The sequence below is a fragment of the Podarcis tiliguerta genome (genome assembly GCF_965153285.1).
Source record: "Podarcis tiliguerta genome assembly, chromosome: 4".
Classification (NCBI taxonomy): Eukaryota; Metazoa; Chordata; class Lepidosauria; order Squamata; family Lacertidae; genus Podarcis; species Podarcis tiliguerta.
Window position 1 is genome coordinate 42,112,997 of NC_139537.1, and position 72,089 is coordinate 42,185,085.

A 72,089-nucleotide genomic window follows, 5' to 3' on the forward strand; every position below is an offset into this window, starting at 1 on the left:
GTTGTTTGTTCACTATGTATTTGGACACCTTTTTAAGATGCCATACCCGAATTTTGCATGGTAGTTCATGAAATCAAGAACAAAGTTTTCAACTGTGTTTACGTAGAACTGGATGACATTCTGAATCAGGATGGTGCAATGATTTTAACCATGTTTTGTATCATAGCTGCTGAGATCAAGGAGCTGTATGGATACAGTTAGACACCAATTTAAATCAAGATGGCAGAATAAGCCTTTCAAGACTGCATCGATTTTGTGGGGTTCCTAGAATTCCTGAGCAGGTATAAGGCTGCTAGTCTAAAATAAAGCAGAGGTGAGTAACCCATGACCCTCCAGATGTTGTTGGACTACAGCTCCCATCATCAATGATCATTGGCTTTTCTGGGGTTGAAGTCCCACAACAGCTGGAGGGTCACAAGTTTCCCTCTGCTGCTCTCGAAAATCTTCTGGATTTTATACCAAGGGATTGTATGTTTTACCTATTCCAATTTCTGAAACAACCCTTAAAACATTTATGTTGTGCATATGCAGAATGTAAGTAGACTGATAAGAATGAATCATGTTGTATAATACTGACACCATACATTTCTATTGGACTCTGCTCTAAAGAATATCAATGATTTTTAAATTTATTTGGGTTTTTTTGTTTCTTCAAAAAACAATTTCCATCTCTCTCTCTCTCTCTCTCTCTGGTGTATAGGTTTAGGAGAAAGTGAATTATCCCAATCATATTTATGGGAACTGAGTGTATTTCACCAACAACCATTATTTCCCACCTTCGACAAAGCTGGTGTAAAATTCAGATGCAAAATAACTCCATTTAATATACCAGAAAGCCTCTTAAAAGACACATTTAACTTCAATTTCTCAGTAGATGTGAACTTTCCCCTGCCCTGGTTCACCCCTACTTTTCAGTTTCAACCTCACAGCTACTGGCCATTTCTTTCTTTTTGGCCAGCTTCTCAAATTGTACAGGAGGAGAAACGGGGTTAGACAAAGCAACAAGTAGTGTGGGAAGGCATATTCGAAGTCACAAGTGTTTCCCCAAGTTGGGAAATATTAAGGGATTAATTTCCAGGAGGCTACAGTCAGCTTATTGAAAGGACATGGTCAGTGCAAATCAATTACACGGATTGCAAGTAAAAGATGATAGAACTGTTTCTGAAAGAACTCATTGCAATGACAGAATGTGGTAGCATGCAGAAAGTGCTATGCATGTTAGTCTCTCTTATTAAGGCATAGAAACAATATAGCAACACAGGGTGACGCAATAATGGTTTCCAGCTTATAGCTCAGTAGGGTTACTTAGCAACTGCTAGCTAACCTGTACCTTAAAGAAAAACACATTTCTATATAGAGCTTTAGATAGATATCTAAAACTCATTTCCGGTTCTTCTTCTTTTTACTTCATAAACCAGTGCAGAATTGACATGCTTAATTTTCGTGAGAGCCTGTACATTTCCATATATAAATGAGGGGGTGGGGAGGGATTTTAAACTTGTCATAGGCAATGCTGATTAACTCAGGAACATGGCACCACAGCCTTGATGGCAGCCTGAGGGCTTCATGCAAAGCTGACTGAAAAATCCCAGGGATTTCATTGAGCCCCATAGCAACCAATGCATCCTGGCTCAGCACACTGAAATCTTCTAAGGGGGTGGGGTGGGTGGGAAGAACCACATGATAAAAAAGACCTTGGTCAGAATGAACAGTCGTGGTTTGTTTGCAAGCTGCAAAATGGGCAAAGAACATAGTCTGAGAGTTTTCTGTATATCCTAACTCTGCATCTGCATGCACAGAGCTTAGTCTTCTCCCATTGCAAGAGAACTGTATTCTGTAAAGCAGGACTGGACAGACTTCAAGCTTGTCAGTCTAATAGGTTTTTCCCTAGAAACCTTAAATATATCAGCAGGAATCAAATGTGAAACAGTGACTTAGAAAGTTGAATGGCCGTGGAATTAGAGCATGGCACCATATACATACCAGTTGCCTCTTACAGGAGCCTGGCAAATATGACCAAGGTGGCTTTATGGGTGAGATCCCAGAATCATGAAACTATTTTCAAGAGCCCATGGGGGCTTTAGATTTTGTCCCCACTCGAGTATCACCTCCCAATACTGCACAGCAAACTGATTTTGAAACCCAGAATGATTTCGAAACTAGTTTATAAAATGGCATAATATTAGTTGTTCTGTTTATTTATCCAACACAGCAATTTGTATTCATTGGGAGCAGTTGCTGGAGGCCACAGGAGGGGAGAGTGGTATTGTGCTTCAGTGCATGTTTTTCACAGGTATGTGGCTGGCCACTGTGAGAATAGGATGCTGGACTAGATGGTCCATTGACCTGACCCAGCAGGCTCCTCTTATATTCTCATGTTAAATACAATACTAGCAGCAGCTGAAAAAAGCATGTCAGCTCCTTTAGTTTTTAGCCACTATTATCTACAGATCTCCACAAATTTTCACATTTTATAAAATATATGTCAACAACACAAATGTCCCTTTGAGGTGTTATTTGGTCTGTGACTATGAAAGTTGTGTTTTCTGCTTGAATTATACATACTGAACCGTAAAACTTAACACCGTTGTTTTTTTAGAAAGCTAATATATTGGGGGGAGGGGAGAGTTGAGGAGCAGGAATGCTGCTCAATACCAAACTGAAATCTTTCAAGCTCAAGATTTTTGGTCTGAAACAACATTCAAAGATGTCCAGTGACCTGAAGCTAAATCGTGCTGATGTGTTGCAAAATTCCTGATCGGTGTAACTGGCAACTAAGGAACTGACAGTCACAACTCTAAAGATATAGCAAGTTGCTCCTAAATCACTAGGGCAACAGGTTGGAAACTGCCAACTGCGGTGCTGCTATGTGTTACTTGCTCATTTCATCACATTGCTAGATTAGTTCAGACCACTGCACCTGCTTGGTTTCCCTTTGTTCATTCACTTCACTGCAGGAGCTATAAAGTTGTTAAAATACCAAGAAAGATAATGGGCTCCAGCAAGTTGGGTAGGAGGGGGGTGAAAACTGTTGCTGTATTGTCATATTTTTTTAAAGTGCTTTTAAAAAATGGGCTGAAAATCTTTACTTAAGCAATTCCCAGAAAAGGCCCCAGAAGATTCCTGTACCAGTCAGGAATGTGCATGGCAAGTGGGAAGTCAATGGATGACTTCTATCATGTGATCTTATGCTATTGGATAGAGTGGCACAAGAGGGTTTTATGATATGCAGAGTATCAGCATACTGAATCCCTTTAAGGAATTTCTTTTTCAACATGAGAGAGCCTTTTGGGTTAGGCCAACAGCTCATCTAGTCAAGCTTCTTGTTCCCACAGAGGCCAACCAGAAGCCTATGGGAAACCTGCATGCAGGATCTTAGCAAGGGAGCCCTTTCCCTTTCTGTGGTTTTCAGCAGCTGGTAGTCAGATGCATTACTGCCTCCAACTGTGGAAGCAGAGCATAGCTATAATGGCTAGAATTACTATTTTCTAAGTGGGCATATGCATACACAAAGTTGAAGGAACGGTTTTCAGAGGTTATGTGGCTCTCTCACAGGAACTTGTTAAAATCTTTACAAAGTCCTTCACTGCATAATGTGGGGTCACCATTCTGCAGAATGTGGCAGCCAACTCTGGCAGCAAATACCTGGTGAGAGTGAGGAGCAGAAAGGTATTTGAGAAAAACAACTGTGTTCCACACAGCCTGCCTTAGAGTAATATTCAACTGCCACCAGTCTGGTTGGCTTTTGTCTGTGGAATAGGAGAGGAGAGAAACTTGTCCTCCACCTCAGGCAGCAAAGTGCCTTCAGCAGGTGTTGTTTGGCACAATGATTTATGGAGAAACATAGAGAGGGATACAGTGGTAACTTGGGTTAAGAACTTAATTCATTCTGGAGGTCTGTTCTTAACCTGAAACTGTTCTTAACCTGAGGTACCACTTTAGCTACCGCAATTTCTGTTCTCATCCTGAAGCAAAGTTCTTAACCCGAGGTACTATTTCTGGGTTAGTGGAGTCTGTAACCTGAAGCATCTGCAACCTGAAGCGTCTGTAACCTGAGGTACCACTGTATTCATTTTCCTGTCTGCAGTTTCACCCCGGACTTTACTTAGCCAACCAGGCCTCAGGATGCAAAGATGATTCTAAGTATTCTCATTCTAGATAATGCTGATATGTCTCAGATTGTTGGCATGCCTGTTTATAGTAAATGTAGAAGCAGGGGGTTCTGATGGGATATCAATGCCTTTGTACTGGCAAGGGAAATTCTCCAGGTATGTTCCCCACTTTCAGGCATAGGAGAATAGAATGAAAACATTTTATGGGCCCTAGCCATTCTTTTCTCTGCTCCTGCCTGTCGGTCAAGCATCACTTTTCACATATGCTTTCTAACTGACCTATGGAATATACTATCATATGATGTGTTGGTGACAAATGGCACTGGTGGCATTAGAAGAGGGTTAGACCAGTAGCAGAGGAGGTGGTGGGGATCTTATCATTAATTTGTCAGACCCAGCACCAGATGACACGATGGGGCAGCACTGCTTACCTGTCACTGTTGTGTCCTGTGATGGGGAGGAGCCAGGGCAAAGCGGCAGTGAAGTCTGCATGGTGCAAACATATCTTCAGAAGCACTAGATTGGCTCCACTGCTGTGCTTGCAACAACCTTGCTGCTGCCTTAGCTGGAGGAGGGCCAGGTAAGTGGCACAGCCCCGCTGGGCCATCCACTACTGGGTTAGCCAAATTAATAATAAGAGCTTCCATATTCAGATGCAGTATACTGTCAATTACCAGAAGCTGAATATAAACTATAGGAATGTTAATCCCTTGTTTACAAGCCTTCAAAAGCATCTTAACCTATCACTCTTGGAAATAAGATGTGAAACATTGGCTCTGATCTTGCTGGACGGTCTTGATCCAGAGCCCTTTACAAAATATTATGGAACCTGGCTTGCATTACCACTCTACAAGAACTATTTTATTTATACTTAACAACCTCTTTACACTAGCTACAAAGGACTCCCCAACCTAAGAGCTTCTTGAGTTTTCATTTTAGAATAACACATGCCAGAGGTGCCAACTTGCGAGGGTGATGTGAGGGCAATGGCAGGAGCTGGAGGTGCAGCTGAATGTGGCAGATGTGCAACTTCAGTGGCCAGTGGTGGCTCCTCCTCCTGCTGGTTCCACCACTGCTTTGACCATCCTTCCCCTCCATTGCAGGAGGAAGAGAAGGAGCCAACTACTGGAGCTACACCACACTCAGCTCCATCCTTTGCCTCCATGCTTTTGGTTAAAAAAATATTGAGGAAGTCCAAAAGTGCTCAGCCCCCAGGAGCTGCTGCCCCTGACACGTACAATGTGAATATGTTTATGAAGATCAACCTGTACCTGCAAGGTGCTTTCCGTATCAAAAAGTGAGAAGATTGTATTGTGTCTTTCAGCTGTGTTTATGCAAGTGATTTCTTAGACTATATGTTGCATATTAACTAAAAATGCCTGCCATCATTTTGTAGCTTATCCTCTAGTTAAAATAATAATAATCAGCATTTAAAATGGAGATTATTGTATCTCTTATATGACCACTTGAATTTAATTAAGCATTCAGTCCTAATTCGCTCCAATTCACTTTCTCTGGAAAAGAATCAAAATGTTTGTGTATTTTACATGTATATTTTTGCTTTGGATGAATAATCAGCCCAACCAGCTACTGATAACGAATTTCAATTTACATAAATTTGAGGAAATTCTAACCTAATATATCAACGAGTATGACAATGGTAATGCATCTGTCATTATACTTCCACATTTTTAGATCAGAAAGTGGAATGGATCTATATAATCCATATCATCCATGAATGCCTACAATGTGCTGCCACAACCCACTCCAACATCTTCCTTATAAAGGAGCTTTTTGTGGCTGGTCAAAATCACTGGGTCCAGAACTGGCTTTTTAGGAGTGGCTCTACCATGCTCCCAACTCAACCAGTGAACCCTTCTGTTAGCTTTAATAAGGGTGACCAAGGGGTACATAATCAAGTATAGAGAGATGCAAGCAACTGGGCTGAATGAACTGAAAGTGATCCAACAACACGTCCCAAGCTGTGGTATTGAGCATTTTGATTGGAATGGTACTGACTGTGCAGTTAGTTTCCCCCATGTTGAACAACTTTAGCCTTGAAATCTGAAGCCTGTTTGTCACAGCAGGTCACTGAGGGCTCTCTGGGTCGTTCCCCCAAAAGGTCAGCAACCTCCAGACCACTTGAAAGAGCTCTGCTGGCCAGCTGCTTGAGGATACAAGGTAGGCTGCAAAGAGCACCTTCCTTGCAGTATACACTTCCACATGGTAGACATGACTATCTTTCTTCATATGGAGGAACATGAGGTGGAGGGGGTCATGTGAACCCCATTATAATTCAGGATATTATTTATTTATTTTTATTTGACAAAAATTATATGCTGTTTTGGGGGGCGACACCCTCTAAGATGTTTATAAACATACAAATGTTTTTGTATAAATATTCATATACTGTCTTCCATATGAGAATTGGGTGGAAGAAAATGGTAAGCCAGGGATGAGGTACCTGAGGTCCTCCAGATGTTGCTGGATTCCATCACCCCAACAAGTATGACTAGTGGCCCAGGATCATTCAACCTGTGGAGAGCTACAGGATCTTTGCCCCTATCGCAGACAGACAGATCACAACTACAATGCTGGCAGGTTTGTTCTTTTCCTACAAACACAAGGTGGTTCCACAGTCAGAGAACAGCACTTGTTATCTACACTCCCTTTGAGAATAATACATTTTATCTATATTCTAAGGACAGTTTGCTTTTGCATTATTTTACTGAGTTCTGCTTCCTAGGAAACAAGCTGCTATGCTGCCCTATAATAAGAAAGAGGAAATAATTGGATCCATACCCTGTGAGGAGTTGGCTGAGGTGAGATGCAGGTGAAATTGTTGTGTAGAAAACAGAGGTGTGCTTCCTGGAGGGGTGAGAGCATTCCTCTGTCATATACACAGCTCTTTCACCTGTGAGGAATGATATTGTATTCCATTCAGCAGAAGGGACAACTCTGAAGAAAGTTTTGCATGTGTTAAGTCTGTGCAAGAAGCTTGCAGGCTAATTAGCATAAAGTTCTATTCAGGGGGAAGGACCTTGTAATTTTGAAGTTGGTTGACAGTTGAAGTGACAGTTGAATGGATTTGCTGAATGCTGAGACTCTGTAAGTGAGGATTTCCCTCCCTCACCTAAGTATATCTGAAGACTAAAGAATGCCTTCATTCTGTCTGGTGAGGGAAGAGATTTCTTAAGTGATCTGAAAGTTGTGTTATCTCAGGAGTACGAGGTCCACTTCTATGAGGGAAATCTCAGGGGGAAGCTGAGTAATAATTTGGAAGCTGTTACCTGCCTGGCTTTAATCTAAAGTTACTCGAATCCCACAATAGCAGCCACTGTTAAACGTTATGAATGCAGGTGAAGAAATGGAGTTTTATCCAGTGGTAGTCGTACTCAGGAGGGAAACACTTCCATTTGCACAAGGCAAGAAAACAGAATTTCACTGATACATCTACCCACTGCAGCACCACATGTCCAGAAGTGACTGGTGTGGTATGGAGAGGTGCTGAGTAATCACTCTCCCAACACTGGTATCATTGCAGCTTACATTAAATGGTGCAGGGGTAGGGCAGGATAGCAGCAATAGCTACTGCCCCTGTCCAGCCCCGATCTCATTGTCACTGTGCCCTGACCTATTATCATCCAGGTGAACTGCAACAATGCTGGTTGTGTCCCTTGAAAAACTGAAAAACGGGTGTTTGGTCTTGCATGAAAAGAACCATCAGCTATAACCCATGGAAGAAATGCATAATGGGTGTTTATACAGATTGTATAGGCATGGTGGTACTAATTTTCACAATCTTTTGAAACCTATTTGGACGTATCTATTTCATATTTACGGGATATTTATTTCATATATACTGGATACTTTATTTGAGAATAGGGAAGGGTCATAGTTCATTGGTGAAGCACCTGCCTTGCATGTTAGCAGGCCCCAGGTTGATTCCTCAGCATCTCCAGATAGGCCCAGGGAAGTCTTTTGTCTGAAACCCTAGAGCAGCTTTCCATAACCTCTTAAGTGCTATATTTTGCTGGACTACAACTCCCATCATCCTTGACTATTGACCATGCTGGGTAGGGCTGATTGAAGTTGGAGTCTAAAACATCTTGAGGTAACCAGGTTGAGAAAAGCCAAAGAGCTGCTGCCAATCACTGTATACTATTATAAATGGACAAATAATCTGATTCTGTATAAGGCAGCTTCCATACACTCAATACTGCCATATCTTAATTTGAATTAAAACTTTGTATGACTGCTCCAATGTGAGATTTAGTTTAGCTTTACTTTTTGTCTCACATGTGAAGCAGTCATGTAACATGCTTAAGACACATTTTAATCCTCATTTGAACTTCTCATTTGAACTTGGCCCACATTGTTCGTGATGCATCTTTCACAGAATCTGGGTTGCATTTGGATGTATATTGTGAAATGTGGGGTGAGTTTTATAAAATGCACTTTGGAATCATCTTTTAATTTCATAGATAAGTACAACCATGGGATCAGATTTCCTTGAGGAAATGTCAGTTCTTGGAAAATGAGAATTACACTCTAAATTATCTGCCAAGCTTGATAGATCTCCCACCAAATATTTTCTCCCTAAATACTACTGAGCCCTCTAAAGCATGGGCAGAGATTTAGGACCAAGTACAGGGGAATATTCTGCAGCCCCAGTGAGGTAAGTTGATCCTGTATCACAATTTACTCCTTTTCTCTGGAAATACAGTAGGAAGGCCTTCCAGTAAAAAAAAAGTTTTGACACTTGATTTAAGCACGTCACATAAATGATGAATGAGTGGCAGATGCCTGAAACAAAAAAAAGAAAGTGATTTGTGGAAAGCCTCAGAGATCCTACATTAGACTCCCTTTCTTTCTTTACTACTGATTCCAAAGTCATTATAACTGGATGCCTTGTTGTATTGTAGAACACATTCAGGAGCACAGAATATGTGGAGAATGTTTAACATCCATGGTGTAATATGAAGCAGAACTTTAAGGCCATAGACTCGGCCAGTTGGTTATTGCACAAAGGGCAAAAAGGGCAGTGAGCTGTGAACGTATGGATCAAATTACAGTGGCTCAAATTGCTTAGGAATCTTTATGATGAACTGCTGTTAATTAAATTGAGAGTCAAAGAATGACAGTATAGCTCTTCTGATTACTCTCTGTTGATAAGAGAGATGAATCAGGGAAGAAGTGAATCAGGGCTAATTGGAGACTAATTCAAGTTATTATTTAAAGTACTGGCAAGCATGTAAATTGTCAGTGTTTGAGAAGCTATTCTGAGGAGAAAATGACAGATGGCAATAGGAGTTGGGATGAGCCATAGTGGCCATGGTGTATTAGAGACTTCGGGAAACCCTAGATCCATTAGATATGTGTGTAAGGCAAACACTGACAAAAGAAAGAAGGAATATATCTCATGGATCCCAAGAAGGGTAGCTTCTTTTTTTAAAAAAATATACAATATGCACAAAGCATGAAATATTTCAAATGCTATCAGGCTTTATATCTGCCCCTTTCTCCCTGCCGCACCCATTCAGGTGTGGAAGTAGGTTTTCCTGATTAATGCTGCTTCAAGGCCGCACAACTCCAAGCAAGTGACACAGGTTAAATCTCCAAAGTGATCCATGCCCTATCTCATAAGTCACAAAGCACTGCATGAAAGTCCCACCTGACAGTGCCTCGGGGACTCACCATCTCTTCCCTTTACCACACACACATACTATGTGACCAAAACCTATTGACCTAGTTATATACATCACCCACCACTAACTGCACCTACCCAACACTAAAATGTGGAATGGGGGGAGGGGGTTCCTGCCTTCCAGCCAGTTGTTGGAGGAAACAAAATGGGGATGGAGCATTGCAAACCAGTGGAAAAAGAAAGGAACAGAGAGGGAACTTTTATGTCTATAAATGCAAGGAGGTGTTGGTGGAGAAATGGGCTTAAATGTCAGTTGCATCAACATGAATGAGCACATCTACATACTACTTTGTCTGCCCACCTCCTGCATTCTTGGCTGTTTCTACAAAAGCGACTTCAGCTAACCACTGCAGCACAGGCTTTAAAGTCGCAAATTGGGAACAAAACTTTGCAAGATCTTCATTATTTATTGGTGGAATTGTTCAGCCGATGAACTGCGCTGTCACAGAAGCTCTGTAACAAAATATTTTACACACACAAGCACAGTAGTGTCGTGTTCCTGGTTCAGAGGCAGCTGGGAAACTCTAGGGAATGCATCCAAGCATTAGGTTTTGCCTTTTGTACTCCTTTGGCAATTTCCTGTGCTATGAAAGTATCTGGGGGTTGCTGTCTACCTAATCACTCTTGCTTTTGTCTTGGTTTGCTTGCCACCGTGATGTTACAGCAAAATAAAATGGTTGCGGAGTCTTTCATGTCTCTCCCTCCTGCAGGTCCCGCATCTGTAAAGGTCAGCGTTCCACTGGATTTTCACTTACCTCCAAAAATAGGATGGATTCATCATAACTGTAGCTGTCCAGGCATTCAAAGTCCTTTAACAATACAAGCTCCCCTCCCCAACCCCATATAAATGTTTTATAGATCTATAGCAGTATTAGTTTTCTCAGTTTCAGGTGAGGTTTTTTCCTTTGTTTCTTTCTGTCAAGACAACTGGTATAACTTTTTTTTTTTTTAGCTATGCAGGTTGAAATTCCTCTCACAGTATTCAATCCTAATGTACCATTTCTTTCTCCTGCAGTAAGCTCTGAAAGAAAAGGAAGGGGAGGGGATTAAAGCTTTTCAAAGTACTTTTTCACGAATGGAGAAAAGTTTGGATTGGCACCTGTGAAATCACTAACATTAAAGATAAGTTCTCCCCCCCCAAAAAAAAAAATTGGGGCAGAGGCTATTGATTGTATATCATCTTCCAGTCATGGAAAAAGTTTTCAACTTAAAATAAAATACTGCATTTCTGTGTTAAATATAATAAAATATACCTATATTTGGCACTGAGGGGTGAGTCATGCTTTCGTGCATGCCTGCTTTCCCAACTGTAAGTCAGACACCAAGGCCACCATTTTAATGCAGGCAGCAACCATTTTGTGCAGGGCTTCTGTTCCCAGTCCCCATTCATGTCAGCAGTGTATAAGTGCACCCCACCCCGTTATGCCCCACCCCGTTTGCCCCCGTTCCAACTTCTTCTGGGTCCAAAAGGACCCATGTGCTGGTGATAATTGCCTGTATTATGTCTTCTTTCCTCCCTCCTTTTCTCCCATTCATGTTGTGTCATGGACTGATAACAGTTAGTTAACATTATCAGCCTCTTCTCTTTTTTAAGTCTCTGTCCATTCTACAATCTTTCTTCTCTGAGGCAGGTCTGTCCACCATCCTATATACTCTAAGATATTATCTGAATGCACTATATGTGGGGGTACTACTGAAGATTATATTGCAGTGATGCAGTATTCTTTATCTTGTTCCCATCTCCAGGCAGGTTGCTCATATAACATACCGTATTTTTTTGCTCTAGTCTATAAGACTCACTTTTTCTCTCCTAAAAAGTAAGGGGAAATGTGTGTGCGTCTTATGGAGCAAATGCAGGCTGTGCAGCTATCCCAGAAGCCAGAACAGCAAGAGGGATTGCTGCTTTCACTGCACAGTGATCCCTCTTGCTGTTCTGGCTTCTGAGATTCAGAATTCCCCCCCCCCCTTGTTTTCCTCCTCCAAGAACTAGGTGCGTCTTGTGGTCTGGTGCGTCTTATAGAGCGGAAAATACGGTACATCTTCAATTCGGCTAAATTGGCTGCCATAGGTTTCTGAGCCCAGTTTCATCAAGGGAGTGCTTTATTCCATATTGCCCCTTTGCACTTTAAGATCTGTAGGGGAGACGCTGTGCTGTATTCCACCATTAAATTTGTGAAGGTGAGGAGAAGCACAACTTAGTGGTGGCACCCACCTTGGACAACTTGTTTCAAAGAATAACATCTCAGTCTTACTGACCAACTTTGGGCAGCAAATAACAGCTTTCTTTAATATGGGCTAGGAGTGAGCCTGGAATTAGAACTTGTGTTGCTTACTTTTTGATAGATTTTAAGGATATATTTTATTTTAGCCATTTTATTGTGGTTTTGGCATTTCAAGTGTTAGTTTTTAAAGGAGCTTTAACTGTGGTAGAAGAATGAACATACCAAATAAACCTGGGGTGGAGATTAAGTTTTGACCTACAGGCCAACCTTCCAGGGGCTCCATTGTCATGGTGCACAACAAGTGTGTGATCTTTTTTAATTTGATGTATTTTCCGTACATTTTATGTATGTTACGTTCATACCTAAATGGCCTTGGCCCAGTATACCTGAAGGAGCGTCTCCACCCCCATCGTTCAGCCCTGACACAGATCTAGCACTGAGGGCCTTCTGGTGGTTCCCTCAAAGCATGAAGTGAAGCTACAGGAACCAGGCAGAGGGCCTTCTTGGTAGTGGCACCCACCCTGTGGAACGCCCTCCCATCAGATGTCAAGGAAATAAACAACTATCTGACTTTTAGAAGACATCTGAAGGCAGCCCTGTTTAGGGAAGTTTTTAATGTTTGATGCTTTAGTGCTTTTCATTATTATTAATATTTGGTTGGGAGCCGCCCGGAGTGGCTGGGGAAACCCAGCCAGATGGGCAGGGTATAAATTATATTTGTTTGCTTGCTTACTTACTTATATCAATATCCCATTAGAATTGTGTGAACTATACAGATTTTTTTAGTCTAACACAGGCATAGGCAAACTTGGCGCTCCAAATGATTTGGGACTACAACTCCCACCATCCCTAGCTAACAGGACCAGTGGTCAGGGATGGTGGGAGTTGTAATCCCAAAACATCTGGAGGGTCGAGTTTGCCTATGCCTGGTCTAACACTAGGAAAACTGCAGAGAATTATAGGGCAGGTTGAAATGATTAACAGGTGACATCAATGATGTCACATGGTTGGAGATTGGGTGGAGCTTGCTAGAAATGGATTTGTGGCCATTTTGGTGAGCCAAATTAGGTCCATAGGCTGGAGTTCCCCCACTGATGAAATAAGCAATAAATGTGAGAATACTGGCACCCCTATTTCACCCACTGGTAATATAATATATAAGAAATAACTACCCTGTAAATCTTATCCAAATCCATAACCCTGTGGTATAGGACTTAATTTCAAGGACAGGAATGTGACCAAATTCCTTTAATAGCAATTCAGTTAAGGCATGAGCGATTCTCTAATTTGCTGCTGCTTCTTCCTTAGGTAGTTGTTTCTGTGAAAATATGTCTAATCCATTTCATACACACAAGCACTAGTTGATACATTAGTTGTGCCTATGGTAGATACTGGCTTCTTTACAGAATTACTGAAATCAGTATTCCTGCCACTTACTTTTGCTTGCAGCTTAGTTCAAGCAATTCCTTTTGAGTCAGTTATGACCCATACAGGTCCTTACCAAGCTTAAAAGATGAATTAGCAATTTACGTAAATAGCAGGGATATTTAGTTACAATCTTTGTAGCTGTCAAATTTTAGAAGGCATATCAACCCTTATGTTCAAGGACTTATAAGTAAATAATTATTAAAGACGGGGATAAATTGCTACCAAAAAATGTGTGTATACCTAATCTTCTTTATTGGTAGTGCTTCTATCTCTACCTGAAGCATATGCAACTATGGACCATCCTTTGTGTAAATATGAAACAACGGATGTACCTAGCAGTTAACATAATAAAAGAGACAGAACCATGGGGCGTTGGAAGTAACCTTGTCGGCATCGAGCCCAATTCCCCTGCTTGATTCAAATAATTCTGACTAGAGCACAGATGGCTGTCTAGCCTCTACCTGAATACCTCCAGCATGGAACTGACCACCGTCCTTCAAGGAAATTGGTTCCATGTCAAATGAGTCGCCTAATATTCAGTCAACAGCTACCCCCTTGTAACAAGTTAGTTCTTTCCAAAACTAAATGCCATGGAATGAGAGAAATTAATGAGGACTTGGTGGAATGTGGAAGAAAGTGTGTGTGTGTGTGTGTGTGTGTGTGTGTGTGTAAGGGGGAACATAAATCTGGTGTGCTGCTAAAGTTGGAGATAACTCAGTTAAGAACAATATTCAGTAAAATATATTGGCCCAAACTATGCAGAAGTTTGTTGTGATAAAGTTCTACTGAAAGCAATGGGACTTAATTGAGTTATGAGCAGTGCTTTTTTCCGGGGGTACGCAGACTGCTAAACATTTTGTGAATTTTTGTACTTTTGTCCATTTACTGTATTTATTTTCCCCGATTTGAACTATAAAATGGTGGTTTTCTTGAGTCAAAATGAGAGTACCCCTAAACATTTATGTTTAGAAAAAAGCACTGGTTATGAGTAACCTGTTTTATTAGTTTCAGTGGAACTTAGCCATTACATGTTAGCTGCAGTGCAGTGTGATAATTTTGAGTTGTTGCTTCTGTTTTCATGCTGCTGCCGTAATGCTTGAAAAAGAAGCTTGTACCCATGTCTCCTAACCCAGTATTAGGATCATTTGTGCTTCTTCCCAGAAGTATATGCAAGGGTGGGTTTTTTGAATTTGTATATAGAAAAAAGCTGTGAAAATGGAACATGGAATGTGTGAAAGAGCTCATGCAATACTAGGAAACATCTGTAAATTCATAATGGTCATTAACTTTATTGCAAGTATTTTACAAAGTACATTTCTAGCTGAACTTGAATTTGCATTCCCCATACCATCCTGCAAAGCACCTATTAAAACATAATAATCTAATAAATTAAGCTCATCTTTTTTTTGTCCAACTGAAATCCAGCCAACAAACACCTGAGACATCTTACAGCACTTCAGGATGATGGTTAGACTGGTAGGTGAATCAGGGGAAGGGAGCTGGAAGAGCAAACACTGAAAATGCTTTTTTGCCATTCAAATGTGGCACATGGATGGTATAGATGCTCTCAGTTGATTGTAGAGGTCATAATGATACAGTTGGAAGGAGAAATTTTCTAAAAAAGGTGGTTCACAAAATGTGAGGCAAAGCCTCCAAAATGTCTCTTGATTGGGATAGAAATCAGAGTATCTTCTGTTGATTGCCAGTTACTGGAGATCATTGGGACCGTCACCTCCTTTTCCTAAGCTTTTTGCATTGTCAACTTAAAGTGTGTTATGCCCTTCTCTTCCATAAAATTGCAACCCTTTCTTTTTCCATCCATCTTCTTGCTTCTAAGCTGAGAACAAAAGTGAATTGTAAACTGAAGAACATTCTGTCCACTGGTTTTACATCTGAAGAAACTGCAGAAGTGGTGTTTCTGTTTCCCTCCTTGTTTGTTTGTTTTGTGGTGTGGAAACACTCTAAGACAAACTTTGAGTACATAGGGTTCAGGGGTGGGACAGAGACATGTTTTAATCACTCAAAGACGATTTATGAGGGGTTTGATTAAAGGGGTAGTGAAAACAGGAAAAGGGGATGGTGGCTGCCTCAGTGTTCCCCTCACCCACCCCAGAAGTCTTACAAAGACATTGCATGTGCAAAAAAGATGGCTGTCCTCACAGATTGATGGGGGTAACCTGATTTTCTCCATACAATTATCCAGGAAGGGAGGTGTATGGGAGGTGTATGGGAACATTATTATTTTTTAACCTTTTGAACATAGAGGAGAATTTAGCTGTTCTAAGGAGGTTAACATGCTAAAGAGGGAGATAGTCCTTGGACCACCTTGTAAGCACAGTACAGATCCATGGACAGATCAGTTTGTTGATTATGCAACTTAACCCACATATCTATGTTCCTATCTATGTGTGAGTTCAAGGAGGTTGAAATGAATAGGTTCATCCCAGAACACTGAATAAATAGGAATCCTCACCCCTATTACTTTGGAATTAAGGAAAAGGAAACTGCTAACTGCAGGAAATTGAAACATGGGTTTTGATCTCTTTAATATAAAGAGATAACACTTCTACAACCAAGGAGTTCCCTAGAAAATGTAAGTGGTTAAGACAGTAGATAGAACATACTTCGTGATAAGTAGGAAAGAACAAATCTGGTTCTCTGGTTGCCATTTCTCCAATCTTAAATCCATTTAGCCATATTTCTGCATTAATTTGTGATTATTATTTTCGTTTAAAAAAAACCCCTTATGAAAATTATTCTGCATTTTAATGTGAATTTCTCCTAATAGACACATTGACACTAATACGTCCATGTGGAATTCCTTCTAATATATTCATTTTTGAAAACATTGCTTAGCTGAAGAGCTGCATCACAAATTTGGGTAAGTGTAGATTTTTAAGGATAGTTGTGTTTTGGTTTATGGTTTGAGAAATGTAAATTAGGTAGTTTCTCATTAAAATGCAAACAGAATCAAATTTCTCCCCATCTCAGATTATGTTAGCTGATCCAAAAGTGACTATACATATTACTCTTGGTGGAATCAATCTTGTTTTACAGCCAATGATAATTTTCTTCATATTCCCGGAAAAGTATGTTTTATTTATCCTGAGGTAGCCACTGCCCTAACCAATACAACTAAGCAGCTTCGTAATACAGTGGTACCTTGGGTTAAGAACTTAAATCATTCTGGAGGTCCGTTCTTAACCTGAAACTGTTCTTAACCTGAGGTACCACTTTAGCTAATGAGGCCGCCCGCTGCCGCCACGTGATTTCTGTTCTCATCCTGAAGCAAAGTTCTTAACCCGAGATACTATTTATGGGTTAGCGGAGTCTGTAACCTGAAGCATCTGTAACCTGAAGCGTATGTAACCCAAGGTACCACTGTACCACCGAAGATTAGGAAGTCTTAATCCTCCAATATAAACTGGTTTCTGCATAGCTGATGTCTTGACCCTCAGGCTACCTGCCCATATAACATTATCTAACATTTTCTGCCAACCACACAAAAGTCAATTGAAAAGGGAGGATTAGCAGTTTCTAATCTTCTATGGTATTATAAAGCTCCTCAAATATATTGCTTAGGACAGTAGCTATCTCAGTATAAGTCTGAAATCTGGTGTAAATTGGAGCAAAATTGATTCATATTTCATTAGGCACACTATCATGGGCAAGATGCCCTTCTTGGGCAGGAGCTTATTCCATCTCAAATCCTGGTATGAGAGAAATACAAGAAAAGGTCTTGGAGCATCTCCACTGGCATCAGCTATAAGCAATCAAAACTTTGACATGGAAAGTACATTGCTTTTTCCCTACCAAGAAAACAATAGGGCAAAACACAGGGATGTGTTTCCCTGTGGTTTTAAAAAAACCAGGCACAATATTCATAATTTAAGAATCAGGGATTGTCGGACAAGTGAAGTTATAATCCTGGGAATTACTTTTGTGCAATCACCATTGAACTCAATGTGACTTACTTCTGTGTTGGTACCTAGAGGACTGCTTTGTAATGAAAACTATAAGCCTTGTGGATGGTGTTTTTTTGTTTGTTTGTTTGTTTTTAGGAATTGGGTAAAAGTGGAATACTATCACAAGTTTATTTTAGTTCGTTCATAACTGGGTGCTATGAGCTGTTCCATCTGAATAAAACTAGATCTAAATTCATAGATCAATTAGATCCCCCCCTTTATGTCTATCACTGAGAGAAACATTTATGCATTTATAAAATCTATATTCCATTTTGAACATAAAAAACATAAATTGCCTTTCAAGGCAATTTAAAACCATCAAATTAAAATGAAAAATGATAAAATTGAAATAAAACAGTAAAAGTAGAATAATAGGAGTACAAAGAATAGAAAAATTAGTAAAAAATATATATCATCTGTTAAAGCCTGAATAGAGTCAAGTTGATTTTTCTGGTACTTAAAAGTTAACAGGGAAGGCACCAACTGAGTGTTCCTCAGAAGTATATTCCACAACCAGACACCATTACTCAGAAGGCCCTGACCAACACCTGCCTCATCCCTCAGAAATGGTCCTCTGATGAAGATCTTCGAGTAGACAGATTCTCATGGGTACAGGCAGTTCTTCAGCCATAATGAGCTTTAAAGGTCAAAGCAAGCACCTTGAATTGTGCCTGGAAACAAAAGATTAATTTTGGACAGGTGGTTGCAGCACCATAGAAAGATCCACCTAAACAACTTCCTCTAACAAAGGCTACAGGTGGGGTGAGGCCACACAAGTCCCTCCAAAAAGTTTCACGCTCCTAAGTCCTACCAACTTGCCTTAGGAGTGTGAATTATAGGGTTGCCACCCCACCCCACCAATTCCTGGCCAGAAGAAGAAGAAGAAGAAGAAGAAGAAGAAGAAGAAATAAATACATTTTTATTTATACCCCACCCTCCCCAGCCAGGGCCAGACTCAGGGTGGCTAACACCAAATATAAATTACAATAAAGCGTAATAAGGGGGGAAACAAAACAAAAAAACCAGTTAATTAAAATACGGCTTAAAATACAGCTTAAAATGCAGCCTCATTTTAGTAGTAGTCCATACATCAAGACAATAAAGGGAGCAAACATCAGATATTCACCCGAGCCAGCTATCCATGGGAAGATTTATATACCAAATCCCATATAAGGGGTCAGAGTGATTCTAAGCCGAAGGTCAGGCGGAACAGCTCCGTCTTGCAGGCCCTGCAGTAAGATGTCAAATCCCGCAAAGCCCTAGTCTCTTGTGACAGAGCGTTCCACCAAGTTGGGGCCACTGCTGAAAAGGCCCTGGCCCTAGCTGATACCAGTCTAACCTCCTTGAGGCTCGGCACCTCCAAAGTGTTGTTATTTATGGACCTTAAGGTGCTCTGTGGGACATACCAGGAGAGGCAGTCCCGTAGGTACAAGGGTCCTAGGCTGCATAGGGCTTTAAAGGTCAAAACCAGCACCTTAAACCTGACGCAGTAGTCCACCGGGAACCAGTGCTGCTGGTAAAGCATTGGATGAATGTGGTCACGCAGCAAGGACCCCATAAGGAGTCTCACTGCGGCATTGTGCATCCGCTGGGGTTTCTGGGGCAGCTTCAAGGGCAGCCCAGCGTAGAGCGAGTTACAATAAGCAAGCCTGGAGGTGACTGTCGCATGGATCACTGTGGCCAGATCAGGGCGAGAAGGGTAAGGGACCAAATGCTTAATAGGGCATTTTTCTGTGGCCTCCTGCCTGGTGCACTTCTTGTGCTCTTGGGCAGCCACAGTCAAAACAGAGGCAGGTGACAAGTCAGATAAAGTCTGCTTGGGGTAGGTGTCTGCAAGGCTCATGGCTTTTATTTCACAGAAGCCACAGGTGCCATACCAGGAACATAGTTTAGCTCTTCTGCCAATGGTAGCCAGCCCCAGATTCAACTAGGTCATCTTCCTCTGTCTCTTGAGCATCGGTCGAGGGTTGCAACACCCCAGACATTCATTTATTTAAGCTATTTATTAACGGCATTAGCCTAATTGGTGAAAGCTACTGCATCACACATGCCTTCAGGGTAAGGAGAAGTTCTGATGGCACCTCTGCTGTCTGAATTTGATCCCTAAGTGGAAGTGCAGCTGAAGCCTCATCCCAAACAGGTCAAATGCTGCCTCACAGGTTCATTGAACTACTTCCCAACAATGTCTTTTTCTTGTGGGAAATTCGTACTTTCAGAACTGAACCTGGACAAAAAGATGGACTGAAATGGATCCAGGTAATATGTAGTGTCTTAAGAGTGGCTGGCATTGAGAAGCATATATTCAAAGTTGGGCCACCCCACCCCAGTACATCACTTACATTGAACTACAACTCCTACTGTAGCACCCCATTGATTAAGGTATTGCTGAGATAACTAAATCGACTTATAGTCCTAATAAAAGACATTAATTTACAATCATAGAACAATCCAGTTTAAAAATGATCTCACTTGTGTGTGTGTTTTAAAAATCATAATACACATTGTAACTCCATTTGTTGAAACAGAAAGTTTCTTTTCTCTCCTAAGAGCAAATTTAGTTGCTATGTGCTGATAGGACTGTAGCCAAAACAAGAGGGAAGCTCTTAGGGATGCTGGTGTTTGCAGAAAGGCAAACAAAACAAAACCCTGGGGGAGGGAATGCAAGGGGAAATCATCCCAAAGAACCCAATAAAAACTGAACATACTCAATAGCCACAGAAGGCTCAATGTCCTCTCTGGTGGGATGGAAAATAAGGAATGGAATCAAGTTCCCATAAGAGGCCACGGCTTGCCTGTTTGGAATTGTGGACCGGAGTCCTGGTTTTTGAAGGGTGAGGATACAATGCAACACTTAGTTACAGGCTCCCTTATATGTTGTAATTCTACCCTTTTAAATCAGCAAATGTTTAGACCTGAGCTGAGGCAATTTTCATTCCAAGCAAGTGTAGAAAAAAATAGAACCATTCCAAATTCCCCCTTAAAAAAAATATCCAGGCAAATTTCCAGAGCAGTGAAGGAGAACAACAAAAGCCTGATATGCAGATAGCAGACACAGGGTGTCTGTTCAGACTGTAGATTGATTGATTTATTACACATTTCCAGCATTCACATCTTGAGAGAATGTCCATCCCCATCAATCATTTAAGAGGATTTATTCTGAGAGGTGCACAGATATGCAGGCTACTGTAAAATATGTCTCAAAGCCTGGTTAGTGTGACTGTGACTCAGCCCATTTGTGCAGCCCACCCTCTGCAGCTTCATTTTGATTTATGTACTGTGGCAGATTATCTCCCTCGTAAATACTAAATTCCATCAATTTATTTGCATTATGCAAAGAGGAGAGCATTTTAGTACCAAAGGGAGCACACCCCATGTTGTGTAATCATGTTGCTTTATGGGGTTTCAGGGATTTTGTTGCTGCTGCTGATGTAATAAAGGTCTGCTTCATGCTATCTGATGCACTGCAACCCCCTTCTTTAATTTTATCGCTGAAGTGATGGGCCAGGCTGAGGTCAGATGATAAAGGACATGATATTAACAAGTCATAAAGTTTCACTTTAGATAATGCAAACTTAAAGAATGCTAATGATGCATAATTTACCACTAGCAACCCTTTCTGTACACTGCACAGCATCTAGCAATGTTAGTAAGGTACTAGGTAATTACAAGCTGCTACCATGTGTCCTCCACAAATATGAGTGAGCTAATTGCTATTAATTTAAAGAAACCTGTGGAGTTTAAATAGAGTAAGCTGCTGTCTGAAAATTATTGGGCTATAATTCTTCTGCCTTCTGGCTGTAGAGATAGTATAAATCTGCAAAGAATGTGCCAGGTTAGATATGTAGTCAGCAGAACCCTGAGATGAAATTAAAGACCCATAAGTCATAAGTTTAAAAAAACATTTTCTATAATATGTATACTCAAGTTTTGCTTAGGGAATACCACTGTGTATATAGACACAGACTACAAGTGTAATTAAAACCAAAGTGTTTATTCAGTCACTCTGTAGTTTATCACACCACTGGGAATGGAAATCATCATGAGAAGATGCAGCAGTGGTTCAATGTACAGTCATTAACATTTGATTTCTTTTAAGGGGGTAAGGAAAGGGAAGTCCTAGATTTTGCCAGTAACACTATATCCACGAATCGGAAACAAATGTGCATCTAACTGCAACATAATTTTGTCATAATTCCAAACTTCTACTTTCCTAGATATAATAATATAGTGAAAGAAAAGAGTTCAAGAAAGTACTTCAAGGAAACCATTTTGTGTCTATTCTACCCCTCCATGCAAATATTATATGATCTCCAGTAATCTGCTCCTACACATTGTGACAGCCAACCACCTCCCAAATTGCTATCTGTTATATGTCCCGTTCTGTGAATCATTCTGCTTGATTGGGAAAGACAGGGACTTTTACCAGATTTAGAGTTGCTGACTGATTCTGGGCCTCATGTATATAAATAGTAAATACTACTCTTGGCAATGAAATAGCACTGGTTGCTTTATTCTTCATTTATGACATAGATACCAATAGAGAAATATATTTCAGACAAGATCGCATCAAAGTAACAAAATGGCAACCATTGGCTTACTACAAAGCTACTAATCAGGTGTCAATAATACAGGTTGTTTAACACTGGTGTTAACCGGTACTGTCATAATAAACAAGGTTAATGGCTACAATGAGGCCTCTGGTGGTGAACCACTCTATTCATTATTAACATTTAGAAGGAATTTACAAACATTAATGCTCACCAGGGCATTTGATGGCTTAAATATACAACAAGAAATTGCAATTCACTGTGGTATCTGATCCTGCACCTGCATGCGAAGCCTCTGCTGAGATTTTTAGCATGCAAAACATGTGCTCTTTCACATAGCTACGTGGCTTCAGTTGTCTTCAGTTGAAATAAATAGTATAGAATTAAATATAAATCCTGAGCTCCTGCTATGATGACATGTGAAATGCACCCAGCTATATAGTTAGGAAGACACACAGTAAAACCTGTCTATTTTGAAATTTTATTATTCAGTGGGAGTTGCCAGGATGAAAAGCAGTGACAGACTCAACTACTACACCAGCATGCGGGCATCTTGTATTAATTGATGAAACAACAGTGAAGCGCACAGCTTCAAGGTAAACTCTGTCTGCCAAAACTACCTGAAGTTCATAAGAGTAATTAAGATCTAAACCCAGAAGAATAATTAAAATATGCAAAACACTTATTGATCTTCAGCATCTGGTGACTTGTCAGTTACCACAGACATACAGACACAAAAGCAAGCTTGATTTAACATACTGTTAATTTGCTTTCTTTGATTAAGCAGATTTTTGGAAAATATTCATAACTTGACCTAGTACGTAAAGAATTCGGCTGCTCATACTAGTGTTTCCTAGAAATTTCTTTGGCATTTGGAAGCCAGTTGAGATGCTGTGAAGAGTAAAAGTGCTGAACTGAATATATATATATATATATATATATATATATATATGCAGGTTTTGGTGTCCTCGGGTGTCTTCCCGTGTAAAAGTTGGGGTGTCTAGGCGACGTTTCGACGAGGTCTCACTCGTCATCTTCAGGCTGGTGCTTTCGGCTTCTTGTTACTGGAACAGAGCAGGATCTCAGTGTTTGAGTTCCTATAAATACTGTTGAGGAGGTGTGGTGTATAGCCTCCAATGTTCTGGGCAGAGAGGAGGTTCCCAGGCTAGTGTGCCTTTTCTTCTTTTGTTCCTTAATTACTTGAGGGATATCTTGAGTGATTTCTTGAGTGATTTCCTGAATCCCACTTAGGTGGGTCATTAGGTGTGGATTAGTTGCTAAAGCCTTCGTGTCTTGAACTCTTGAACTTTGTGAAGAGTTTTTCTGAGAAGATGGCTGTACTGCACTTGGTTGTGCTCTGGCTTGGCTTCGTGTATAGGGGCGAGCTGTGGTTTTGTGGCCTGTGCCAGCCAGATCTGTGTAGGGATTGCAGGGGGGTGCAGCATCCGGAGGTGCCACCCTGGTTTGGCTACTGGATGGTGTCTGTAATTTATCTGTGGAGAGGGTCTGGGTTTGGGTCTGGTGTGGTTGATTGGTGATGGCGTTCTGTGTGCCTCTGGATCTGGTGTCAGATTTTGTGGGGAGGGCTAATTTCCAGATGTCTGGCAAGCGGGATGTGTCGTCACGCTTGTTCATGTTGTGAGGGTGTTTCTCTATCTCGATGGCTTCCATGATTATTCTCTTGTGGTGATGTTCCATGTTAAAGAGCAATTTGGAATCTGCAAAATTAATTTCGTGTCCTGTTTCTTTCATGTGTTGGAAAAGAGAGGAAGTTTTTTCTTCTTTTTTGACGGCATTCTTGTGTTCTGCGATCCGTGCATTTATTCGTCTGTTTGTTTGTCCAATGTACGTGGCTGGGCAGACTTTGCAGGGTATTTCATAGACCCCTTGGTTTTCCAACTGAATTTTATCCTTGGGGTTTCTGAGGATATTGGCTATTTTTTGGTTGGTGCAAAAGGCTGTTTTGATATTGTGTTTATGGAGGATTTTGCTAATTTTATCTGTAGTGCCCTTGATATAAGGAAGGAGGGCTATGCCATTGTTTTCTTCTGTGTCTTGGATTTTGGGGGGTGTTTCTTTTTGGATTAGCTTCGTAACCCTGTTTTGCTGGTATCCATTGGCAATTAACACATTTGAGAGATTCTGTAACTCAGTTGTCAAGTGGTCTTCGTCAGCCAGGCGTTTGGTTCTGGAGATGAGAGTCTTGGCTACGGAGTTTATTTGTGCAGGGTGGTGGTGTGATTGTGCATGTAAGTAGCGGTTGGTGTGTGTTTTTTTCCGGTAGATAGTGTGTCCTAGGGAGCCATCAGGTTTTTTGTAGATTAGGACGTCAAGGAAGGGAAGTTGGTTGTTGGCTTCTATTTCCATAGTGAATTGTATTTTGGGGTGTAGGCTGTTGAGATGTGTGAGGAAGCTATCCAGTTTTTCCTTCCCGTGTGGCCAAATTACAAAGGTGTCGTCAACATATCTGAGCCAAAGTTTGGGTTTGTGTTCTGACTTGTCTAAAGCATTGGTTTCAAAGTGTTCCATGTACAGGTTAGCGATGACCGGTGAGAGGGGTGATCCCATAGGTGCTCCTTCTATCTGTTTGTATCTTTGTCCATTGTGGATGAAGTACGTGTTGGTTAGGCAGTGGTTGGTCAGGTCCAAGATGTATTCGGGGGGATTGTATTTGTTTTGAATGGCTGTCAAGGCTTCATTAATGGGCACTTGTGTGAAGAGAGATACAACATCGAAGCTCACAAGTAGGTCATTGGGTTGTAGGTTTTGCTTCTTTATTGTTTCTATGAACTGGAAGGAGTTTGGAACGTGTGAAGAGATGGATTCTGCATAGGGCTGAAGTTGCTTGGCGAGAAATTTAGCGAGATTTTGTAGAGGTGAGCCTATGGAGCTGACTATTGGTCTGAGTGGTGTTCCTTCTTTGTGTATCTTGGGGAGGCCGTAGAGTTTGGGGCATCTGGATGATTTTTCTCTGGGGATGATTCTTAGCTGGATTTCTTCACTGATAGGAGAGGCTTTTATTTTGGATTTGGTGGTTTTTTCCAGATAGGTGGTGGGATCTGTTTTTATAGGTTGGTAGGTAGGGTCTTGGAGTAGATTTGATAGTTTTGCTTGGTAGTCCGATGTGTTCATCACAACAGTGGCATTACCTTTGTCTGCTGGGAGAATGATTATGTTGTTGTCTTTCTTCAGGTTGGTGAGTGCTTTCTGTTCTTCTTTGTGTAAATTGCTTCTGGGTGGTTTGCTGGAGCAGAGGATGTTGGTGACTTCAAGTCTGATTTTATTGGCTTCATCTGGATTGATTTTGGTTAGGCTAGCTTCGACTCCGCATATGATGTTTTCCGTGGGGATGCGTCTCGGGGCGACTGCAAAGTTGAAACCTTTGGAGAGTACTTTGGTTTCAGTTGAGGTGAGGATCCTGTCTGATATGTTATGTACTGTTTGTTTCATGGGTTGTTGTGGAGGGTGGCTGGGCTTCTGGCGTTTCTCTAGTTTGTGGAGTTTGTTGGTGTGTGTGTCTGTCTTGTGTGAGGTCTCCGTTTCAGCTCTCCAGACGGCTAGTTGTTTGCATTTGTCCCAGAGTGCAGGGTGGATTTTGTTACAGAGTTTGAGGTGAAGAGTGAGTAGATCTTTGTTGGTTTGGTTTAGTAGGTATCTTTTCTTGTGTAGTTCGTTTCTGATTAGAGATAGTTCAGTTCGTTTCAGGATCCTTTCGGTAGCTGGGGTTTTAGAGTGGAATTTAAGTTGGAAGCATGTGGGAATTAAGTTGTTGTCTCGGCAGTTGCGTAGGAACAAGAGATCACATAAGATGGTGGCTCTTCGGATTTCTAGTTTCTCGTAGGTTCTTGTCAGCTGGAAGGTTTCCTCCCCGTAGAGGTGAGATATTTGCTTTCGTAGATTTTCACGGGTACAGGAATGCAGGTTTTGGTGTCCTCGGGTGTCTTCCCGTGTAAAAGTTGGGGTGTCTAGGCGACGTTTCGACGAGGTCTCACTCGTCATCTTCAGGCTGGTGCTTTCGGCTTCTTGTTACTGGAACAGAGCAGGATCTCAGTGTTTGAGTTCCTATAAATACTGTTGAGGAGGTGTGGTGTATAGCCTCCAATGTTCTGGGCAGAGAGGAGGTTCCCAGGCTAGTGTGCCTTTTCTTCTTTTGTTCCTTAATTACTTGAGGGATATCTTGAGTGATTTCTTGAGTGATTTCCTGAATCCCACTTAGGTGGGTCATTAGGTGTGGATTAGTTGCTAAAGCCTTCGTGTCTTGAACTCTTGAACTTTGTGAAGAGTTTTTCTGAGAAGATGGCTGTACTGCACTTGGTTGTGCTCTGGCTTGGCTTCGTGTATAGGGGCGAGCTGTGGTTTTGTGGCCTGTGCCAGCCAGATCTGTGTAGGGATTGCAGGGGGGTGCAGCATCCGGAGGTGCCACCCTGGTTTGGCTACTGGATGGTGTCTGTAATTTATCTGTGGAGAGGGTCTGGGTTTGGGTCTGGTGTGGTTGATTGGTGATGGCGTTCTGTGTGCCTCTGGATCTGGTGTCAGATTTTGTGGGGAGGGCTAATTTCCAGATGTCTGGCAAGCGGGATGTGTCGTCACGCTTGTTCATGTTGTGAGGGTGTTTCTCTATCTCGATGGCTTCCATGATTATTCTCTTGTGGTGATGTTCCATGTTAAAGAGCAATTTGGAATCTGCAAAATTAATTTCGTGTCCTGTTTCTTTCATGTGTTGGAAAAGAGAGGAAGTTTTTTCTTCTTTTTTGACGGCATTCTTGTGTTCTGCGATCCGTGCATTTATTCGTCTGTTTGTTTGTCCAATGTACGTGGCTGGGCAGACTTTGCAGGGTATTTCATAGACCCCTTGGTTTTCCAACTGAATTTTATCCTTGGGGTTTCTGAGGATATTGGCTATTTTTTGGTTGGTGCAAAAGGCTGTTTTGATATTGTGTTTATGGAGGATTTTGCTAATTTTATCTGTAGTGCCCTTGATATAAGGAAGGAGGGCTATGCCATTGTTTTCTTCTGTGTCTTGGATTTTGGGGGGTGTTTCTTTTTGGATTAGCTTCGTAACCCTGTTTTGCTGGTATCCATTGGCAATTAACACATTTGAGAGATTCTGTAACTCAGTTGTCAAGTGGTCTTCGTCAGCCAGGCGTTTGGTTCTGGAGATGAGAGTCTTGGCTACGGAGTTTATTTGTGCAGGGTGGTGGTGTGATTGTGCATGTAAGTAGCGGTTGGTGTGTGTTTTTTTCCGGTAGATAGTGTGTCCTAGGGAGCCATCAGGTTTTTTGTAGATTAGGACGTCAAGGAAGGGAAGTTGGTTGTTGGCTTCTATTTCCATAGTGAATTGTATTTTGGGGTGTAGGCTGTTGAGATGTGTGAGGAAGCTATCCAGTTTTTCCTTCCCGTGTGGCCAAATTACAAAGGTGTCGTCAACATATCTGAGCCAAAGTTTGGGTTTGTGTTCTGACTTGTCTAAAGCATTGGTTTCAAAGTGTTCCATGTACAGGTTAGCGATGACCGGTGAGAGGGGTGATCCCATAGGTGCTCCTTCTATCTGTTTGTATCTTTGTCCATTGTGGATGAAGTACGTGTTGGTTAGGCAGTGGTTGGTCAGGTCCAAGATGTATTCGGGGGGATTGTATTTGTTTTGAATGGCTGTCAAGGCTTCATTAATGGGCACTTGTGTGAAGAGAGATACAACATCGAAGCTCACAAGTAGGTCATTGGGTTGTAGGTTTTGCTTCTTTATTGTTTCTATGAACTGGAAGGAGTTTGGAACGTGTGAAGAGATGGATTCTGCATAGGGCTGAAGTTGCTTGGCGAGAAATTTAGCGAGATTTTGTAGAGGTGAGCCTATGGAGCTGACTATTGGTCTGAGTGGTGTTCCTTCTTTGTGTATCTTGGGGAGGCCGTAGAGTTTGGGGCATCTGGATGATTTTTCTCTGGGGATGATTCTTAGCTGGATTTCTTCACTGATAGGAGAGGCTTTTATTTTGGATTTGGTGGTTTTTTCCAGATAGGTGGTGGGATCTGTTTTTATAGGTTGGTAGGTAGGGTCTTGGAGTAGATTTGATAGTTTTGCTTGGTAGTCCGATGTGTTCATCACAACAGTGGCATTACCTTTGTCTGCTGGGAGAATGATTATGTTGTTGTCTTTCTTCAGGTTGGTGAGTGCTTTCTGTTCTTCTTTGTGTAAATTGCTTCTGGGTGGTTTGCTGGAGCAGAGGATGTTGGTGACTTCAAGTCTGATTTTATTGGCTTCATCTGGATTGATTTTGGTTAGGCTAGCTTCGACTCCGCATATGATGTTTTCCGTGGGGATGCGTCTCGGGGCGACTGCAAAGTTGAAACCTTTGGAGAGTACTTTGGTTTCAGTTGAGGTGAGGATCCTGTCTGATATGTTATGTACTGTTTGTTTCATGGGTTGTTGTGGAGGGTGGCTGGGCTTCTGGCGTTTCTCTAGTTTGTGGAGTTTGTTGGTGTGTGTGTCTGTCTTGTGTGAGGTCTCCGTTTCAGCTCTCCAGACGGCTAGTTGTTTGCATTTGTCCCAGAGTGCAGGGTGGATTTTGTTACAGAGTTTGAGGTGAAGAGTGAGTAGATCTTTGTTGGTTTGGTTTAGTAGGTATCTTTTCTTGTGTAGTTCGTTTCTGATTAGAGATAGTTCAGTTCGTTTCAGGATCCTTTCGGTAGCTGGGGTTTTAGAGTGGAATTTAAGTTGGAAGCATGTGGGAATTAAGTTGTTGTCTCGGCAGTTGCGTAGGAACAAGAGATCACATAAGATGGTGGCTCTTCGGATTTCTAGTTTCTCGTAGGTTCTTGTCAGCTGGAAGGTTTCCTCCCCGTAGAGGTGAGATATTTGCTTTCGTAGATTTTCACGGGTACAGGAATGCAGGTTTTGGTGTCCTCGGGTGTCTTCCCGTGTAAAAGTTGGGGTGTCTAGGCGACGTTTCGACGAGGTCTCACTCGTCATCTTCAGGCTGGTGCTTTCGGCTTCTTGTTACTGGAACAGAGCAGGATCTCAGTGTTTGAGTTCCTATAAATACTGTTGAGGAGGTGTGGTGTATAGCCTCCAATGTTCTGGGCAGAGAGGAGGTTCCCAGGCTAGTGTGCCTTTTCTTCTTTTGTTCCTTAATTACTTGAGGGATATCTTGAGTGATTTCTTGAGTGATTTCCTGAATCCCACTTAGGTGGGTCATTAGGTGTGGATTAGTTGCTAAAGCCTTCGTGTCTTGAACTCTTGAACTTTGTGAAGAGTTTTTCTGAGAAGATGGCTGTACTGCACTTGGTTGTGCTCTGGCTTGGCTTCGTGTATAGGGGCGAGCTGTGGTTTTGTGGCCTGTGCCAGCCAGATCTGTGTAGGGATTGCAGGGGGGTGCAGCATCCGGAGGTGCCACCCTGGTTTGGCTACTGGATGGTGTCTGTAATTTATCTGTGGAGAGGGTCTGGGTTTGGGTCTGGTGTGGTTGATTGGTGATGGCGTGAGCTTGTGAGCTTCGATGTTGTATCTCTCTTCACACAAGTGCCCATTAATGAAGCCTTGACAGCCATTCAAAACAAATACAATCCCCCCGAATACATCTTGGACCTGACCAACCACTGCCTAACCAACACGTACTTCATCCACAATGGACAAAGATACAAACAGATAGAAGGAGCACCTATGGGATCACCCCTCTCACCGGTCATCGCTAACCTGTACATGGAACACTTTGAAACCAATGCTTTAGACAAGTCAGAACACAAACCCAAACTTTGGCTCAGATATGTTGACGACACCTTTGTAATTTGGCCACACGGGAAGGAAAAACTGGATAGCTTCCTCACACATCTCAACAGCCTACACCCCAAAATACAATTCACTATGGAAATAGAAGCCAACAACCAACTTCCCTTCCTTGACGTCCTAATCTACAAAAAACCTGATGGCTCCCTAGGACACACTATCTACCGGAAAAAAACACACACCAACCGCTACTTACATGCACAATCACACCACCACCCTGCACAAATAAACTCCGTAGCCAAGACTCTCATCTCCAGAACCAAACGCCTGGCTGACGAAGACCACTTGACAACTGAGTTACAGAATCTCTCAAATGTGTTAATTGCCAATGGATACCAGCAAAACAGGGTTACGAAGCTAATCCAAAAAGAAACACCCCCCAAAATCCAAGACACAGAAGAAAACAATGGCATAGCCCTCCTTCCTTATATCAAGGGCACTACAGATAAAATTAGCAAAATCCTCCATAAACACAATATCAAAACAGCCTTTTGCACCAACCAAAAAATAGCCAATATCCTCAGAAACCCCAAGGATAAAATTCAGTTGGAAAACCAAGGGGTCTATGAAATACCCTGCAAAGTCTGCCCAGCCACGTACATTGGACAAACAAACAGACGAATAAATGCACGGATCGCAGAACACAAGAATGCCGTCAAAAAAGAAGAAAAAACTTCCTCTCTTTTCCAACACATGAAAGAAACAGGACACGAAATTAATTTTGCAGATTCCAAATTGCTCTTTAACATGGAACATCACCACAAGAGAATAATCATGGAAGCCATCGAGATAGAGAAACACCCTCACAACATGAACAAGCGTGACGACACATCCCGCTTGCCAGACATCTGGAAATTAGCCCTCCCCACAAAATCTGACACCAGATCCAGAGGCACACAGAACGCCATCACCAATCAACCACACCAGACCCAAACCCAGACCCTCTCCACAGATAAATTACAGACACCATCCAGTAGCCAAACCAGGGTGGCACCTCCGGATGCTGCACCCCCCTGCAATCCCTACACAGATCTGGCTGGCACAGGCCACAAAACCACAGCTCGCCCCTATACACGAAGCCAAGCCAGAGCACAACCAAGTGCAGTACAGCCATCTTCTCAGAAAAACTCTTCACAAAGTTCAAGAGTTCAAGACACGAAGGCTTTAGCAACTAATCCACACCTAATGACCCACCTAAGTGGGATTCAGGAAATCACTCAAGAAATCACTCAAGATATCCCTCAAGTAATTAAGGAACAAAAGAAGAAAAGGCACACTAGCCTGGGAACCTCCTCTCTGCCCAGAACATTGGAGGCTATACACCACACCTCCTCAACAGTATTTATAGGAACTCAAACACTGAGATCCTGCTCTGTTCCAGTAACAAGAAGCCGAAAGCACCAGCCTGAAGATGACGAGTGAGACCTCGTCGAAACGTCGCCTAGACACCCCAACTTTTACACGGGAAGACACCCGAGGACACCAAAACCTGCATTCCTGTACCCGTGAAAATCTACGAAAGCATATATATATATATATATATATAATGAACCAGATATTTATTTGGATCCACAAGAGATTATGCCGTAAGAAATTTGATAGTCTTTAAGATATTAAGGAGTTGGACTAGATACCCCTTCTAACTCTGCAATTCTTTGATTCTTTGATTCTATTACTTCTGCCCAGAAGTCATCTTCCAAATGCCAATGAAATGTTCAATGTTAGTCCCTATACAATGAACACAATAGCTTTGAGGATGTAATGTTATGGTGTTGAAAACCATTTGGTGGAAGAAGAGGAGAGCAGATTGCTATTCACCTGCCCCTGAACTGAATACCTAGAACCAACAACTCTTGACACCACGAAACATTTTCAAAAGAGTGAGGAAGTATAACAGGTCTGAATTTCCACCTATAAATATAGGAATATGCCTTTGTTCTTCTGGCTCACTGTTGTCCATAAGTCCTGCAATAATTCACCAGAATTTCAGGCACGTATCTCTCCAAGTCCCACCTGGAGATGCTAAGGATGGAACCAGGGATTTACTATTAATAATAATGTCTATATTGTCATTAATCCAATGGGGAGCCACAGCAAAAAAGGCCTGCTCTCATGTTGCCACCCTCCCAACCTGTCGTGGAGGGGGCACACAGTTGGTAATTGCAGGGTCCGGGTCAGTTATTTGAGGTCTGGCAGTCCTGAGCCATTTAAACACTAGTATTTTTCTAGGGGGGAAAAGGTGCTGGAGCTTACCATGAATGCCTCCCTTGGTGTCTTATAATGCCAATGGAGCCTACCAGAGAGGTTCTGGAACTTATTATGATACCTGTGATATGATTTATACCACTTTGAGGAGTGGGTTTTTTATCTTTACAACTAATGGTACTGCGTATGAAATAAATACAGCAGCATATTTTATGTATGTTATGAGGACAAGAGCCTGCAGCCCTATGAGTCAAAATTAGGCTAGGAACAGAAACGGGGGGGGGGGGGGGTTGAAACCACTGTTCTCTTCCCAGTAATGTGACCATGTAGTCTCCATGTTTAAAATGTGTTCCTATAACAGAGTTTGACTGGAATATATGGAATAACTCTTGACGTGAAAAAAGAAATGGCCCCAAAACACGCTGCATGCTGGGAAATGTTATTGTCATCAGTCTCTTTTTGCTTTCTGTTTTCTTACATGATTTACTTCCATCATTCGATGAACACACACATTCCTTCCTAGCCTTCTTGTCTGAGATCCCTCATCTCTTACCTTCATTGCCAAACAACTAGAGCACTTGATGTTTATATCTATGACTTTTGTTTCATTTCATAAACCAAGAGTACTGTACTGTACTGATGTTCACCCATTTCATTTTACCAAATATAATGGCTTTTTTTTTTTTTTTTACTTTCTGCTGCCTGTAATACTACCAGCTGGGTTATGCACCTTGATTGTCTTCTTCCTTGAGTTTCTAAGATTCCGCAACACTATTGATTCTTCTCTGTCTATTATTATGATCCCCCCTCACACACTTCATCTCCAGTAATATCAGTTTATTGCAAGACTTCTACTATTCTCACATGACATATTGGTGATTCTATCTTCTAAGAAACAGCATTTATCCTTTTGACTTCTAAATCATTTTTTTTTTCTAAACGCAAAACTTTCTGTCTGATCCTGTAACATCTTCTTGGGCATCTATCTAACATCCTGGCTTAAGCCAGTGAAGAAGAACGGAGAACATATAGTGAAACCACATGTTAGCTGCTATTTTAGCATTTTTGCTAGCAATATCAGAGGAGATTTCACCAGCCACAATTTCAGCAAAACTGTGCTTTCCAAAGCAAAATGACTGCTAACATTTTGTACTTTCGCATGGAGGATAGCAATTTGTATTTTAATCCATAACCATCTCTAATTCAAAGCAACTTTATCAGCGCTCCATATAGCAGTCTTCTTGGCTGCAATTACAGCATTAACGTTTAGCTTTTCAGTCTTGATAACACAGTCTAATTTTATCCCATCTGGTTTATTGTGCAAAGTTTTTTTTCATGCCTGGAGGTGGCATTTCCTTAATCATTTCTTCTGCATGGAATTGCTGGTTGGAGCTTAAAAGGTTTTGTTAGCTACAAGGACCAACTGCAGGTTTCTTCTCCATGAGGACAATGTGTCAGCAGTTCTCTGTAAGAATTGTCTAGAAGGCAATCATTTGGAAGCTCTCGCTGTACTAGGGAGGTCATCAAACCAAACTGAATAAGCTTTTGATCTCGCTTTATTTTTTTAATGACTGTAATGTTAGAGTGACATTTCCTTTCTAATGATTAGCTTTCAGGGAGGTAGGATTACAGGCTGCCAGTTTATTAATAGCTAGTGGGAAACAGGTGACCTTAGATTTGCATATTAAACCCATGCCAAAATCAATGTGGAGATATGAAGGTGGAGGAGGATCTTCTCAGCAACAATGTGGAAAGTGTTTGGAAATCGGCATGCAATCAGTCACTTTCCCTTTTGATGACCATATGCTTCAATTAGTTCCTGTATTGTACATTTGTGCAAGATGACACCATACCAAACCACTTTAGGCATTTCCAAATAGATGCTTGTATTCTGTTCCTAGGCATATCATGCCAAACATTTTCTCAAATAGAAAAAAAGGCTCAGATACTTTGCTTCGCTTTGGCAAAAATGGGATATTTTACCAGTAATATAAAATCTTGACTAGAGATGCCAGGAAATACATTCTGTGATTCATCAAAAATAGGCCCCCAAACAAGGTGTGACCATTTCAAGCCTCAATCTTTTGCATTAAGATTCCTGGCTTCCCCCCTGCCAACCTATCACTGCTCTTTTCTTCATTTCTCAGTGGAAAGAGCAGCAGGAACATCACAAAAAGAGAGAAAATAAGTCTCTCTCTCTCCATTACTTCATTACATTGGCTAATAGTGTAATGGGATGCATGGGATTAGCTCCCTAGAGATCCTGCAATTATAGCTCCTTTGGGTAAAGCTACAGCTCCCATCGTCTTTTATGCCCTCCCATGTCCTTTAAACTGAACACAAGTACAGGCAATCTCTACACATTTGTGTGAAGGTGTGTACAGCTCATCTGTTGTGTATTCAAATGGACAAACTGTACAGTCACTGAACATTACCAATAAATAACTGTGCAAGTGTATGGTTCAAGTATTTGGGTACACAGGCTGCACAGTCATTGAATGTACTATTAGCTAGCGTACTGGGGCAATGGAGTGGGGGAAACTATGTTCCTCTCTCTTCCATGTCTGTCTCATCACTGCCACAGAGGAAAAGTAAGTGGGTATTGGGAGGAGCTGGCAAGTCAATGCAGAAGGGATGCTGGTGATTTTCTTTCAAGCCCTCAGTGTGGTCTATTTTTATTTCTGGGAAACTTGGGTAAAGCGCAGCCCAGAAGAACTTTGGAGAGTTTAAACATCTCTGTTTCTTACATAGTATATGCAAGCAAGCGGAAAAATAAGAAAGATAAGCTTGGACTGGCCTATCTGTTTCCACCCTTTGTCCTCGCTCGTATTTTTCTCTTCACACCCATTCTCTGTGATCCATAGTCAGAGGAGACTGAACATAACAAAACTGTAGTCGACATACCTAGGGATGAGGGAGAAATTCAATCCAGTTTGCATATAAGGGTGAAGTGACCAGATTTGCACTTTCCAAAACAATGTGCAAAATGAAACACAACCACCTTTTGAAATTCAAACCTCTCTGAATTTTGCAATGCAGTTCGCCACCCAAGCAATGTGCACAAAAATGTTTATCCTTGGGTAAAGTGTACACAAAAGCACATATATCAATGGAATCAACATATATATTCACTGTATGTTGTGAACACAGAATAATTTTACTTTCTTTTTTAACACTGATGAATTTTCATGATGATCTTTTATTTATTTATTTTTAAAAAATCCCAAGCTGATGTGGAAATCTGAAAAGCTGAATTTAAGATTGGATAAATTTGAAACAGAGAGACACCAGAACTGACAGATTTGCAGATTTGCTCATCCTTAGTTATATTTCTGTTTTCTTCAGTAACTTTGTCTTCTTGCTTTTTTCTGTCTTTGTTTCCCCTATTTCTTTTTCTTCTAGTCCCATCATCCAACTCTCTTTTATATCCTTTTTTTGCATGGGTCACTCTAGACCAGGGGTCTGCAACCCGCGGCTCCGGAGCCGCATGTGGCTCTTTTACACCTTTGCCGCGGCTCCGGGGTGGATACTACCGAGGGGAGGAGGCGCATTGTGTGCCCCGACACTCCCCACTGTGGCGGGCGCTGTACTGGCTGTGACGTCACATGGGGGCGGTGCGTGCATTAGTCACGCACCGTCCCGACGTCACCTTCCCGCCCGCCCGCCCACTACATTGTAAGGGGCATGTACCCTGGTCACTGCATTGAAAGGGGGCATGTACGCTGGGCACTGTTTTGAAGCGGAGTGAAGAAAACACACACAAAGAAGAAGAAGAAGAGTTTGGATTTGATATCCCGCCTTTCACTCCCTTTAAGGAGTCTCAAAGCGGCTAACATTCTCCTTTCCCTTCCTCCCCCACAACAAACACTCTGTGAGGTGAGTGGGGCTGAGAGACTTCAGAGAAGTGTGACTGGCCCAAGGTCACCCAGCAGCTGCATGTGGAGGAGCGGAGACACGAACCCGGTTCCCCAGATTACGAGACTACCGCTCTTAACCACTACACCACACTGGCTCCAAAAAAGGTAACTTGTTAATTTAACGTTTATTTCTATGAGGAAGAGTAATTCTGAGGGGTCAAACAAAGAAATATTTTTTAAAAAGTGACATAAAAGTTCTTTTTATAATGACGAGTTTTGCGGCTCCCAGTTTTTTTTTCTTTGGAAACGGGTCCAAGTGGCTCTTTGTGTCTTAAAGGTTGCAGACCCCTGCTCTAGACAATGACTTGTATCTCTGTTGCTAAGCTTGTTTCACATTTGGAAAATGTTGGTTGACTGCATTTCCACCTCCCACCCTCCATGACTGCAGTTATATGAAGAGGCCAGGGATTTTTTTCCTGTATTCCTTTAGCATCTCAAAATTCATTTCTGGATTATGTATTTAATCATACAAACTGATTTGCTGTTTAGAACTTCTGACATTATAGTTTCCACTATCAGCTTCCCAAATATCATTTGAAGTATCTCCCCCATATTAATCAGCATGACATTTTCCCTGCTAACACCTGTAGCTATTTCTGTGTTTAATCTCTGAGTCTTTTCTGTCCTCTTTTAATATGGTCACTGTATAGAGAAAGAAAATACACAATCCAAATCACAGTTAAACACATTCATTAAAATCAGTTAGAATTCAAGAATGTAAGTATTTCTTTCCAGGACTGGTGCTACTACTAGGTTGAGGAGGTTGCTGCCTAATGCAGCTGATTGTGGGTGTCACGAAAGGGCAGGAGCTGGTTTGTTTAATATTGTATTTTTATTCTGAAGGAAAGGCACTTCTGGGATTTTCTCTCTCACATGCCAAAATAACTTGCCAACCTTGGGTACTAATGACAAAGAGTTCAGATCAAAATAGAAATGGGTATGGGAATTCTCACTGTTCACCAATTTGCTCATTATCAGGACTGGATTGATGTCATGCAAATGAAAGCAGGCTATTTTTGACACTGAATTTCAATGCTGTGGATGTCTATCACCAAACTATATGCCTTTACCTTGGCAGGAAGGATTTAAGGTACAGGGACTCCTGACCATTAGGTCCAGTCGTGGTCAACTCTGGGGTTCCGGCGCTCATCTCGCTTTATTGGCCGAGGGAGCCTGCATACAGCTTCCGGGTCATGTGGTCAGCATGACTAAGCCGTTTCTGGTGAACCAGAGCAGCACACGGAAATGCCGTTTACCTTCCCGCCGAAGCGGTACCTATTTATCTACTTGCACTTTGACGTGCTTTCGAACTGCTAGGTTGGCAGGAGCAGGGCCCAAGCAACGGGAGATCACCCTGTTGCAGGGATTCAAACTGCCGACCTTCTGATCGGCAAGCCCTAGGCTCTGTGGTTTAACCCACAGTGCCACTCAGCCAGTAAAATGGCCTGGCACAGCGCTGTCCTCAACCTTCTACCATTAGAATATGACAAACTTAAACATACTTTACTTTGTCTGGATCATGCGCATAATATCAGTCCTCCTCCCTAACTTGACAGTGGAAAAGCCTATTAAGTGTGGATTGAGAATCCTATAGGGATGCGCTGGCAGCCGACTAATCTCTCTCTCCCCCCCCCCTCCTCTTCAGCTCACCTATCCAGAGAAACTTTCTCCTGCCAAAAAAATGAGAGGGGAATGTGCAGGCCCATTTTCCTTTGCAAAGAATGGGTATGGCACCTGTGGCAACTGCATTAAATGGGTACAAAATAGGATGCAGAGGTCTTGTACACACTTTGTGATGCATCAAAACCATTAGCCCTGCTGTTGGTATATATAATAATGAGATCTGTAAAACTGAGGACAACATGCTGGTTAATGCTGGCTACTTCACTTTCAGATTATCCATTACACAACAAGCACCCTTTCAATAATATGGTAAACACAGCCTAGAAATGTGAATTTCTGATATCACTCTACTTTCCTCTCTCCATGTTGTTCTATTACATTCTGAGCCAGAATTGATTGAATTAATTTATTCAAGTGCACTGTTGAGTGGCCCATAGCTTTGAGAAGTCTAGGTAGGGTGCATTTACCAACTCTCCTTCATCAACAGTTATCAGCTGGTATTGTGCTTCATCACTATCATCTTCCTGCAATTTTGGGAGTCCCTGCCTCTTCAAAGAAATTAAATGGAAGATCCTTATCTGTTGAAGATAACAAATGTGCATTAAACATTTCAGTATTATGAACAGGTGGTCAAGCACAGAAGAATGAAGATGTTTTGAGTTGGAAACAATATGAGAAGTAATCGCTGCCATCCCAATTGACTCTAAATGGCAATAGGCCATTTCAGAAGTAGGAGATATCCAATGTGGTCACATGAACTAATTGGATTGTAAGCTACTGCAGTCCAGGCTTTTTGTTTCTTTTTATGTTTATGCTCAAACATTGTTATCTATGCAGTAAGGACCACGATGCTTTTCTTCTGTTCAGTGAGCAAATGCCAGTTCTCATTAGACCTGCAATTTGGGTTTCATAAAAGCTCTAGCTTGCAAAACTAAAAATAAATAGTGAGAAACAAAAATTTGTTTTCTTTCTTTCTAAAAAAAAATGTTTTTAGGAGCAATGGACAAAAGAACAGCTTAAAAATAAGTGTTGGGATGAAATGTGAAAGCAGTTATTTCTAAAACATACAACAGGCAAATGTGACTGCATTTATCCTAAGTTTAACCCTGGGAGCCAGGAAAGACTCTGGTCCATAGAGGAAGCACAGTGAAGGGACTAAACCCTACACACACCAATGTTGTTTACCTGATGAACATTCCCCCATTCTGCAATTTGTCACAATATGAAAATGATACATTTGCATATGCATTTTTCTAGTGTGGCAAATAACAGCTTAAGAGGAGGTTTTACCTGAACATGCAAGGGTGTAAACTGCAGGGGGGGCAGGGAGTGTGCATGCAATTCCCCACACCCCATTGTCCCCCTTCAGAGCTTTGTGCAGAAAGGACAAAGGTCTGACAGAAGCCAAGAACCTTGCAAGGATTTGTGGGGTGGGGGGCTTGCATGCAATTTTAATGCTCATGTGTTCAGGAAAATGCTTGAAAAGTGTCATGTTTATAACAGAAGAAAGTGTCTGGGTGGGCAGTGCATCAGGATCAGAGTACAGTGGTACCTCGGGTTACATACTCTTCAGGTTACATACTCTTCAGGCTACATAAGCTCTAGGTTAGACTCCGCTAACCCAGAAATTGTACCTCGGATTAAGAACTTTGCTTCAGGATGAAAACAGAAATTGTGCTCTGGCGGCGCAGCGGTAGCAGGAGGCCCCATTAGCTAAAGTAGTGCTTCAGGTTAAGAACAGTTTCAGGTTAAGAACAGACCTCCGGAATGAATTAAGTACTTCATCTGAGGTACCACTGTACATGCTTTTGGCACATACACATTCTGTGTGTGTGAGAGAGAGAGAGAGAAAGAGAGAGAGAGAGAGAGAGAGAGAGAGAGAATATTTACATTAAAAAACATAGGTTGAGTTGGGCCTGGATTAGCGAAATATTGCTTGGAAAAATTCCCAAGGAAAGTAGCTCCCATCATCCCTTCCTCCAATCAGATTCACACACATAATCTGCATTTCAATGTTGTTGGTTTCAAAGCCTACTGGTCTACTGGTATCTCAGTAAATTGCCTAAATTGCAGGGATAGGACTTTTCACCATTCTACCTTTTTCCATATACCTTCCTTCCTCTTCCTTCTCTTTCACTTGGTTCTGCCGAACTGCCATCTATAAGCTTATATCAGAGCATTTTAAAATTCTCAAGGTTTCCACAGTCACTTTCTTAAAGTCAGTGGAGATTCTAATTCAAGATTAGTCATTTGAAGTTTTCATGTTCTCAATTATGCTCTAAGGTGCTTTTTAAGGGCATTTAGCAGGACTGTTTAGAGGGCTCATTGAATGTATTCAGTCTTTTCCAGCATCCCAATAAGTTTTGTAATATGTCTCCTGTTACAGGTAAGGAACAGCAAAAGAATCATTAAGATGCTCCATTGTACATTAGGGAAGTGATTTGTGGGTATATTAACCCCTTGAGTGTCCTAATGACCAATAGAATTATACATTTCAAAGAAAGTGAAAACCCTGCGTTTTCCTCTTGAGAAGCACTTTATCCTTCTGCTGTACCCAAGTTCAGGAACTGTAAAAATGGTTTTTCTTTGTGTTAGCAGAACTCCAGAAAATTAATACAGTTTATGTAGATAACTATGTGGTTCAGAACATTTCACACTAGCAAAATAGACATTCATCTTTCACATTTTTTGTACTAACAGTATTCAGTTTATCATATACACCATCCTTTCACAACAAAGAAGTGCAATTCCGAAGTTTTTGCCTTGACTGTTGGCAAAATGACAAAAACTTTCTAAGGGACGCATGGGAATATGTTAAATTGGATGCAGTGACTCAGATGTGTGACATAGATTTGCACCATAATAAATTCATAGTTCACTTTTTGGTCTCAGTGGGAGCCAAACACTGGATTTCCAAATTAATGTCCTTGGATATTGGCATGAAAATTTGCAGCATATTGCCTTAGAGAAACTTGCACAAAACTTGAAAACTGCTAGGGCACAAAGTCCAGGGGACAAGCTTCTGGCTGTGTGTATTGTTTTACTGAGTATGCAGTACAGGAGTCAGTGTGTGTGATTGTCCCCCACCTGCAACATATTTTCACTTGTGATTACAGTAATACCTTCAGCCTTGGGAGTACAGCGGGACCTCGGGTTAAGAACTTAATTCGTTCTGGAGGTCTGTTCTTAACCTGAAACTGTTCTTAACCTGAGGTACCACTTTAGCTAATGGGGCCTCCCGCTGCCACCGCACGATTTCTGTTCTCATCCTGAAGCAAAGTTCTTAACCCGGAGGGTTAGCTGAGTCTGTAACCTGAAGCGTCTGTAACCTGAAGCGTCTGTAACCTGAGGTACCACTGTAGTAGGGCAGCCTGGAACATGCAAGAAAGATACTTGTGAATTTGAAACTGGATGGAGTTTCCAGACCAACAGCTGTTCATACAGAGGCTGTGGCTCATGCAAGAGGTCATATGTGTGATGGAAGAGCTCACACCATTTTCCTGCTGTGCTGTTCCAGTGCTACCTTTCAGTGAATATCAAAACCAATGAAAAAAGATGCAAGGCACTTGTCTGACAAGGGTTAAATCAGAGATAGAATTTCCACCACATGTAACTTTTACATCAGCTATAAAGTGATAGCTGAATGATGAGAGAATCCATAGATTGATTTTTTTTAAAAAAAAGCTGTTTCCCATCAAGAAGGAAAACAATTTGCACAATGCTAATCAGAACTTGCTCTTACATTCTTTTTAAAAAAGGATGTTTTTCTTAACAAAGGAATATCCAGCGTACGAAGATCAGCATAGGATGTGTTTGTGTGTGTGTGTGTGTGTGTGTGTGTTTGATCACCCTGTGTCTCAACGTATATTTAACACAACAGTAATGATTGCCAAAAGAATGCCTTCTGGATAGTACCTTAAAAATATGCATTGAGATAAGATACAGTATTTAAATGCCTCTTTATCATAAAACAGCTTGGAAGTTCTGTGAAAGAATAATACCAACTAGAGGATAGTTTAAAGACCATAATTGGACTTTATCCCAGAAAAGGCTAAATAAATTGAAATATGTTTTATATCATTATGCATATTTTCCTGTGATAAAAATAGATTTATATTTCATAGTAGCACAAGAAATTGTGCAACAGGGGAATAATAATGGAAAGGAAAGGAAGCAATCAAGAAAGAAAGCAGAATATTCCTTATATCCCTTTAGAAAGGAAGCAATAAATTACTTTTGTGAGTAATTTCAAAGACTCAAATATGGTCCATGTATATCCCAGGTGACATTTTTTAAAGAAAAAACAGTCTCAGCCCCCTGTTCATATAAAAAAGGTATAAAACAATCATTGGGTTTTTAATCTAGAGGAAAAAAATGACTACTGAAATATTTACTGTACAAAGTCCTCTTAGAGAGGCCTCTTATTGAATAAAGGAACAGTTTCTGATCAAAAAAATTTCAGGGTCCACCAGTAAATTCAAAATTCCAGCTAATATATAAGTTTCTTTCTCAGAAGGGAAACTGTGTTACACCTCTTTAGATCAATTGATCATGCTTAATTAATAAGAGTCATATGTTGCTAAATAATGGAATCTGTGAATAAATTCCTTTTTCTTCTGCTGAAAGAGTTATATGCTCTAGTTTCAAAGGCAATGGTGCTGAGTGCTGGAACATCACATAATTCTGTATGGTGAGATCTGGGGAAAGCAAAAGAGCAGCTCATTGTTAGCTTTTAGGCCTGAAATCAGCTACTGCTGTACAGGGCTGCCTTTTCATTTGTACTTAAAATTTAAGTGGAAAATTAAATAACAGTCCTTTGTTGATGCAGCCATTTTAAAGGAACAGATAGATGGTCAGACAGACACAATGGTGCTGTGAATTAAAACTTCACAGCTTTGACCTGCGATGACTTATCATATAGGCATACTGATATCCACAGGTATTTAGAGAAAGATTTTTTTAATAAAAAAAAATTAAACTGCTACCCTTATTGATTTTAATTTCCATTTTTTGAGATTGATTTGGGGGATGGGAAAAATCTGCACTGTTTACCCCAGCAGAGGAAATATAATTTCCTGTTTGGGTCATCTTTATATCTTGTTTTTGAAAAGCACAAACCTATCCCATCATGTTTTCTCCTCCTTTTTTTGTAATAAGATCAATAGTTTGAAAACTATTTTTCCTTTTCTGAGTGTGCCTTTAGGGCCCAAAGAGTCGACCTTGTGAAAATGGTTATTGCTGTTCTTCAGGCTGCTTTCATAGGTTTCTTTCTTTATGTGAGAGGGGGTGGGAAGTAGCTTTAAGTACAGGTTTTTAACAGTATCAAAGGTAAAAAACCTCCACAGCCAAGTTCACTGAAAGTTTCGCTGAGGCTTGTGAACTTAGGCCAATTTATGGCATCTGCTGGAAGTCAGCCAATAAATAATAGCTTCTGCTGAGGCAGGCATTGAGATTCCTATGTAGTTTATAAAAGGAAAATTATAGGGATGGCGGATTGGACCAGAAACTGCAGATGAACAACTCATTATGTCTTCATAAGACATGAATGATTGTAAGGGGGGGAGGGATGTGGATTCACGCTCATATTGGCAACCCATTTTATTTCATAAACCAAGAAGGATCATTTTTACTTCCTAGCTTTCTGCTGGTTAGCCTGCATCTATCCAGACTACATTTCTATTATTATTATTATTATTATTATTATTATTATTATTATTATTATTATGCTGGTTATTAGTGCCACACAAGCATACACAAGTGTGAGTTAAGGTGGTCACCTAACTACCTTCTCTCTCTCTCTCTCTCTCTCTCTCTCTCTCTCTCCCTTCCTTCTTTTTTCCTTTCTTCAGGGGTGAGGGGCTTCTTATCATTTTGCTTTGGTAATGTAAGGAGTTCTGAGTATTGTGGGATGTTGTCCCCAACCCCCCACAACAGCAGCCTTCTTGAAAACTGGGGCACTCCTGGGATGTAGTAGATTCCTCTCAAGTTTTATCTAGAGCACTGTAAGGAGCTATTCTGGGTGGCAACATAATAAGGTGCATAAGAGGTTTGCTTCCCCTCCCCCCCTCTTGCAGTACAGTCCTTATGGAGAGCAGTTCAATGAGCTTTTCTGGAATTGCTGGGAATAGCTACTTAGAATGGTACTAATTCATCTACAAAATAAGAAACAGAATATATGTTATTTTTTTGGAAAGCTAAACCATAAGCAACTGGAGAGGCTTAATAAGAAATAATTGGGAATTTTAAGATATGAATAAGTCAAAAATCAGGTTTCATGCTAAGGAAAGATAAGACAAGTGCATAATGAATGCTGGGTAAATTAGAGCACAGTCTTACCTCACCTGTGCTCCAAGCAGGGCTTGGTGGAGCTGTGGGGCCACCACTGCACTTGCAGACCTGCTGATTACAGTGGCTACAGTGGAAGCAGGGGGGGGGGGAGGACAATTGGAGTTGACTCAGTGCTATCATATTACAGCTATGAGAACAGCCCAGGATCCAGTGGTTCCCAGGTTGGTCCAGCTTCAGCCTTCTGGGCCTTCCACTAGCTCCATTCAGTAAGGATCCTCCCATTGGGTCTCTTGCCTGACCTCACATTTGTCAGGGTTGGCACCAATTGAGTGATGCTTGCACTTGTGTGTGTTTTAATGATGATTCTTCTCACAAAGGAAAATGTCTCTGTTATACATTCTTTAATATCCATTGCACAGATACCTTTTTTTAAAAAAATCACATTGGAAATGAGCAGTAATGACTGCCAAAATAATGCCTTCCAGACAGTACCCTTGAAAATAAGCATTGAGACAAGATACAATATTTAAATGCCACTTTATATTTTTTTAAAAAATAGTTTGGAAGTTTCAGGGAAAGATTGTATTAACTGGAGGACATTTTAATGACCATAACTGGACTTTAAATTTCGACACAAGAACATATGAAGAGTCTCTCTAGATCAGTGGTTCCCTACCCTTTTTGGCCATGCCCCACCGAAGCATATCTAAAATCCTGATTCCCCACCCCCCACATTACATAGTGAACTCCTGTTCACATGGAGCAAGCCTAATAGACCATTCACTGTTAAAAATTCATTCTCAAATTGCCCCCCTTAAAAATCAAATTGCCTCCCTGTGGGGTGTATGGTTGGGAACCACAGCTCTAGATGAAACTAAAGGCCCATCTAGTCTCACATCCTGTGGCCAACCAGATGTCTGTTTGTGGACTCCCATGTGCATCTGTTTAGCCAACTGTGAGAACAGGTTACTGAACTAGATGGATATTTAGCCTGATTCAGCAGGGTCTTCTTGTGTTCTTATGGGAAGCCCAAAAACTGGACCTGAGGGCAACAGGGTTCACCCTACTTATGATTCCCATCAACTGGTACTCAAATGCATACTGCCTCCAACAGTGAAGGTAGAAAGAACATAATTATCAAGACAAGTAGACACTGTTAGTTTTATCCTCCATAAATTTACCTAATCCACTTCTGAAGTTGGTGGCCATCACTACATCTTATGAGAGCAAATCCCATATTTCATTCTCCAAAGAACAAAGAAGAGCATATATTTGTAAAGAGAAATGTAACTATCTGCATCATGGCTAGATGAACTCATATCTTGCATCAACTGCACAAGTTGTGCTGCTGCTGCAGCTACTAACCTCTTTTTATAGTTGCATTTGTGTCTGTTATCATGTATATATCTATCTATCATCTATCTATCATCTATCTAAATTGCTATGGCTAAAATTGTAAAGTTAGCATTTTTCTTACTTTCTGCCACGTCTAGAGACAATATAGGTAATTACCAGATGATAGAGAGAGCAACAGGCCATAACATGCCCTGACCTATTGTCGTCTATTGGAAACAAGTTACAAGTTATGATTTCTCAGTCTCATCCACTACATTCAAAATTTTTAGGAAAGTTTGATAAATATATGTTATATATAACCACACTTGCCGAAAGTGTTTTCACTGCTTTTCTAGACTATTTGAAAAATGAGAACAACATATTATGTAATGTATCACACAATAATAGCAAATAACAGAGCTGATAAACTGAAGAAGATAGTTCAGCATTCTTTTGCAAGCTGACACATATGTACACAAAATCATTCAAATTGAGGGGTGAAATAAAATAAAATTTGATTCTTCAAATTAAATGTGTAAAGAATATCATTTCATGGTGATAATTTGCCAACAAAAAAGGGAGATAATTTGCAAAATATTGCACAGCTTAATCAAGATGAAGCCTTTTTATAGGCTACTTGTTTTCCTTTATGCTCGTGTGACAAATACGTTTTGAAACATACTTGACAGCACAATCTTGTGAATGTTTACTTAGAACTAGGTTCCACTGTGGTCAATGAAGCTCACTTTCAGGTAAGTGTGCAGAGAATTGCAGTCTCAGTCATTCACATAATACTAATATTATGTCTAGTTTACAGTTTAGAGTTTAGTTTAGAGGTCCTAAGGAAGTCAGACTATCCTCCACCAGGGCCAGGGCCTTTTCAGTGATGGCTCCGACCTGGTGGAATGCTCTGTCCCATGAGACCAGGGCCCTGTAGGGTTTAACTTCCTTCCGCAGGGCCTGGGAGCTATTCCACCTGGCTTTCAATTTGAACTTAGCCTGATCTTTTATTCCTCTTCCTTCCCTCCCTCTCCCCTTTTTATGAAGATTACCCACTCTGGGATCCCACAGCTAATTCTCCCCTGGTCTCCTCGCTGGCCCAAATAGGACTAACTTAGTCAGCTAGCCCTGGTGATCATCTAATGTTTATTGGATGGATTTCCCCCCTAAATTGATTTTTGAATTCTGAATTTATTGTTATTCACGTTTTATACTGTATTATATGCTGTTTTTTTGTTGCATCAATTAAGTGTTTTACGTTTGTTGTTAGCCACCCTGGGCCTAGTGTTCTGAACCGGGGAGGGTGGGGTATAAATAAAAAATCATTTATTTATTTATTATTTAGATAGTTAGTTTGAAGTTGCCATACAACTAATTTGTATATATAGGATACTAGTTTGTAAGGTTTGGAAGAGCCTGTTGGGTTACAGGATGTAATGATGGTCACCAACTTGTATGGCTTTAAAAGAGGATTTGACGAGTTCATGGAGGACATAGCCCTTATGGCCATGTTCTGCCTCCACTGTTAGAGATAGTAAGCCTATGAATACAAGCTGGAAGCAACCACACGGCTTCCCACACAGGGAAGCAACCCCCTGCAATGCAGGATTTTTTTTTTTGCCCAAGGTTGGGCTTGAACCTATGACTCTGAGATTAAAAGTCTCATGCTCTACCAACTGAGCTACCCCAGCATGAATATGGATGAGAGTGAAGGGTGGGGAGTATGTGGCCTGCTGACTGGTTTAGTGTGAGTCCGGGTGCAGTGTGTAGATCAGGCTTCTTCAACCTTGACCCTCCAGATGTTTTGAGACTACAGGTACCATCATCCAAGAGTATTAAAAGAACTGGCAGATGTGATCTCAAAACCACTGGCAGTCATCTTTGAGAATTCCTGGAGAACAGGCGAAGTCCCGGCAGACTGGAGGAGGGCAAATGTTGTCCCTATTTTCAAAAAGGGGAAAAGAGAGGACCCAAATAATTACCACTCAGTCAATCTGACATCAATACCAGGGAAGATTCTGATCTCGTTTTTTGACAGAATTACAAGCCTGGTAGATGAAGGGAACTCAGTGGATGTAGCCTACCTTGATTTCAGCAAGGCATTTGACAAGGTGCCCCTTGATATTCTTGTAAAGAAGCTGGTAAAATGCGGTCTTCTATGCTACCACCCAGTGGATTTGTAACTGGCTGACTGACCGAACCCAAAGGGTGCTCATCAATGGTTCCTCTTCATTCTGGAGAAGAGTGACTAGTGGGGTGCCACAGGGTTCTGTCTTAGGCCCGGTCTTATTCAACATCTTTATCAATGACTTGGATGATGGACTCAAGGGCATCCTGATCAAATTTGCAGATGACACCAAACTGGGAGGGGTGGCTAACACCCCAGAGGACAGGATCACACTTCAAAATGACCTTGACAGATTAGAGAACTGGGCCAAAACAAACAAGATTAATTTTAACAGGGAGAAGTATTGCACTTGGGCAAAAAAAATGAGAGGCACAAATACAAGATGGGTGACACCTGGCTTGAGAGCAGTACATGTGAAAAGGATCTAGGAGTCTTGGTTGACCACAAACTTGACATGAGCCAACAGTGTGACGCGGCAGCTAAAAAAGCCAATGCAATTCTGGGCTGCATCAATAGGAGTATAGCATCTAGATCAAGGGAAGTAATAGTGCCACTGTATTCTGCTCTGGTCAGACCTCACCTGGAGTACTGTGTCCAGTTCTGGGCACCACAGTTCAAGAAGGACACTGACAAACTGGAACGTGTCCAGAGGAGGGCAACCAAAATGGTCAAAGGCCTGGAAACGATGCCTTATGAGGAACGGCTAAGGGAGCTGGGCATGTTTAGCCTGGAGAAGAAGAGGTTAAGGGGTGATATGATAGCCATGTTCAAATATATAAAAGGATGTCACATAGAGGAAGGAGAAAGGTTGTTTTCTGTGGCTCCAGAGAAGAGGACACGGAGCAATGGATCCAAACTACAAGAAAGAAGATTCCACCTAAACATGAGGAAGAACTTCCTGACAGTAAGAGCTGTTCGACAGTGGAATTTGCTGCCAAGGAGTGTGGTGGAGTCTCCTTCTTTGGAGGTCTTTAAGCAGAGGCTTGACAACCATTTGTCAGGAGTGCTCTGATGGTGTTTCCTGCTTGGCAGGGGGTTGGACTTGATGGCCCTTGTGGTCTACTCCAACTCTATGATTCTATGATTCTATGATCCCTGACTATTGGTCCTGTTAGCTAGGGATCATGGGAGTTGTAGGCCAGAAACATCTGGAGGGCTGAGGTTGAGGAAGCCTGGTGTAGATGGACAGATGTGGACTCACCTGCTTTTGGATTTGGTCTTGTCCACTGATGGTTTGTGCCCCTTAGATTATTACACAGGAGGGAAAAGAGCATCCTCCTGAGTTCACCACCCTTGTTCTAAATACAAAGTATCCTAGGCCTTAAACACTGAGAGCATTCCTAAAATGTTTCCCCTTTTCCAGACAGTAGCAAATTCTTTTCTAGTACTACAGAAAATTAAACTCCTTTCAGGTCACTGTGGTGCCAATAATAGCTTTACTTTAAAATATTTTTGAATAATTCATAAGCACAAGAATAACATTCTGACATTTACCTGATCTATCCTAAAGATTAGACTCTAATGGGAAACTTGATCATATTCACTAGCAGTTTCTAGGGAACAGTGTGTGAGGGAGGGAGACTCAAGTAGGTCTGAATGGCAGATTGAGGCTGTACATAGAGCTACCTCCTCTTTAGTAAGTTTTAAAGCCAATGCAGGTGCTTAGGATCAAACATTATGTGCCCCCCTACATATTAGTGGCCAGAAATTATGACTTGCTCCTTTCTGCATTAGTTCTGCCTGAACAGAACACAGATCTGAGGCTGATGCACATGTGAGAGAGCCTATCGCTTGGCAGATATTTGCACAGACAAGGTACTGCAGCACAATGTTTGGAGTTTCCTGTTAACATGCTATATGCCTTTGAAGACACTGCAGGTGGCTCAAAATTCAGCAACTAGATAAAACTAGACTGGGACAAAGCAAATGGAATTATGCTGGCTCCCAGCAAGGCCATCTCAAAACGGAACTCCTTGTCTCAGACAATCATTGCCTCCTGTCCCCAGCCTGTCCACTTCTGCTTCTAAAGAGCTACCTGTCACTGTTTCATGGGCTACTGTCACAACTGCCACCACAGGCCAGTCATTCACCACCCTGACCCAGCAGATCTGCCGAGGATCTGCCTAGGCATTGACACATTGACACAACCTGTCAACAGCATATCTATGCAGGTACCTGGAGAGCCAGGTAGCTGTGATCTGAAGAAAAACCCTTCCTTGGGTAGAGGCACTGTGGCAATGCGGCCAACATTTCATTCTAGTAATGGTGAAGAGGTGAAGAATACTTATGTAAAGTTTTGCACATTACCAGTATGAAACTGTAAATAGCATTTGCCTCTGCAAAGAGGGGTGGCCTCTCTCTGTGCCACCTCACCCACAATGCCTCCACCAAGGAAGGCATTCCTCAGAGTAAAACGTGGGCAACTTGTTCCCAGAGAGCCTTAGAGGGGCCTGCGCTGCCAATCCTGATGTGCAGCAAAAAAAAAGAAAAAGAAAGAAAGAAAGAAAGAAAGAAAGAAAGAAAGAAAGAAAGAGAGGAAGGTGGAGAGGAAATAAGAGGTGGTGTTGGAGGAAGTTGGTGTTGGGTTGAAATAAGTGACAGACGAGTTGTGGGTGTTCATCTGGGAGGCATCTCCTCGACCAAGTGTCGGAGAGTCCCTTTTATTGAATATTACAGCAATTGCCTCATATGTGCCTGCTGTTGATTGGTTACACGTGGTGTGTGTTACAAGCGTTACAAGGGTTGCGTATACATACAAGGCTTGCGTATAGGACATTAATCATCATTAGATAGAGGGAACACAGTAATCTATGATTGATAGGGTGGTACTCAGAGATCGTACAGAGTGCACTTTACATTCCTGAGAGTGATAAAGGGAGGATGTGTATAGATAGGAAGGTCAGGACATCACTTAACATTCCGAGCTAGCTGGTGCCAGGGTAGTTTAGAAAGGAATGTACAGAAATACACGTCTACACAGCAACTCTAGAAATACATACTCTGCAAGTTGGCACTTGGGGAGCAGTGGCAACTGGCCCACTTCACCTCAGGTGCAATCGTGTTCTGGTCCTATTTCAAAGCACAATTCAAAAGGTTGGTATTGACCTATAAAGTCCTAAATGACTTATGACCCAAGTGCTAGAATCACCTCTTCTTAACATCAAACTACTTGTACATTAAAATTTGTCTGAGAGGCTCTTTTCTTGTTTCAAGCACCATTAGACACGAGAGGATGGAAACAAGAAACAGGGCCTTCCATGCAGTGGTGCCCTGGTTTTGGAATTTTATTCTCAGTGAATTTTGCCAGAAAACAGGTCTGTGAGTTCACAGTTTTGAACCCACCAGTGTCACAACACAATGCCCTAGTTGTATTTCACAGCAATGGTTTCCCCCCGCCTATCCATCTGGCACCTCTGCTGTGCTACTACCCAAAGGCCATCCTATAATACCTTTCCCCTAAAAATACAAATAGTAATCCCCCTCCACACAGAGATATGGATTTGAGAGACAAGCTGACAAAGTGCTTTTTTATATCGTCTTTCCCCTTCTTCTTCTTTTCTGAGGAAGAGTTTTATCATAGTGTCTCCTTCAGTTTATTTTTCTCAAGCAAATATGCTAACCTAAGTAATCTTATGAAAGGCAAACAGATAAAGCTTGAGAATGCAGTGCTTATGAAAAGTCTATAAGCTCTGTCAAGGAAGTTATTTGTATTGACTGGCTAGAGAAATTATTGAAACCAAACTAAATTTGGAACAAAAGATGCACTGTTGTTGTTGAGTTTGCAAACAACACAACATTTAAGGGGATCCATAAACTAATGAAATAGCTCTTTGACAGAAGAGTGTGCTGGCAGTATATCATGAACCACATTTCAAAGGCTCAGCCAACACAATCCTTCTAGTTATGGCGAACAGCTTCTGACTAGCACGGCACCTTCATAAATATAGTCAGGTATCTAAAATCATTATTTGGACTTTTCCTTCCCTATAGTGTTGAATCTAATAATGTAGAGCTGTTCCGTTTCTGATGTCCCCAATACATCTTCATGTTTGCAAAAACCAAGTGGTAAAAAAAAAGGGAGTGGGGGGAACCAACACACAAACATTCACCAGAGAAGCACCAAGGGAAAATTGTTGTTAAAAACGCAATCCCTTCTGCTAAACATGCTTATCCATGAGTAAGTCTCAGAATGATAGCACTAACAATGTGTGTGTTTAGGAGCAGAGCCAAATAAATAAAGAAGTTAATCCATAATTGTTATCAGTCCAAATGAATGGAACTAAATCCAACACCCCAAAGGTTTATGTGGATGGATGTTTATTAGAGGCTTGGATTTGTGTGTTTATTACTTAAGTTTATCCAATGGAGAAGCTGAAAAACAAAGGTTAAGTCAAGGCTACTTCCACATTCCATGAATAATAGTGCATATGCAGAAATGAATATCTTCTTGGAGAATACGGGAATGTGCCTGGACAGGGGGTTGTACTGAAGGAGCTGGTGAATTAGTGGATGCTCTTTGCTCCATCTCTGTCATTGGAAACCCAAGTAGCCTCTGTGGCAGAGGTCACCCAATACCAACTTAGGCTGGTACTGTTCGGAGTGAAGCAACAACATTTGCAACATTTGGGGGATGATAAACAGAAAAGCAATCTGTTCTTCCTGCTCAGTGATTTCTTTTATTCTAGTAACTATTTGTTGGTAAATTACATCCTTTAAGACTTTACTTCCTGTTCCTTCTCAAGCCAATACAAGTGTTACCATGTGCTCATGTTAACTTCCCGGCTCCATCTTAGCCATATGTCCCTTTGCTCTTCTAGGGCAAGTGCCTTTGTGGGCTGACCCCAAGGCCGCTCTTGTGAACCAGCGAATGGTAGGCCGGATGCTAAAATTGGCCAATGGCGGCAGGGCCTCGTGGGCATTCCTCTGGGCACAGGATCAACTGCCCAGTGGTGGCACTTGGCCCCGTACCCAGGGCCAAGATAAACTGAAGCCTGCCAGGCCATTCAGCCTACACTTAGAATAGCTTTGTTTGCCATGAGTAATGCTCATCACTTTTTCTTTATCCCTTCAACTAGTAGCCTTCCCAGACTACCATTTCTTTCTGCACTCTTATTCTGTCATTCTGGTGTTATAAGGTATGGTCCTCAGAAGCAGGAGGCAGTGTGCATGATGGATGAAATAGCTGTGGACCCAGTGAACTGTTTGCCCTGGGCTGACTAGTTTGCCTTCTGATCCGGGTTTCATGCAGGAGAATGCCAGGCACTGAACCTGGGACTCTACCACTACACTACAGCTCTTCTTCATATAGTAATTTGGGGCATGTCAATTAAAATATATGAATTGCAGTTTGGGGAATGCCATCTGGGAACAGCCACATCCTAACTGGTATAAATATATATACTTCCCATGTGTATGGAATGCAAGGGAAAAAATGGGAGATATTTTCATGATGATATTTAACAGTTTAAAACTGAACTATAATTATTTGCTTGAGTATACCGGTACATTGTTTGTGTACAATGATGATATAATTATAACAACAATACCATTGCTTTATTATTTTCCTAAAAGAGGTAGAAATTATTTCCCACAGTCACCCTTTGTTTTCTTTCCATGTTCTTTTTTGGGCTCCCCCCCCCCCCAAAAAAAATTCACTTCAAAATTTGCTTTAGGTGATGTTACGCATTAAAAGAAAATATGATGAAAATTACCCACAGATGGTATTTAACACCTGCCAAACTAGCGAAAAAAGAAAAAGAGAAATGTTGAAAATCCAATGAAGTAGAGGGATCTTTTTTCCACATGTGGTGGTCCTGTGAGGTAATCAGGGAATTCTGGAAAGTAATTTACAATGAATTTAAAAATATATTTTTTAAAAAACCCCAAAAACTTCCCCCCAAAACCTGAAACATTACTCTTGGGAATGGTGACAACAAAAGAATTTATTATTATATGCCACCACTGTGAATCGAATCTTATTGGTGGAGAACAAGCATGGTACCCACTAAGGAAGAGTGGCAGTTTAAAATGCTTGAATATGCTGAATTGTCAGGTAAAACAAAAAAAGGTTGATAAAGAATATAGGGAGGATTGGAAAAAGTTTATTGAATATGTTAAGAACCAGTGTAAACAAGTAATGAACCTAGCGTGTCTTGAGCAAATCCAGCAGAATAGGAGCTAATAGAAATTTGAAGAAATAGAAATAGGAAGACATTTGAAGATTAAAAATTTGGATTATACGAATTAGTAGAAAAGTAAAGAAACCAGGAAAAGAGTGGAAGGGGAATCACTAGGTATTAGTTGTATGTTGTGATTGATATGAAAGTTGTATAATTGGTGGGTGGAGGGAAGGGGATGTAGGATGTGTGTTTTTTTTTGTTTTTGTAATAAAAATGCAAATAATATTTTTTTTGTAAAGAAAGAAGTAGGCAACAATATAGTGATAATATAGTAATAAGACAGACACGTGGGAAATTTTGCTAGACCTATCAAAGCTGTATTAGCTTCCATTACAAATCCTCAGAAATTTTGCCTAGGTAGGAAGTATTCTGATTTCCCTTGAACTTCACTTCAGGCAGAATTCAGTGCCACTTCTATGCAGCAAAAGTTTACAAAAGAAAACCAGAACTTTAATTCACTTTGTTTGAGACATGAAGTGAAATTTGTGTTTGTAAATGTATCTGCAGAACAGAAAACCAGAAAGCAGTCCTTGAAATTTGTGTTTCAGCAGATTATTTCACATGTCAATTTCAACTCTACCACTATGGATTTCAAAAAGAAACGTAGTAATTAATCTCTCCAGAACAACAAAGGAGATTGTTGTTGATAAAATGACAGATAATGACAAAAATATTTTCCCAGCTTGTTCACTTGTTCACTTGTAATATCTGTTCTGTGTGCCAAATTCATTTTCAATATTATTTTACCTCTTAATTTCATACCTAAAGATATTGCATAAATCAAGCATAAAAGTCAAACTGTGGGTATAATAATACACTATTTTTGAGAAGTGGCTATGTTGAGACCTTAATGAGAGGGCAATTTGTTTTAATTGATCCAGTTTCTGCATAAATTACAGGAATAGTTGTCTACCCTTGGCCTTAAATTTATTACTTGACCCAAACAACTCTAGGAGGCCATTCATTGGGTTCTCAGTGTTTGCGCTTTAAGTACCACAACAGTAACTATAAATCCAAACAAACACACATGTGCAATACCCTGGCAAAAAGACATTTTTTAAAAAAATAAAACCCACTCATTGTTGAATTGCTCCCAGATTACTTGGGGTAAAAGTATTCATATGAATGGGGTATTTAATGAGCCATACTACAAGGTCTCAAGTTGAATCCGCATCATTTCCAGATAGGTAGCCTCTTCTTTGAAATTGCTGAACTCTGTGAGTTCTCTTACCTTGAGTAAGCAGCTCTGACATTGGAAGTCAAGGCTGCCCTGATGGTCTGCTGAACTTCTATTCCCCAGCATAGCTAGCATCCTATCGGGCTCTGGTACTCACCTAGAAGCCAAGTCTCGAAATCCCTGCATCTGAAAGCAAGGCCAAGGCATCAGCAATACCATTTCGTAGTCATGACTCATTTAGAGCCACAAATGAAATATATTCCTTTTGGAACTGCATTATGGAAGCATGAGCAAGTCACATCACATGGAAAGTCCAGGGAAGTCTGGGTATTGCTCTCTGGTACCACAGACCAACTATCACTCCAAAAAATTAACTGTGCAGTTATGAAACAACCCTGACCAGAATTGAACAGTTACAGTAGTCAGAAAGAAAATTTTGTTACTGTGATGTAATTCCCCACTCTTCCCCACTTGGTGTGCTCACCACAGAACTTCACAAACCATGTCTTTGTTTGTTCCTCTCTTCATTTTATTGTTTGTAATGCCTGCTGTTCTATACTTACAATGCAATAAAATAAACACTAATAAAGAAGCTAGGTCTCTAATAATATTGTCTGTGAGTCCTGGAAGACCTGCTCTGCAGGCCTTATTTCACCCAGCCTGAGAGGGCAAGACCCTGACTGACTTCAGCTACAAAAGCTGAGGCTGCTGAACAGTCTCTTGGGCTTGAGTATTGTATAGGGGTTTTTGTCAGGGGGCGGGGCTGTTGTTATTAATATTTTTTTATTTTTTATTTTGGATCTTCTTATGATCTATGTGGAAATGGTTCTGTTTGGTTGTGTAATTTTTGATGTTTTATTTAGTGTTTATGACTACTTTTGGTAAGTTGCAATTATGCATTATTTCATGTTGTAAGCTGCCCTGAGCATGGTTTGAACTATGAAAAGGTGTCATGCAGATAAAATTATGCATATATATATGTTTGTATATGGGTACACAGAGAGAGAGGGGGGAAGAGAAAACAAATATGACCTTATATAAGAAATTTAGTTAAAATTACCATAAGTTAAAAGAGCATCATAAAGAGAGTTGTGTAGATCCCCCCCCCCCGATCTTGTAGAGGGTACAACTGAACCTTGCAATTATTTTGTTTGAAATTGTACATATCTGGTGCCTCTAACTAGGACAAACATATGGATTTTTCTTGTCTGTAGAAATTTCATTGTGACTTCTCTCTAATGCAGCAGTCTCAGAAAGATTTTAGGAACCTATTTGTCACCACACTAGGTGACAACAACCCAAAACTATTTCTCACAGCATGACAAATAATATCTACCATTGGAGACGCAGAGGTTGTATCTCATTTGTAAATGTAACAACTATAAGACAACAGAGCTGAAATTTCCCACTGAAAGAGCAAAGGGCTTGCTGTACAATTTCTTTTACACCGCACTATGCAAATCTTGTAACGGAAGTGTTGGTAATTACAAGCAGTATGTTTTAAGATTTATTTTATATGTGCTGTGTGTCAGTGTTGTTTATCAATTGTCTTCACAAGCCTGCCAAGAGACATATGGGCTTCTTTGGGGTTTTGATTGTAAGGTGTGTGTGTGTGTGTTAGTAGACAGATATAAAAGGATCATACAACAGTTCACACAGGCTTTCTCTTAGCCCCCTTTCAAGGATTCAGTTGAACACTAACTTATCAGTTGCTCTAATAAAGATGAAAATATGTTGTTTCCAAGGTGGTAGTTACAGAGCTTTGAGGTTTGGATGCTCAAAAGTTCTTCATTTGCCAAAGCTACTCAATGTTACTGCTGTCCTCTGATAAGTCTGATGGCTTGTGGGTCTCAGAACTAAAGTGTTTAGCAACAGGTCAATCGTCTTTTTTTTTTTGTCAGACTTGCCAATTTGTGGTTTCTAAAACACATGTATAGTTTGGCCATTTATTATTGTGAGCCAGTGAAAGACATCACTCAGATTGCATTGCACTCATGGGAACCTTTTCTGACTAAAGATGTTTTGGTCTGGGTTTGACTTAATGTGATAACACACCTGTATTATTAATGACCTGTTTAAACCGATCCATAAATGATATTGTAACTATAAATTATTTGTCCTATCTACAAAGGAACTTGTGCCTGCCCAGACAATTTGGCTGCCAGTATATCCCTCTGCTGTTCAGACACCTATTGATATCCACATAAGACCAAGAGATGCAAAAAGGGATCTCAGTGGAAGGTGTGGGGAGGTGGAGATATGGGAGGAGGATGGGGTGTAAACAGAAGCCAAAGAGAGCTCTTGAGAGAAATAAATCTTCCGTGTAATCATTAACATTCCAGTGCTCCTGGATACTAATATTCACTGGAAGAAAACAACACATTCTGTTCGCAGTATTTACTTTACAGTGTTCTTGAAATACAAAGGAGAAATTAAAATTTTGTAGATGCTGGTTTATTTTCCACAAAAAAAACTATTTCTCTTGATAAGCTGCAGGTGACTGGTGACAGAAAGAATGAGTTTTTGTTTCAGAGTGCTAACTTCAATCTCCTAACTATTCAGGCATATTTATATTTTATTTTATTTATATCTCACCTTTCACTTGACAGGGACTCAAAGATAAAATGAGAACAGCTAAAAACCTCCACATCTGTTTCCCCTTTTCTTAGAAGCTCAGGCCAATGCATCTGAAACCAGGATGTAGCTCCACTACCCACTTATTCTTTTCATTTACCAGACTCAATAGCCTCTCAGGTCAACTCCTGAGCTCTATTGACTTACCAAGTGAAAACAATTGTTTGTGGCTCAGGCTGAAACAAAACTGAGTGGTCCTAGCAGTGGGGGTTAGAGCAAGGCAGCTGCATAGGATCGTCCCTCATGTGCCATCCCATAGCCAGTGAGGTTGTCGTACATTTAGGCCACAGTATGCAAAATCCTATGAGCCACAGCCTCAGTCTAGTGGCACAGGAGATTAGGCTGTGTTGAATCACAGGTTTTTAGTTAGCATATTATTCGGCGAGGTACACTTTTGTTTTTCCTGCTAAAATTCAACTGCAAAATTGCCATCAGCAGGCCTTCCTTATCATCTCAGGATGAAACTGAACAATGTTGCGTATAAGAAGCCAGGAAGAAAAGAAATCAAAGACCTAGGAGTTCAAACAAAAGCTGTTTCCCAAATTTCAGCAAGATCTTTGTGTCTTCAATGATCTTTCCCTTCTGTTCTCATATATATTTGTTTGCTGATCAGTGTCTAAATATTTCTGTTAAATATCAGGTGATATCAGTTATTACAGCCTGAGCATGTAGCAACTGCGGATGGCAGACTAGATGGATTTGTAAAACAAATGCAACCTTTTGTCATTATGAAAATGCAAGCCATTTGTAAAACAAACACATCAAATTACTTTTATGCTTACAATACTGTAAGTCAGAACTTATAGATGTTCAACAGCATCATAAATGTGACTTATTTGTTTCAAGAACATGGAACAATAGTACATATTGAAAATTGCAAAAGGCAAACTAGATTGAATAGGGCAGGTGTGGGGAGGGAATACAGGGCAAGATCCAGTAAAAGATAACATTTTAACTCTAATTAACCTTAATGAGGCATATGCAGGCATATGCTTAAATCTTCCGCTGAAAGTGAAGGGACTTTATTGCATAGTTTTGGCTAGATTGTGGAAACAGTTCTCATCAACTCCTATGCTTCTTTCTGAAAATCATACCTGTTCTTAAACATAAAAATATTTTACCCATCACAGTCTTCATAACTATTAACTCATTACTGCTTCTGGGGAGAAAGTGGGGGGAATTTTCATTCTTCTGAACACATACAATGACTACATCAGAGATGGAGAGATGGTGACTCTCCTGATGTTGTTGAAGTCCAACTCTCATCATCCCTGCTCTGCTGCCATTATTGCCACAGCACACTGATGCTTCCATTTCAGCCTCAGCAGTGTCAGGAGAAGGGAAGAACCAGAAGAGCAGGACTGCTGCTGGAGAGCTGTCCTTCCCTGTCCCAGTTGTTCCTCTGCAACTAACCTGGATGCAATTTAGGTGAGCTGTAAGGGGGAAGTGTGTAGTTTGGGTGACAATGTTAAGGGAAGGGGGTGGATTTGGTGAGGTGTAAAAGGTGGATGAGGAGGTTTGGTGAGGGGGTGAGGATCTGGCAGGGCTTTGGCAATGCAACATGTCAGCATTGTCAGGCTTAAGCTGATAAGCCTCAATATGACAATAATGAGAGGGCCTCCTCTGTACATCATTGAGGCATGTGGGCAGTGAAAAGCAAACAGCAACATCAGAGAGTCAGGGTTATGTTGCCCATGCAAGAAGACTGGTCCTCAGTGTGGTACCAAGTACATACCTACTGAGTTTGGGAGGGATGACTATAACCAGTCCTGGGATGGGGAACTTGAGGCCCCAATATGTTTTTGAACTATAGCTCCCATCATCCCTGACCATGGACCATGCTGATGGGAGTTGGAGTCCAACAACATAAGGTTCCCCATAATGTTGCATATCAGATAGACACATTGCAAAAGCTGTGACCTATTTTTCAACCTTTTCACAGTCTCATGTATTAATAAGTGGGATGTGGGCACAATATACAAGCGTAAGTTGCAGGTGTGCAGGAACTATTTTGCTCATCTCAATATATTTTTGCATAGGATTAAAATTATATGTGAAAAGAACTTCTATCTTCCTGCTGTTCTTGAGAATTAACCTCTAACTACTATTCACCCTCCTGCCTCAGTCACATCATTGTTTTATAAATCATCAATGTTCTGCAACATGCATCTCAAGAAGGCATCATCAATTGCTTTTTATTTTGACCGTTGTTACACATTTATTTTCTCTTCATTGTTTGCAGCACTTTGAAGCTGGAAAATTCAATTTCTTGAGTATTGATTTTGTCCTTTTCCATTTAGTAAGCTAAGACCCTAAATACACAAATATCTATGCACGTTTCTTCCCATCAGTAATCTGAGAATATATCTTACAAATGGAGACATGCAAAAAGATGCAGATGGTTTTCTCTTACTTTCTTGGCACTTTTGCTCTCATTTCTAGTGATGTTGCAAGAATTTTCATTTACCTGGTTTGGAATGCATATTTTCCTAGCTGATGATTCCTGGATATGCAATACAAATCAAATGTTATTTTCCTCAGAAGCTCTAATATGACTCAGAATACAAAACAAGCATCCTCATACACAGAGGCCTACACTGCTTTTAAAATCTGTGGTGGCAATCCTATGGCCCTTCAGAGGGCATCCCAGGGACTATAATATATATTGGTTCTTCTTTTTCCAACGATATACATACATAGAGAGTAAGAAAGTGAGAGCATTGTTATCAGAGAGGAAGATCCAGTGTGAAACAAGGAGATACAGTGTTGGATTCCCCTTCCTTGCCACAATGGGAACTTCCAATGCTGTGGCCCAGTTGATATTGGAGCTCTGATGTTGGTACGGGCAAAAGGAGAGGGGGTGTCAGGGTCATTTGGGTCATACCAGTGAAAGATCAGGAAACAACTTTGATCCAAAGACTCCAAAGCCACCTCTGTCAGCTGACAACTTCAAACCAACCAAAGGTTTAGACCCAAGCTTTCTCTGGTTACCCTTGCATTGCTCTCAATTGGGAGGAAAAGTATTTTATTAAAAATGGATGGAAAACTGCAAGAATGGTCCTCTAACCTCAGTAATGTGCTTCAAATATGATGCCAGCAGAGCTTATGATATGATGATTGAACCATCTTCCTTTCCTCATTGCTAATATTGGGATTGCAGTTGTGTGGGGTTTTGTTTTGTTTTTTTTGTCCAGGCAACATATGCTGCTTGGACAGGGTTAAGGAACCACAACCAAAGGAGGACTTTGAGATTCAAGGTAGGAAGAGTTTCTAACCAGAGGAAAAGGCTTTTCAGGTGCCAACATTCCACATTAATAAGCATACGCCCTGGCAGTGGCGTAGCGTGGGTTGTCAGCACCCGGGGCAAGGCAAGTAATTTGCGCCCCCTAACCCGTGGATTTGCGCCCCCTAACCCATGGATTTGCGCCCCCTAACCCTAACCCCCAGATGTTGCGCCCGGTGCGGCCGGCCCCCCCTGCACCCCCCATGCTACACCACTGCGCCCTGGACATTTTAAAAAAAATTCCTCTGAAGAGCATCCGTGTGTTGATTGTGTTGGGGAGGGGTCCTCAACTTTTTCATAACTATAATATGACTGTACATAATTTGCACACACTGCAGTTTAGGCAAGGCACATAACTGGTGCACAGCTATATTATCTATCCTACATGGAACTTGACCCCAGGATGTGATTTTCAGCTGCAAGGGAAACATTATCTCTTTCTCTTTCTTTCTTTCCTTCTCTTTCTTTCTCTTGTTCTCTCTCATATTGCATAATCATGACTGCATTATTTAAAATTATATGAGCAAGGGGTAGGCTAAAGGCTGCATTTTAAATACTTGCATGTGCATCTTTAAAACTTTACTAACAGATTTTGTACATTTCAATTAAGATGTATTGTGGAAATGGCTAAGTGTCACAGATGGTAATACTGCTGGGGCTACTTCAGCGTTTTGATTACAGTTTGCACAATATGCTACTTTTTATGCATTTAAAAGTCATAAAATTTTATTAAAAGAAAGTGAAACAGAGATATGTTTTGATCTGCAAAAATGCAAAAGCTGCTCAGCTGATTACTGTACACTCCTAGGTTTCGTGTAAATAAAGGCCATGATTAACTAGATGCAGAAAGATTGGAAGCAACATTCAGTACAAATAGGAAAAACTGTTATGTCTTCTTGCAACCCCCCCCCCCCAAGAAAGAAATGTATTGGAGACCTGTCATGTATTGTGCTGGCTGGCAAGGAAAAAAACCTTATACTGCTAAGTCCATGAGTAGGCAAACTAAGGCCCAGGGGCTGGATCCAGTCCAATCGCCTTCTAAATCCAGCCCGCGGACGGTCCGGGAATCAGCGTGTTTTTACAAGAGTAGAATGTGTCCTTTTATTTAAAACGCATCTCTGGGTTATTTGTGGGGCATAGGAATTCGTTCATTTTTTCCCCTTCAAAATATAGTCCGGCCCCCCCACAAGGTCTGATGGACAGTGGACCGGCCCCCTGCTGAAAAAGTTTGCTGACCCCTGGCTAAGTCCATAGTAGAATTAGAATTCAGTAGTTACCCCTTCTTCTCTGCCTCTTTTGTCTTCTCTTCCACCTCTTTTTTCTTCACTAGCATCCTGCACAAAATAAGAGAAAATTATGTTGGAAGACATATTATCCATTGTTATACCCACAATGTACAAGAAGGTTCTAAAAAGCAGCTCATCCCAACTGCATGTTCCACAACGGGGGGGGGGGGGGGAATGTTACCTCTTCTTGCTCAACTGAGAGTGAGCAACAATATACAATGGAAACTGGTTGCCATTGCTACACAACTGGACAGAATCTGAGATCTTTACAGAAGTCTACAATGGAGGACCAAGATTTGTAAAGTATAATCTGAATGAATCCAGTTCAGAGATGACCACTTGTTAGAATAAATGGGGAGTTTTAGTTTACCCAATCCCCTTACTGCAGTTTTCAGGTGGGAAAGGAAATTGCCCAAATACATATCCCTGTGGAGAAGAGAAGATAACTCACATCTCCTTCCAGTAGAGATAATTTTCTTCTTGACTACGCTTTCCCCCCTTTTTTAAAAAAGTAAATGACACCAATTTCCACATCAATGCTATCATCCTTACTTGCTATGGTGACTACATATCCAAAAGTGCTAACCGCATCTTCCCAAAGCCTCCCATCAAGGCAGCTTCTCAGTCAGGGATAGAAGCCTGTGCATCAATATTCATCCTGACAGTAACAAGATGGTAAGAGAAGAGTTGAAAGAAACATGGCTGTTCACCTTGGACCAAGAGAATAGTAGTAGAAATAAAAGAAGGGAAAAGAAGTGTAGAAGTAGAAGGGGAAAAGAGGCAAATTCCAAAATGGTGCTGGGGGGAAATGAAGTTAATAAAATCATAAAAATATGCTTATAAAATAGTGAAATGGCTAATGTGTTTCACTGAAGATATTCAGAAACACAAAAATACAGTTTTCCTATTAAGTCAAGAGATATCACTATCCTACTCCCTTACACCAGCCAGTAAAACAATATTTTGCTGTGACTAAATAGCTTTCTACTTTAGCTTTTTCTGCTGGTGTGTATTAGTTATTTATTTATTTTTAGAAATCAAGAATATTTTAGTAAGCCAGCCACCACTTTGTATACCACACTGGATGTGCATGTAGGACAGTGGTCATATCTTTTTTAAAAAGTAAAGATAAGAGTTATCTACAGACATCCTTTTGGGTGTAGAAACATTTGATGATTGGGTGGCTAGGGAGGAAATCCATGCTGAATTGCAATTATGACTAATGAAAACACCAGGCAACAGTTGAGATTAGAGGGTCACATTTATTACTATTGAGTCAATGATCTGCAGTGGGCTGGACAATAATCTATTTTTCTGTGGTGATAATTAACAGGGTGAAACACTGAGGAAGCCCCATGTTTTCTCCCTTGGGTGACAGCACACTGGTTCCACGTTAACCACAAACTGGTTCCAGTTAACCAACAGGTAAGGTTAACTGATTGATGCCTTTCATTGATGGCCCAATTTAATTGCACATTGAATGCCTACTGGCTGCTCCATCTTATTCCCACTGTCCAGAATTCACAGGGAAGAAGCCTACCAGACCCAAGTCATGCTCCCCTCCCTTTCCCTCTCAAGCCAGCTGGGAGAAAAAGGTACAATGGGAAGTATCGCTTTACCCATGGGATGCTCACCAGAGCATATATAACTCTCCTTCCCTGACCACACCATCTGTCCAAGTGTGCCCAAACCTTTCTTTTTAAAAAAGCAAAAAACAATTACTCCACATCCTGGCCAATTACACATACATCTCAGCCAAATCAAGCAGTGTGGAGTAGGTGAAAAAAGGTAGTCCCAGAAAGCCAATTGTGAGATCAACCAAAGAAGAAGAAAGTGGTTCACCAGAAGGTGTCTCGCTAACTCCCTAAGTTCCTTTATTCCACACCTAGTAGGAGGTGGTCCCCAAATAAATCCATTCTATACATAATGTGGGTGGATGAGGAATGGAAAGGAGAGACGATGCTCCTCATCATGTGGGGAGAGATCAAAGTCCCTGTTCTTAATACAGTGGTACCTCGGGTTACAGACGCTTCAGGTTACAGACTCCGCTAACCCAGAAATAGTACCGCGGGTTAAGAACTTTGCTTCAGGATAAGAACAGAAATTGTGCGGTGGTGGCGTGGCAGCAGCAGGAGGCCCCGTTAGCTAAAGTGGTACCTCAGGTTAAGAACAGTTTCAGGTTAAAAACAGACCTCCGGAACGAATTAAGTTCTTAACCCGAGGTAGCACTGCATTTGGATGGTCATGATCAGTGCTCCCCCCCAGGGGGTACTCAAGGATACACAGTACCGGCATCTCTCTTTTGTTGTTGTCAAAAAGTGTGGCACTTACTGTAACAACTTCATGGTGAGTTCTGGCACCTATTTTTCGGGGGGGGGGGGGCGGCACTGGTCATGATCATGTTTACCACCTTAAAAACCAGGATACAGAATAAAGCATGCTCACCTGAAGAAATCAGACCCTTTCAAATGGTCAGAACTAAGTTGCTCTGAAGAATGTAATCTCAGCAGAGGAAAAGATAGAGCTGTCCGAGTAGAATAGTAGCAACCAGAGCCATTGAGCAGGATACAATGAGGCGAAAGGATGGAGCTGTTAACAAGAACTGTTATGAAGTGCCGGGTAAGTTCATGTCAGTTTTTCTGTAATTTAAATTGAAGATTGTAAAGTGCTATAGGTTACAAGAGGTCAGGTATTTCTACCCAAACTGGGAACCCAGCCTGATTGCTACTTTGCAGCTGGAGGTCCCAAATGTGATAGTATAACAGAAAAAGAACAAGTATTCCAGAAAATTACCCTTGTAATATATATCCCACAGCAAAAAATACAAAAGATCATTTGAAAATGTAGTCACTATGTATTTTTAGAGAGTCTGATGAGGATAGTATTGAGGTGGAACTTGGTTTGATTTACTTTTTTTTTTTTTTACTTCCCCCAAATTTAGTCAGGGAGAAAATGATCTCTGCTGGAAGGAAAGAAGAATTTATTTTCCACTGAGAGTTATCTTATATATTCTGCATAGACAGAAATGCTGTTGTTCATTATCGAGTCACGATTAAACAAGACTAAAAATTGCTTTAATTAAGTGTCCTAAAAAGCAATCAAGAGATGGGTGGGTGTTTTTTGTTTTGTTTTTAATAAAAAAAAGCTAACTGTTTTTCTCTCTTAAAAGCTCTAGGCATATGAGGCATTGTTTGGATTATGAGAAATCTCATTGATTAGACTTGATTTGTTTTTAGAGCCAATGAGAGTATTTTTCAAGGGTTTAAGCATGTAAGAAACACCATTCTCAATGGAATATCATTTAAGTAGGACAGTCTAGTCCAACAGGGTGGTCCAATGCACAGCTCTCAAGGCTTTTTTTGGTGATCTTCGGCAACACTTTACTCCTCCCCCCTTCAGCCTCCCCTCACCTGGGTAAGCGTGGTGCTGGGCTTTGAGAAGGAGGTGTGAGGGCTCTGACAGGGTCCTAGAGTCCTGTCTCCTCCATCCCAAAGCCTAATTAGTGCTTTCACAGCTATGGGACAAAGGAAGGAGGACTCTAGGACCCTGCCAGATCCTCATGCCTCCTTCCCAAGCCTGTCCTCACCTAGCCAGCTTTGGAAAGGCAGCATAAGGGCATCAAAATTTGGCCTTGCTTCTCTCCACCCACAACGCAACAAGGCAGTGTGTGGCCTGTGAGTTTTATGTCAAAGTGGCCCATTTGGTATGAAAAGTTGGACCACCCTGGTCTAGAGGGTTTTAAAAGCAACCACCACCAAGTTGTCATAATCAGCCAGGAAAAGCCAATGTGGTACCTTCCAGACTGTGGGACTATAATGCCCACTAGCCCATGGTGATGATGGAAGTTTTAGCCTAACAGGATCTGTGGGACACCACGTTGGTTCTCCCTGTGCTATGTTTAACTACACTGGAGAATTTTTATTTTTGTTGTGAATTAGCATATCATAAAAATAAAAAATAAATAAATGTGTAGAAAGTTTCAGACACACAATACATTCCTCTATGTAAACAGCAACTGGCATCCAGATTTGTCTTTTGCATATACAGCTATCTATAGGTGTGGATATTTATTATGCCATCCCCAGGGTAGACTGTTTTTCATCAATCCACATTAGCTCCCATATCCTGAGATTGTTGCATATTAGAGAAAGATACTGGGGGGGGGGTATGCATCTATTTATTGTGCAAGTGAATGGATGTGTGAGGTCTTCAGGCTTGGGGATGCCATCTGCCAGAGATTCTGTCAGTGAGGCTCGGATGAGATGACAGGATGTGAACTGTTGATGAAATAAATAAATAAAATGCAGTTAACGTTTTTCACTATTCTCTCTGCATGCCTCTCTGCACCTGTGTGTTTCAGAGAAATAGCTTGGCAAGGAAGCTCAGCTCTTCTTTCATAAATATAGCCAGAGATGACTTAGAATGAGACCCCCAAACAGCCATAGCCAATATGGTGCTGTCCAGGTGTTGAAGTCTATAATTTTCATCAGCTGTGTGGATGGCCAATTTCAGAGACCATGGGAGTTGAAGCCCAAAATATTTGGAGGGAACGATGAAACCTTTGGGCTCCCTGACCTTAAAAGGACATTGGGAAAATCCTTTGTTTGTATAAAAGGTAGTAAACCAATGAAAAGCCATTGGAGGGCCATGACTCAAATTCAGCCTATGTTTGACCACCAGATGCACTCCATCACGCAGCTGTTCCACTTATAGTGACTTAGTCAGAATTCAGGTATTAAATAGGTATGTTTTTGCACTCCTATGTCACTGTTTTCTAAGTTTTCTGCCTCAAAAACTTTTGAGTCTGTATATTACATTGGCGTTTCTACTGAAATCCTTGTGTGACTGGAATGGCGGAAGATGCGTGGCATGAAGGAATCCATGCTTCTCCACAATAATTCATGTAGTTGTGGATTATGTTGGCTAGAATAACAGTAGCAAAGGTGTGAGCATGTTTAAGCATAGGTAAGAAACCCATTTGATATGAAGCAGCAATGATTCTTCTGTACCTTGCAGTGCCACTTGATGCCATTGCTTATAGTTGCCCAGTTGATTTGGGAGTTGGAAGCAGATCAAAATACTGATAATAAAATAAAGCTTTAAAAAAAATGAAGGAGAAGAAAAGAGTAGCTAGACACAGACCAGCTGGGTAGGATATAGGACTGGGGCACAATCTCTCTGCAACAGTGGCCCAAGGACAACACAAGATTCTGCAGATCTCCCTGTTCACAAGAAGAAAGGGAGATCCAACCTCAAAGAGAGAGGAAGAGATGTCCTTGGAAGCCTCCTCCTGACTTGTGTGGAAAGGATTGCTCCTCCACCATTGGTGTTCTGATGGTTGAGGGAGCAATCCAGGGGTGTATCAAGGGCAGATTGATAGTTGGAAACTTGGAATCTACTTGACAGGTGGCGGAGGAGATTATGCTGATTCTAGCAATGGTGCACTTATTTCCCCTTCCACTGAGACCAATGGAAGGGGAAAGATAAACACAGTACCCTGACCTTTTACTCTGCTGGTACAAGCCTGGCAGGTCTTGGATTTGACCGTTCCATGATGGGTTCTCCTCTCCTGGCCCCCTTAGTATTGCTCTGTTAACATTTTGCTTTGTGTTTTTGTTTTTAAAGAGGAATGGTATTAACTGATAGAGCTCCATAGATAAGGGACAATGGGAGAGATAAACTGAGTGACAGAGGAAGAGGGAGGACAGAGGCAGGGAAAGAGAGAGATAGAAGATGGATAAGAGGGATTAGAAAAATAACAAAGAAAGGGAAACAAGCAATGAATGGGTAGGAATAAACAGAGAAATTTGGTCATTTGAATTCTCTACATAATATATTCATGTGAATAAATAATTTCTGCTATCAATCTGTCACAGAGAAATCACTTTTAAATTTCAATTAATCCTCTTTTGCAATGGAAGAGCAAAGGTCTTATTCTGGTTCCCTTGGATGTGGGCCAGCATGGGTTAAGTGACTGACAGCAAATGGCCCTGATCCAGAAAAGTTAGCTGTTTTTAGATGCCACTTTTTCATTTCTTAAGACTAACTAACTAACTAACAAAAACCCTTTGGTCTGATTGATTTTGACATTATTCAAAGATAATTACCTTTCTCTGTATTGGAATAATTATATTTTTACATTACAATGTTTTCTGTGAAGTGGCCCCTATTTGCTACTAATAACATACCAAAAATATTCCAAAATAGAAATAATACAAAAATATTACACACCAAAATCATTGTTTGGAAAACAGAATCTATCAGGTTTGGTTCAAATCCAGTCATCATAATCATATCTGGACAGTTTTACCAATATTTAAAAAAAAAAAAAAATCTAGACTGGGAAAACTCAAGCAGAGAAACCACATCCTTAATTAGTATGAGAATATCTTCAGCATACATATTACTTAACCTATAATTCTTCTAGCCTGCAGAGACAGCTTTCATCTCCAGATGGAATCAGATTATTGTTGGCCAGTGCTTGATAGTAACTTACTGTTCCTGATAAAAATAGATAAAAGCTGAAAATGTGCTTTATGCTCCACATGAGATCATTAACATCCTAGAACCTTGGGGTTTGCCTTTTTAATAAAGTACCAGACTGCAGAGTTTAAACAAACTCTGCAAGAGAGGCAACGTATTTAAAGATGTATTGAATCGGCCTTCAGATAACCAACCTTATACCCAAAGTATTCGCATGCGATGTTAATCAGGCTACCAATCATAACCCAGGGAAACACAAATAAACACAGGCAACATTGTGTCTAATTGCCTTTAGTGCTACACTAAAACATAGTACCGTTGGCAGAGAGCAGTGACAGATACACCTCCTCACTTTACCTCCATGTATTAAAAGTAGATCTGCGCTTGGGTTGGCATTCACAGTGTCTGAAAGGCATCAATTGACTTTTGCATAATTACACCTCAAAATGGAGAGATGCTTTTCTAGTGGCTAATGCATCCTTGATGTAAAACTCTCCCACCGCACATTTAAACCAACCGAGGACACAATTCACTAAGCCTTTCCCCTCTGCAAACCCCATTTATTTCAATTGCGCAGGAAAAGCATTAAGTGGACTGCATCCTTAGACTCTTAATAAGCCATAAAGGTCAAACATGTCAGCTGATATAATAAATCAGCATAGTACTGTTTGCTCAGGGGAACCATTCTGATTTGAGAAGGAAGAGATCTAGGACACTGATATAAATAGATTCTTTGATGCTCTGATACAAGATACAGACAAGTATGATACAGAAGTGGTCGGGGCAGTGGGCTGGTGCTGCATCACTGCCCTCCCAAGAGCTGTATCTCTGCTGCTTGCCAGGAAAATGTGTGGGACAGAATGACAGCAAAGGTCAGGGCTGTGCAGGTGCTCCAGCAGAACCAATCCAACCCTTCCGTCAGTGTGCCAATGCAGCCCTGAACTCAAGGTTGTCCTGCTAAGCGACTGCACTGTCCCAGTATGTAAAATAGCTGCAGTGCCCCATAGTGCTTCCTACTTCTGACATTATGTTATTCATACCTTGTAAGTCCATTCTTATTGTACCATAACCCTCAATAATTGCAACTGGCAAAGTAGGTCAATGGGAGCATCCAAATACTATGCTATTTTTTTTTTAGACCAAAATAACTTCTTCTTTCCCCCCCTGTTTCCATATTCCTAATTTGGCACTGTATTCTCATTTCAATGCATATACAATTGCTATTAGTGTTGGACAACCATTCAGCATGGTTAACCCATTTTTTCTACTCTATTTATCTTGGGGTTGTTTCTTTCCTCAACTTCTTTCTCTTTCTCTCTTTCTTTCTCTCTCTCTCTCTGACTCATTCTCAGTATTTTCTGGCCTTTGTTTAATAGCACAATCATCACTTGATAACATCTGTGTGTCTTCTGCAATTCTGTCAAATTTGCTAGGATGGAGAGATTTAAGTGCTGCAATTTCCCTTCTGAGATCCTGCTGCTGCCTCATTTCAGCATACAATTTTTGTCTTTCAGCCTTTCCCCCTTCTTTCTTTCTCTCACTTTTGTCCTCTATAAAAATGTTTTATATTCAAATTCACTATGGAGAGCAACTTCTTTGCATAAATTACCCATGAACGCAAGCATATGACACAAAATATAAAAGGAAGCAAGGAGTGCACAAATCAAGACAACCAGCTTTGATTGCCATAACAAATCCCCCTCTCTTCAAATTCATGGGAGCTTTTACAAGGCAGAAATCTAATCTCAGATGGGCAGGCCATCATTGCACACTTCGAGGAATCTGCATTTGCTGGCAGTATTAAAATCTTCCCTGGAGAGTTTTCAGTGGGTACTTTCCCATTTTAACTACACTCTGGTGCCTTTTCTGAACCTTTCTGTTATAGCAACAGAACAGAAGCGAAGGCATCTAAAATGATCCCTGTGTATATTTACGTTGGGTGCTCAAATATAAAAATAACCAATCAGTCTAGTTATTTGTTCTTTGAAATACTTGCTGTCCAAACCTTCTCTATGTTATTGGTAGATCTTTAGAGTTTCTTTTTTACTGAAAAATATCAGGAATGGCTTACCATGGAGGAGAGAGCTGTCGATCACTACCAACCAGGATTTTGTGTGTGGAGGGGGAGAGATTTGAGGGGATTTTATTAATAGCAACCAGGTCCACACACCCAAAAAGCTAGGAGCAGTTTGCATAGACATGCACATGCACATGCACGCACATGCACACACACACACACACACTGTAGTAGCCATTGTGGTGGGGCAGAGCCAAGGAGCCACCAGACATCAGCATCACTTCAGCTTACTTGGGAAGTATTCAGGCAGGGCAGTGGTGGAGACACATTGAGCAGACACACTGACAAAGCCATTCTATCTTTACCACCAGTGCATCAGCACAGTCTTGACCTTGCTGCCACCCTGACCCACCTATAACCAGCAAGCGTATAGAGTCTTTAATTCTGCTCACACATCTGTATTTTATACTAAGAGCAAATACTAAAGGTAAAGATAAAGGGACCCCTGACAGTTAAGTCCAGTCGTGAACGACTCTGGGGTTGCGGCGCTCATCTTGCTTTATTGGCTGAGGGAGCCGGCGTACAGCTTCCAGGTCATGTGGCCAGCAGGACTAAGCCGTTTCTGGTGAACCAGAGCAGCGCACGGAAATGCCGTTTACCTTCCCACTGGAGCGGTACCTATTTATCTACTTGCACTGCGTGCTTTCGAACTGCTAGGTTTGCTAGTCATGTGGCAAATTTTGATATCACAATACACACCAATTAATAACATGCAAGAAAATCATCACTTCAAAAGGAATTGTCGGCTGTAATGATGAAATAATATCGAGTGAAATTATATGACTGCTCTGCATTTTAAACCGCTTTCACCAAACCCTTCATGCAAGGAAGGTTTGGTGAAAATGATTCCGGTATGAACATCAAATTATCCATGATAATTTGTATCCATGAAAGTGTATCCATGAAAAGCACTGATGCTGTTGTTAGTGCTACAGTTTCTTGAGGCCAGTCCTGCACCGTTCTGATCTTCCTAACCCTGATTCAAGGAAGTTGTTAAATATACAACTACAGCCTTTGAAGCGGGACTTCGGTTATCCATGACACCTTGTTATCTGAATTAACTATTCACCCGCCATGTCCAGGGCTGGCATATGTCATGTTCCATAAGCATCTGGTTGGCCACTGTGAGAACAGAATGCTGGACTACAGGAGCTTTTCAATCTTTCAATCCTGGCCCATTTATGTATGTTAAAGAGATGACCTTGGATGAAGCTTGAAAACCTTGCAATTAATGCTCAGCTCCTTCTATGGAGATCTAACAAGCATGCAAATTGTAGGGGAAGATATAGTGCAGGTAGTTATTTCTAGGTTTCCACATGGTTCAAATTGTAGGAACCATTGGCCTGGATCCATCTTTCCTAAAACTGTAAAGAAAAGGAGTCTCGCAATTATTCTAGAAGTAGAACATATTGCCTAAAAGAACAGGCAATGCTATTTCCTTTCTGCAGGTTCCTTTTCTCTCTCTGACTGAACACTTCAAGCATAAAACCATAGAAGATACTTCAGTAATGGAGTGGCTCTTGTAATCATGCAGTGAAAGGAGAAGAGTTCAAATGTGGGCAGCAGTGCTGAGAGGTTCCGCATTCTTGACTAACTTATTCCTCAGACAGGTTTAAAACACTGGAAGCAAATGGGATACAAGCAGGGAGTATTCCGATCCACTGAAGCTTAGTAAATAGGAGAAACTAGTGGCACCCAGTCCCAACCTGGATAAGA

At 41.1% G+C, this 72,089-nt stretch overlaps 1 long non-coding RNA gene across 1 annotated transcript; it reads left to right on the top strand.

Annotated features, from left to right (window-relative positions):
- Positions 1-7,177: 7,177 nt before the first annotated feature.
- On the top strand, positions 7,178-60,491 carry LOC310677020. The gene is made up of 4 exons (XR_014510860.1): positions 7,178-7,287; positions 22,474-22,577; positions 58,564-58,672; positions 60,439-60,491. It is a non-coding gene; the product is annotated as an uncharacterized lncRNA (long non-coding RNA).
- The last annotated feature ends 11,598 nt before the right edge of the window (positions 60,492-72,089 follow it).